Raw genomic sequence first — 72,089 nt, 5'->3', positions numbered from 1 at the left:
TGGGGGCTAGGCCAGGCCTGAGGGGACAGCACTGGGGGCCTCGGGACCCCTCCTTTGGTGCAATAACGAATCTTTCATTATTTATATCGGTAATGTGTGTTCTTGTTCTCTCTTAATCAATCCTGCTAGAAGTTCCTTAATTTTGTTGATGTTTATAGACAAACGCGTTTTCTCTGTCCAATGACTCCGCTAGTTATCTATTTTCTATTTTATTGATTTCTTCACTTATCTTCGTGATTTCCTTGGGATTCATTTTGCTGTTGCTCTTGGGACAATGTCGCACGAATACCTAAATAGGCGGTTAGTGGTGTTTGGGGCATCATTCCTACCCTCCTGCATTTTCACTTAACCGTTCCATCATTCACTCATTAAGTTTGTGGAATATTTCGTGTACGCCTGATTCTTTCTATGTAGAATAACTGAATTACATCCTGACCATTGTGAATGTGTTGTTGCTCCAAAAATTGTTGATGATTTTATTTCTAGGCTCCAGTGGACATTTACATTTGTCAGATTCAAAATGCAAACTCTGTCTCTTAGGCAGCGAGCAAACCCCAGCTTCTTTCTTCTTTTTCTAACTGGAGTCGGCCTCTCGCCGTGCTCGGAGACAGAATTTGGACTCTTCACTGCTTCTCCTGTCAGAGTCACCTTTCATTTTCCAGCAGCTGTGGTTGCCCCAGATCTAGCTTCTGTTTTTTCCAGTCTGCACAGACTGCGCTTCCTATCGCTGTTTTCACCACCACTTTTGTGCCACTGAGATCTTCCTTAAAGCTGAGAGCCCGTGAATGAGAATAAAGCTCCTCCAAGCCCTTTCCTTCTTCCAGCGTTTGACCAGCTCCTGCGTCGGGTCGTGTTTGTTCACTCACCAGCCCCTGAGGTGTGTTTCCTCGTCGTTCCCTCCTCGGCAGGCCCGGCCAGAGCTGACCCCGCCACCCAGCAGCGACCCTCCCCGTGGGCTACCTCCCAGCCAGACGTGTGCACCTCTCTGTGTGGGGACTCTGGTTGCTTCCAGAAGCTGGGTTCTGTGTAGATCAAGGGCAAGTGTAAGTGGGAGCGTATTTTCAGCGAGAGCTTCCACAGTCCACCATTCCAAGCATCAAAAGAAAAACCGACTGCATTGTTGGGCTCCTTAGGTCACGTCACTGGTGTTCTCTATCCAGGCCTCCCCTGTCCTAGCAGTAGTTGCACAGAGTCCTCCAAAAGCAGGAGTTGGCCAGCGATGGCCCTCCGCTAAGTCTGGACCTTCCTACTTTTATAAATGCAGGTTCGTTTGCCCACAGCTACGCTCAGTTATTTGTGTATTTTTTTTTTCATTCTGCCACCAACGTGGACACAGAAGTCAGAGAACCTGTGAAATCTACAATCTTTACTCTTCATAGGGAGCCAAAAATATTTACTCTTTCTACAAACTCTGTAGAAAATCTTTGCTAAACTCAGTAGAAAACACCCAGAATATAGTAGACACTTCCCAAAACTTTCTTTTCGTTGCTAACCAGATGAGTCGAGAGCATGTTCAGACTGTTGCAGCTTGTTCTGGTGCCAGAAAACTGAAGACGTTCAGAAACCCTGGAGGACTTTATTTAACCTTATTTCCTCCCCACCCCCTACCCAGACATTGGATTGTGACTCAGAAGACTTTTATTTTGCCATCATTATTAGCCTATTTTATTGTAATGATTTCCACTTTTTACACAATAGGATTAATTGCATCTTCTGCTGCGGTAATGGTATGTGTACGGTGGCGTGGTCAAAATGTAATTTTAAGGAAATGGCAATTTATATTTTATGATATGGAACTTGCTACATTTGCTTCCAGTTTCATGTTTCCTATTTGCTGGCATTTCATTATTTTATATTTAAAAGTACATTCCCTATGGATGAGGGAGTCTAGCCTTTATAGTTATAATGAATCACTACATGATGTCTAGTATTTGATTTCTCAGAGCAAAATTTTCTTTAGTCAGGTTCTAGAAGAAGTTTCTTATTTTTTGCCCAGGGGACTGTGTTGTTGAGTTGCAGATTTAGTGTATGCAGAAAAATAAAAGGGGGGCCTCCTTGGCGCCACAAGGGGTTGAGACACAGCACTATGAAGCTATCTACAGCCACTGCAGCACAAGTTCGATCCCTGGCCGGGAAGGTGACCTACATGTCGCAGCAGACCTCTCCTGACTTGCCTGCTGCTCCCCTCAGCAGTGTATTTCAGTCAATCAGCCTTTCTGCTCCCCAATCTGTCTCTGATGAATCCTCTCACCCCCACACCTCTGGCTTGTACCCCTCTTGTTTGCATAAATAAATAAATAAATAAATCTAAAAAAAAAAGAAGTGCAATTTTTAGGTAAATCAATAAAAAGAAAAATTAGAAATCATATATTTCCTAGATGAAATCCTGAGGAAAAGACTTGAATGCTGGCTTTGGAGACATAAACGCTGTGACATGAATTTCACATCTGAAATGAAAGGTAGGTAGTTTTTCTTTGGACTTTTATTGAGTCTGTCTGTCTTCATTTGGGCTGGACACAAGGGATGAAATGAAGAAAGACTGCCTGTTTCCCTAATGTTCCTATTATTCATATTTTAACCCACTTTTAACCTCTAATCTTAAGATTCATGTGACTATTAGCATTTGTAAAGTTACCCTGAAATATATCTATTTCTTCCATCCAATTTCCTTTCTGAAAAATTTTAAATTACCTTTAACAGGGTCAGCTAAAAAAAAAAAAAAATCACAGGATACAAAAAGCCCTTTTAATCTTCCTGTGTCCACATTTGGCCTCAATCCTTGTTCGCCTTTGGACACATAGATCCAGAATAAAATTTTATTTCATCACAGCAGAGAAACACATTCTGTGGCTTTCATGTTTAACAACTCAACAACCTTTTGCTCAAGATTAAATACTTCATTGTGTCTCGAGGTAGTTGCATATTTATTACTCCTGAGGCAGCGGTATTTGAAATAAATGGAATTGAATGACTCTGTGAAATAGTTTCTGAAATCCATATATTGTCAGTGGCTCTATCTCAAAGGGAAAGAAAACACTCCCGATCGCCTCTCTGGGAAGCTGTCCACTCCAGATGCACCAAGGCCATAAAGTGAAGACATTTTAATTCTGCTCCTTGGGACTTAGATCCTTTGTAGCCGTGGGTCTGAGTTTTTGGAGTCACCGAAAGAGTTCTTGGATTATTCAAGTTCCTGTATGACAATTTACAACATCTGCCAATGATTCCTCCTTGTTTTATGGCTATTGAACCAAGTGACTTTGGTCATCCAGTGCATATGTCTACGTGCATCAGATATATGCGATATACAATCGATCATATACATTATATGCTAAGCTAATGTGCACAAGCGTGATGTACAATCATGTAACACACATAGTCTTATGCATAATATATTAGTTTACGTGTTTATATATGTGCAACTTCGTGTCTGCGTGTGACTTTCCACACTTCTTCCAAGCCTCACTGCTGTGGAATAACCCCTCCGTCCACTGCTCAGAGATGTCTCAGGCCAAGTCCACCCGAGTCTTTTCTCCTACCGTCCCTCTACCTAGAATCCTTTGTCAAAATATATCCGCATAACCCCCTCATATTCCCCCACCAAAGTCTGTGCTCAGAACACCCCTATCCAAAGCTCACCCCTGTGCCCTGGTGACCGTGGGATGGGGTAGCACATCTGAAGACACAACAGCATACACTTCTGCATCTCAGACGGTGCTTACAAAGAGTGACAGCAACACACAAAGCTCCCCAAGACTCCCGTGTCTTCCCCCGTTGCCTCCTGTTACGTTTTCATGGTCCTGTCAACCCTGCAGGTGGTCTGCACCAGCTTGTTCAGTCGTGTGTCCTCACTGGAGTGTTACTCCGTGGCAGTGCGACTAAACATCCTAAAACATTTAATTAAGTCGTTTACTAAATTCAAAGTTTTCAAAAGTGCTGATAATTAGGAAAAAAGTAATATTCTTTATTGTAAAATAGATATCTGTTGAATATAGCTGTTAAAGGAACTCTTCAAAAAGGAGATATCCCCTTCTGATCGTGTAGGAAGTCCCGGATCTTACAGCCCCTTGTGACCCCAACCTAGCAAACTAATAGTAAACATATTACTGAGATCACAACAAATATAATATGAAATGATGGCTTTAGAAAAATGTCAGAAAGTGTGAGGTAGATTTAAAAGAATAGAGTAAATGAATAAAGTAAAAGTGGATGCTTCATTGCTTAAAATGATAAATTACAGTTATACATTTTCTTGCTATAGAGGCTAATTTCTTGTGAATGGGATCATTCAGTTACTATTTTGTCTTGTTATTTAAGACTTTAAGGTAAACTGTTATCTACCATAATAACTTCTTAATTCATCAGTTGTTTTGTGTATAGAGATATTTTCTCAAAGTTTTTATGCCTCCTACATCATCAGTACTGTTATAATTAAATCTTTTTAAAGCAACATTAACAACTACAACAAAACTAATGCTTTTCATAACCATTTCTTTATTAAAAATTAGCCAGTTTTATTTCAGCAAATGGCAGTGTTATGGGAACACTGAGTCACAGAGTCTTAGAATTTGGACTGAAAGATGAATTCTGAAGTATGACTTCTGATTCCATTTCCCTCTTCTTTTTCATTTCCACCTAAATAATTCCCACAGTCCAGGTAGATTGTGTTTGCAAATGATTATCTTTGTTACACGCTGAACTTCATATCTTTCAGCAGCTTTGCTTCCCTATTGTCCTGTGTGTATTTCTTAAACAAACCACATGGTTCCTTTGCTTTGTTCTCATCAGGAAATTCATCTCTGCAAACCTCATGATTGCTCCTGAATTTATTTATCTGCATTGGAATTGATTTCATATTAACATTTCTACCCTTTGTGTTTCAAGTTAGCATGTGAAGACCTTGATATTATATATGAATCTTTTGAGTTATTTTCCCCTAAAAAGTCATTGCATGTCTGTTCCTTTATGGAATTCTTGTGCATTGATATGAATATTGTTCTTCTTATGTGTGATTTTATAGATTTTTTTTCCTTTGGTCTTTTCTTGCCTTTCCCTATAATTTCCATGAAATGCTCTGGATTGTTTTCAGAAAATTAGAACATTGGCAAAATTGCCTGATTATTTTCCAAAGATTTTGAGATTATCCATTTTCAAACACTATGATCTTTGACAATACACTAGATGGGATCACTAGTTAGGTCAGTGATGATTGTAACATGATCATTAATATAATAACAAAATCTCATCATCTGTGTGTGAGCACATATGAGTTTAAGTGCTTATTTCTCTGACCATGTTGTATTATATATTCAAAACTTAGATTCTGGTCTCTGTAAATGTTGCAGGGTAGGGGCACCCTCGGATCCCCAAACCCAGGAAACACCCTATTACATAAATGAATGATTTTTTCCAGCAATTTGATCTATACCACTTATTTTAAATCCTACCGCCTATCATACATTCTACCCAGTATTGTCTGACTTCTTCAGTTCAAAATCCATCTGGCAGATATCACATAATGATATATCTTGAGTTGTTCAGAAATTAATTTTTGACATAGATAAAATCTTGCATACATGTTTGGTCAAGCACATGCATGGAGAAATCCTGGCTGGGAACCCTGACTTTTAAGTCCATTACGCTTGCATTTGAATCTAATCTGCAATTTAAACAATGTGCTTTGTTAGCTCTGAAATCCCATCTGAGATTCCACTATTCCTCAATAAAACCTTAATTTATACACTACCTCCACATTGGAGTGTAGTGAGATATATATATATATTAAATGAATAATACTGTTAAAGTTTGAGCTTTGTGAATATTAATAGGGGCTAACATAATGTCAGCCATTAGCATGATGGTGATAGCTGTGACTCTGGGCTCCTGACAAGTGCTCCTCTCTGGGAAATGCATGAGAGCTATTGACACAGTTTTATCATCTGGCATCACGATCCACGCTGTAATATACACAATTCAAATCTCTGGTACCGACCACTTCGTCAGAAGTTCCTTTCTTATAATTACTTCTTAAATCTAAGGTAAACTTTTCATGGAACTTTGTCTGGAACTTTGTCTTCAAGCTTTTGACTCAGAACTGCAAAATACTAAAGATTTCTGTTTTCACAGAAGAAGGGAAGAAAAGTGAGAGAAGGGGGTGGGGAGAGGGAAGAAGAACAGAAGAGAGGAGGGGATGGAAGAAGTAAGAACACGTGAGGATGAGGCTTAACTCCCAAGCTGTGAGATGTGGACTTATCTCATTTCACGACTTCTCTTCCTATCCAAGTCGGTGTCATTTACCAACCACTTAAATATCTGCCTCCTTTTATGTCAAAACCGAGATTATTTGTCACCTATCAACTACTAATTCTGCAAGCAATTTTTAGATTTGAATTTATTGTTCGTATGAGCTCGCCCTACACATCCAAATGAAGATTATTTCCTAAGGATTCTAGTCTGCATTTTCTGCTTGAGTCTCTGACCCTCCGACTCCGCACTGAATATACGGCCTTATCTAAATGTGTTCCTCTTAATAGCCAAGAGCAGAGAGGGTATTTCTAAACTTTTTCATCATTTCAGAGGAGTTAAATCGTCATCCAGAGAAAAACACAGCGAATGAAAATGGACATCTCAGCACAGCACGTCCTGAATCTCCATTACCGTCCTAAGAGTAAAGTGAAGTTTATTTCATGGCGGGGGTTCAGCTCTCGCCAAGACTTGCACCGTAATTGCTCGTCAAGTTTACCAGATCTCCAATGTATACTTATCTTCTTTATTCTAATCCATTAGGGCTGTGTTTTATGATTTGTTCCCATTTTACTTAAGCCTATTTTTTTTTAAACTGAGTCCCATTGGTTTACATCCTTATTAGTGTCTTGGAAATATAGGATTTCCACGACGGAAGCACCAAAGTCACCGTGCTCCCTCCCCACCCGGCCCGTGGGCCCTGGCCAGCCCCCATCTGCCTTTGGCCCTTGTTTGATTTCTCTATATTCCGCATATACGTTACACCGCTCAGGGTCGTTCTTTCTCCTGACTTTTGATTTTTACCTTATTTGTGTCTTTTTAATTTGTTACACCAGGTAATGCGGGCGTTTTATGAATCTCACAGCTTCTAAACTTCTTTCAGGGAAGTAGCATCTGTCTCTCAAGATGACAGGGATGCTGATGGAGAAACCCACGGCTGCCCCGGCACCGGGCACTAGCTCCTGTGGGGACCGTCGCCCCTTCCCAGGAGTGTGGGGTGCAGCAGACCGTACGGTGTTTGACCAAGTTACAATTGCTCATAACATGCAGCTGTCAATCAGGTATTAATTTGGGGTCACTCTGTAGGGATCAAAGATTCAGGGGATGGTCCAAGTGTGCTTCTAGGAAGCTTCCCAGGGGCTCAGTAAATAATGGTCTACACTGGTAACATAGAAAGGTCCGGATCTGCACGGCAGACAGATATAAATGAGCTAAAACTCCCAAATGTGTCCTTCTGAAAAAGTCCAGCCACTGGACCAGCCAGTCAGAGGAGCTCTTAGTGACCCTCCCTGTGCATCCCTCATCCAGGTCGCCTTCCTGTCTTCCTTTCCACAGGTGCTGATCCAAGGGAAATCCTTAATAAAATCCCTGCACAGGTACCAACCTCAGCCTGCTTGCCCAGGAACCCGCCCCCCCACCATGGGACAAGGTCTGTGTCCCATCAGCCGGCGCCTCCAACCCAATTCCGGACCGTATTCCCCATCTGCAGACCAAGGGGTACACACGGTTTCCTTCATTATCCTTTAACTGTCCAGGGATTCAGAGGAAAGCAAGAACCAAGGAAAATGCCAAAGCAGAAACTTCATTCAGTTATTTCAAGTCAAAAATCTTTCATATTTTCATGTCTTATTCATTCCAAGTCAAACACACTCAAATTCTACATTTCTTCCTTCCCTCTCTATTTTGAAGTAAATTGAGTCGAACTTCTGAGGTCACAGGAGACTGGGCTGGTTTTGCTGTTCTCCTAGGTGTCTCTTAGCAGATGTGAGTCTGGGGGTTCACCCTCCCGCAGCAGCAGCTGACTCGTCTCCAGGGTGGGGATGAGGGAGGCAGGGCTGGGACTGGGACTGGAGGCCTGCAGCCCTGGTCACTGCATCTCCTGTGGCCTCTTGCTCAAGGCCTTGCTGGTATCAGGCCACAGTGATCTCCCCCTCAGGAGACCCACCCCAGATGCTACTTTTCTCCCTCAACTAGCTTGTTGGTCCTTTTCAGGCACAGGAGATGTCCCACTGCTCCGCCAGGTCTACGCCAGCCCCGGGCCTCAGGCTGACCTCACCCCCCGCCCTGCCTGCCTGCTGTCCTCCGGCCCCGAATGCACCCTCCAGAGGCCCCCTTCCAGCGGGGAGCACCGTCCTGACGGAGAGTAGCTGGCCAGACCCCTCCACAGCGAGGCGACGCGGTGCCAGGCGCGGTGTCAGGCGCCGAGGCTTTATCACGTCTGGAAAGGGAAAATGAACTCCGGTTGCCGGGCATTCCTCTCCACTGTGGTTGACGGCATAAATATCACTTTGGCATTCAAAACCAGATTGAGTTTTCTTTCGATTTATTGTTTCTGCACAGAGCTTCAAAAAATCCAATTTGGAGCGCCCGGAGCGATGTTTCTTGGCCCTGCGCACAGCCGGCGGCCGGGGCTGTGGGGTCTGCAGCACAGAGGGTGCCAAGGCCCGCGGGTCACCCCTTCCTCCTGGGGGCCAGGGTGTCCTCCGCGACCTGCAGGGGACGCTACTACTCCCACGCCCTCAGGGTTCCTGAAGGACCCCACGGGGGCGGGCAGCGCAGGAGAAGTCTCTGTCCTGAGCCCGGGGCGCAGGTGGCCACGGCCGCTGGGGGCAGCTGCAGACCCCGCTGCTCCCGCCAGCTTCACTGCTTTGCATGGACGTGCTAGCTTCTCCCCTGCAGCTAAGCTACCCCTTGGGGATCCCTCCTCCCCGCTCCTTTTGTAAATAATTGGTTCTTAAAATAAGGCCGGCCATGCGTATTCTTCAAGACTGCCATGTTCTTCCAATTCGGGGAAAGTTCTTGTTCTGCCTGAAGGTGAAAAGCCACCAGTGACAGGAACTGGGGACGGGGGTGTCTGCGACTAGAGAGCGCCCCAACTCCCCCGATGCGCCTCAGGCTGCTCCTGATGCCCTCGTAGAAAGTGGAGCTCGGCGTGCAGGCAGCCACGTCTGCCAGGGCTGCGGCCTCTGGTGTGATCCTTCTCCAGGCAGACCCCAATCTGCGAAAATACCATCTTGACCTCAGCACCATCTTGCATTTCTTGCTCTCAGCACCGGCTACCTGGGCCCCAAGATGGTCCCCAGCCCTGGATGGATGCTCAGCTCGCCCTTCTTGTATAGATGAGCTCCTGGCAGCAGCCCGTGTCCTCTCCCGGGATGGCACGGGTGCAAGCCTTACTCCCTGCATCGCTGACACTGACTAGTCCTGGGCTCCCCCAAAGCAGTGCTTTTCTCGCTCACCCTTTCTCCCAAGAAGCCCAGCTGCCTTCCCTGGCCCGGGTCTCCCCTGCCTCTGTAGATTTCCACCCGGCCCTCACCTGTGACTGGCAGTGGTTCTCTCTGCCAACTGCTCCTTCTGGGGTTGGCATATTGTGTGACTTGTGGGTGACACTCATTGCCCACAGTCCTTTTAGAAGGAAAGTTAAGCTGTATTTGCCGACTTCAGGATGCTTCTGTCTGCGTCCAGGAGGCCAGGCAAACAGACACGATGTCATCATGGCAAAACCCTGGGGGTCCAACACCCAGCAGAGGGCGTGAGACCAAATGCTGATGTTTGAAGAACAGAGTGATCACTAGAGGTCAGAAGAGACAAAACAAAATCTGGAAGGAATCAAGACTTGTGCTGGCTCCCGCAAACGGAATGATGGGAGCTGGAAAGAAGGAAGGTGTTATTTCTGGATGATACCCACATAGCACTGCAAAACCCTGAGTTTTAAAATAATGAAATTGCATCATCTCTGTGAGCTGTAGCTGTAGATAAGCAAAATCATCCCTGCCAGTCCCAGCCCAGCGTGAGCTCCCCACCCTCCCGGTCACCCATCAACATTCCAAGCATCACTTTTCAGAGCTAAATTAGAATATATTATAAACACAAACTTCATTACGATTGATTTCATCCTCTTTGTGTCTCCTGTCGTCACAATGGAGTACATCATCTATTGATCTCTTACCCACATGCTTCTACCTTACTATTACTAAATGAATTTTGACTTATAAAGAATGACCCATGCAGTCAGATGTCAGCTCCTACTCAATAGAGCGCTAATTCCTGTTGCTAAAATGGTCTCCTCCTGAGCCCAGAAATGGAAAGCATAGGCTACTTATTCTAGGACTTCAATAAAATATTGATATACTAATACGTTCTCCACTTAAAGTGTATGGAGTCGAAGGTTCGTGAAGAACAGTCGTCTATTCAGAGTGTCATCGTGAGCTGATACTTGGGGTGCTGGGCTCTGGGTGGAAGGAAAGATGGAGGGAGGTCCCGACAATAGCAGGCACCCGCGGGTCTGCTCAAACCAGGTTTGTGCGAGATTATGGCCTGAGAATGCTCCTGGTGAAGCGGGATGTGAAGTAAATTCTGTCACAGTTGATTTGTAACAGGGGGCTCCCCAGGAAAAGGGAGGTTCCAAGTTCCCTGCCCCACCCAAAGGAGGGAGAAGAAGCTGGAGAGGGTGTTACAGGGCAGGGAGAGGGGCAGCCCAGACCCCGCAAACCTGCCTGCTCGAAATGGGTTCTGCCATCTGCCACATCAACACAAAACACATGAGACTTTAATGAATCTAGTTTCTAGATCAAGCACACAAAGTGACCTGTTCCTTCGTGGGTAAAAGTCCATCCAAATGGGACTGGCCCAGAGCAAGGCCCCAAAGCCTGCCATGAGTCTAAAGCATCCTTCAGTGGGGACCCACAGAAAAGGGTCAGAAACAACCAGACAAGTCTGGAGGGGAAATAGCAAAACCAAAAGCAAGACAAAAACTGCTATTGTCCCCTCCCCACGGGTCTCTCACCCGCATCTGTGTCACCCCATCCACGACCACAAGGCAAGCGCAGTTTCTTCACGTGTCTCTGGGCTCCATGTGCCTCCCCCAGGTCTCCTTCTGGCTCCATCCTGCTTCTTTCCTTCCTCAGTCTCCTCTGCAGCTTCTTTTCCCTGCTCTGCTCCACCCTCCTTTTGGGTGGGGCAGGAAACCTGGAATCTTCCCCTTTCCTGGGGAACCCCCTGTTACAATCCCTCCTTTTAATTTTTATTCCACCATATCTATGGTGGCACAGATCTCAGGGTGTAGTCTCAGGAGACAGACTTTTTTCAGGGTCACAATGTGTGTAAGAGAAGCAACAATTAGTCAGCAGCCTTGTCCATGAATGTCCAGTATGACAGCTTTTCATTATTGGAAAATAGTCCATTATCTAAGCCAAAAGAAAAAAAAATCTTAAAATTGGTTCAACTTATATAAAAACAAATTCTCTCAACCTCGAACCCAAATTGTTTCAACAGCATAGCAAGAGTTTGCAAACTATATCCACTTTTAAACCATATTACCTATTTTTGCATAAAATCACAGGGCAGAATAGCTAAACAGCAATTTTAGCTGGCTTTGTTGGAATACGCCATACAGGATCAGAGTGAACTCTTGACATCCGGTCCACGTAGGCTTCAAGAACAAAGTTGGTCTCAGACTCCACCTGGGCTTTCCTCTTCTTGAAGGTACCAGGACTATTTCGTTTGCCCGGTCGTCCAGTCCTGCCCATCGAGGCAGCTTCCTCACCTTCTTTGGAGGTCTCCGGAACCCTATGAACAAAGCAACAGGTTTTTCTCTTCTTGGTTCAGCTCTGTTGCAACTTCGTGGAAGAACTCCACTCAAAGCCACACCGTGAAACTCATGTCCAATTTTTTAGTTTAAGCAGACAAAATCCCTACGGAAGTTATGCAAAAACAGACTCTGAGATAAGTAGTAAAAAAAATGACTACCGCTATTTTTATGTTGTGTTGGTATCAAGGGGAGAGAAAATGTGAACACAAGTTAGCTCTGCTGGAAAAAAATGCAACCTTGCTGCAGATCCTGGTCACTCAAAACAAGAAAACTTTGTGGATTCAGAACAAAATGGAAAAAAAAATTACCAACGTATGTTAAAGAAAACTTAGTAAAAATCAGGTGTATCTCCAGGTCTATTCAGTCCTTTGTAGGAAAAAAAATTTTGATTTTTAAGACCCATCAAAAGTTCTATCAATAGGAATCTGTTGAGGCCTTCCCCCCCCCTATTTTTTTCAGAAACAATTTCTGTAGATATCAAACAATTGAAGTATACAATATTACAAGGCGACAACAGCCATTGACAATTTACATACATGTCAGGTCAAGGTGTTACCGGTTTTCCCCAGTGACAACGCTTCCCTTCTAGTGTTACTCTACTAAGTAAACCAAATAGGACAAATTCCTCTAATGCCTTTCCCAAGAGGAAAAAGAGAAACTTTGTGGAGTGTCTCAGGAGCTCTACTGAGGTTCCACAAAATTTCCTTAGATCAACCAAATGACAGGCTACCAAATTTTTTACTTGAATTTAGATTTCTGGGAAGCTTTGCCAAAACCATCAGAAAACAAGAGTAACAATATTAAATCTCTATGAAGGCACCGGCTTAGTTCAGTGGTAACATGTTGACAATCAAACCGTAACCTTTAGTTTATTCTCATAACTGGAAATTTTTTTCCCCTTATGTCCGTAGGCACCATGTGTACCAATTTTTGAACCACTAGAGGCCAAGACAAGGACACAAGGAAAGGAATACAGACATACAATATATAGACACAAAGAGCTCTTTCGTTATCATTTATCACGCGTGGGATATCTCATACAACTGCAGTTTCACTCCATAGGCTCAGACAAAAATCTCAAATTCCAAAAAAAAATGTGGAGTGTTGCTGGCAGAAATCAGTTTCCGGTTATCATCCTGTTAGGGGGAAAGGATGTCCTAAAGCTAATTCCATGCAGGCTTTGTGGACTCCACCCCCACCCCAGGCCAAAGCCATCAGGACATTGGGAAAGACAAATCCCATCACCACCAAAGGGCAGGTGGCTGGGACCTGAGGGTGGGGTTAAGCAGCCAGGTTGGTATAAAACCAGACACGTGGGCTTTGGGGGATTCCCCCTTTTTTTTGGCTCTCTGCTTGCTCGCTACTCTCCGCCAGCTCTTAGAGTGCCTTAGGGTTTCCAGGTTGGTGGATCTGGTAGTGTTGTTACAGGGCAGGGAGAGGGGCAACCCAAGCCCTGCAAACCTGCCTACTCTAAATGGGTTCTGCCATCCGCCGCATCAACACAAAACATATGAGACTTTAATGGGAAGGAACTTTAATATAATGAGGAAACAACACAGGAAAGGCAAAGAATCTAGTTTCTAAATCAAGCACCCAAAGTCACCCGTCCCCTCGTGGGTCAAAGTCCACTCAGGCAGGACTGGCACAGAGCAAGGCCCCAGAGCCTGCCACAAGTCCAAAGCATCCTCCAGTGGGACCCACAGAAAAGGGTCAGAAACAACCAGACAAGCCTGGAAGGAAAAGAGCAAAATCAAGATAAAAGCTGCCATGGTCACCTCCCCACGGGTCTCACCCACATCTGTGTCACCCCGTCCACGACCAAAAGACAAGCGCAGTTTCTTCACGTGTCTCTAGGCTCCATGCACCTCCTCCAGGTCTCCTTCTGGCTCCATCCTGCTTCCTTCCTTCCTCAGTCTCCTCCGCAGCTTCTTTTCTCCCTGCCCAGCTCCACCCTCCCTTGGGTGGGGCGGGGAACCTGGAACCTCCCCCTTTCCTGGGGACAACCCTGTAAGGGTAGGATGCATTAAAGGCTTTATTTCCCTATTTTCTCCCTGAGTTGTACATTTCCTCATTTCCCTTTCCCTTGTAAATAAACCTCTTATTAACCTTTTGTGTGCGCCTGCAGTGGAGTATTCATAAGTCCCTTTCAAACATGCAGGTGAGGACCCACAGCCAGGCAACCCGTTTTTATATCAGGGCTGCTCCGTAACAATCCTACAAATCTAAGCCTTTGGAAATAGGAAGAAAAAGTTTTATTAATCACAAGAGTTACATGACTTTGTTTATCACTTTAGGGTTTTTAGTGTTCCAGCCTTTTTATAAGAAGCCAATCCTGGGGTATCATGTACAGCAGCTGAAAGAGCAAAATCAACAGTTATCTTTTAAGCAAAAGGAGCCATCTCTTGTTAGCCACCTAGCAGGCAATCCTTGGGTTTCCTATAACAGAACCTGAAAAAGCAAAATCAAAGTATCAGCAATTAACTTTGAATTAAAAGGAGTCATCTCCTTACTTCTGTTAGTTCCTCTGGAACAGAAGCTGAAAGAGCAGATTCAACATCAAAGCACAGAGTACACCTCCCCCACACTAGGGAGGGACAGCAACAACACAGGTATGAAAACCTGGTAGGTAGTTACAGGATGCACCATAAAGAGAGCTTTCCGCTACAGACTTTCCTCAATAGGAAGCAGACAGGCAATTGCTTGTCTTACACCAGCAATTAAATCCAGAATTCAAATGGCAAACATGCCCCCCCCCAAATTGTGTAGACAGAATTCACAGCAGCAAATCCTTTCAGACTCAGACAAAATCTTTTTAATTTTTTTGATCCAGACTTTGCAGAAATTCAAGTTATCTCCAAGAATCCATCAAGGCTACCAGCAATTACCAGTTACTGCTTTAGGCTACTCTGTTGTTGACATCCTGGCATACATTTGCTAATTTAAACACCACTGCTCCACAGTTGGCTTGCAAAACCCCTCAGGCAGAGGTCAGGAAATAGTAGAAGTCAAAGCAACATATCACTGAAGAATCATTATTGCCTTTAGAAATGCTAATGAGACAGCAGAGATCACAAAAAGAAAAAAGGTCTAAAGTCCTAGCAACAAGAACCTCTGAGTTTCACAAGAGCCTGCCAAGTGGTCTCAGATGCCATCTTTGATCTGGCCACATGGTCCAACATACTACCTAATCCTTTTAGTAAAAACTGTTGTACAGAACAATTTCGACAAAATGAAATCTCTTAGCAAGTCACTATAAACAAATTACACACAGACATACCAAATAGTCACAAAGCCCAAGTCAGTTTTTTAACAGCAAATTTACATATGAAACAAACACACTAGAGAAACCAAAAATCACATTTGTGCTTATGGTAGCCAGTGCCATAGGGAAGCTCAATTTCCCCATGGGGCTGACTGACCACAGATGGCTCTGTCCTAAATCACGCTGGGCACCAAATCTGTTACAGGGCAGGGAGAGGGGCAGCCCAGACCCCGCAAACCTGCCTGCTCTATATAGGTTCTGCCATCCGCCGCATCAACACAAGACACATGAGACTTTAATGGGAAGGAACTTTAATACAATTAGGAAACAATACAGGAAAGGCAAAGAATCTAGTTTCTAGATCAAGCACCCAAAGTGATCCATCCCTCGTGGGTAAAAGTCCATCCAAATGGGATTGGCCCAGAGCAAGGCCCCAAAGCCTGCCCCAAGTCTAAAGGACCTTCCAGTGGGACCCACAGAAAAGGGTCAGAAACAACCAGACAAGTCTGGAGGGAAAAGAGCAAAATCAAAAGCAAGACAAAAACCGCCATTGGCACCTTCCCACGGGTCTCACCCACATCTGTGTCACCCCGTCCACGACCACAAGGCAAGCGCAGGTTCTTCATGTGCCTCTCAGCTCCATGCACCTCCTCCAGGGCTCCTTCTGGCTCCATCCTGCTTCCTCCCTTCCTTAGTCTCCTCTGCAGCTGCTTCTCCCTGCTCAGCTCCACCCTCCTTTTGGGTGGGGCAGGAAACCTGGAACCTCCCCCTTTCCTGGGGACCCCCCTGTTACAAGGGGACTGGAGGAGGAGGGAGCAGGATGGAGAGCAAGGAAGAGACCTGGAGGAGGCACATGGAAGAGGCTGCACTTGCTTCCTGGCCTTGGACCAGTTGAAGCAGACGTGGGCGAGAGACCCGTGGGGAGGTGACAGTGGCAGCTTTTATCTTTATTTTGATTTTGCTCTTTTCCTCCCAGACTTCCTTGGCTGTTTCTGATCCCTTTCCTATGGTCCCACTGGAAGGTGCTGTGGCAGCTTTCAGGCCTTGCTCTGGGCCAATCCTGTTTGGATGGACTTTTACCCATGAAGGGACGGGTAACTTGGGGAGCTTGATTTAGAAACTATATTCTTTGTCTTTCCTGTATCGTTCACTGATTGTATTAAAGTTCCTTTTCACTGAAGGTCTTATATGTTTTGTCTTGAATGCTGCAGATGGCAGAACCGATTTAGAGCAGGCAGGTTTGGGGGTTCTGGGGTGCCCTTCTCCCTGCCCTGTAACAGATTAACTGACCAGATGGAGATGTGGAGATGTTTTAACGTGATTCTCATTTTATGCTATCGTTTTATTATTTCTTTCATTCACTGCATGCTTTATGTTTTCAGGAATACAGCATGAGAATTATAAATCCGCTTGAGAGAGCGATTGCTAGTGAACTGACTTAGCCAACGGTAGGTGAGAATTCTATCGTGATTGCCAGCAGAGTCCCTTCACCCAAAAATCTAAGTGTCTTAACTGAACATTGTAAATTTTTATGCAAAATAATTTATTGAAATGCCCACACTATTTGAAAGGCAAAACACATATTATATTTTTTGTGTTTTTTAAAATCATTAAGACATAAAGGGGTATCTGGTACCTTGGTAAATTTGCCTCCTTAGTGTTCTGCTGCAACAATCTGAAAGATTTATTTTCCGGGTTGTTCTTGGGGCTTCTTTCTGGAGGTGGTGCAGTTCTTTCGTGAAGATGCGAGGACTCTCTAGTGCTCGGCCTCCAGACTGGATGTCTGTCTCCGGGGTCCTAGTCTCTGCGGATGCCCTGGGTCAAAACACAGTCTTTCTCCCGCAGCATCTTTATCAATCGTCTGCTGCAGACAGCTTCGCTTCCCTGCAAAATATTCTGCAGAACGTTGGCTTCCCGTTTTACTATTTAATGGTGAGTCTGTCTCTCTTAGCCTCCGACTCTAACCCCAGTATTCTGAGCCGCTGTGATTGACGGGATTCTTCCTGCCGGCTGCATTCTTCCATCTCAACTTGGCTTTTGCTTTCTTTATGGGAGTGAAAGCAGTATTTTTAAACCTTTGGGCAGCAAGCAACTATTTCTTAGTGTAAGAGCTGAAAATAATGGTCGGTTTCTTACCTGGCCCCACAGCGGGTCTTTTCTAATCACTTAAATAACCTGTCTTCAATAATGATGTCTCTCACCTGCTTCATCCCTCAGGACCAGCTCTGTGTCAGCCACCTCTCACCTGTACCATTTTCCTTGATCTTTATCTGATATGTTAGAAAAAGCAGGAAAAAAAAATACTTGCACACATGTAGGCCACACACACACACACACACACACAATGGGTTTCTTTTTACTTGGTCGCTTTGGTCCTTATAAATTACCTTCAGGCTAAGGTGCTCTGCAACTATTGCCTTAGATGTAGACAGATACAGAGAATTTAGTCAAATTATACACTTTTAAGTATCTAAGTAGCCTTGAAAAGCAGGGTTTTGATTTGCAAGGACAAATCTTTTGGAGAGAGAACAGGTTTTGGAATTCACAAAGGCCACTTTTGCATATCAAAAGTGGTGCCCCAAAGGAATCAAGGCTTAGGGCTTCTGCCACTTAATTTATTTCTTTTTTTCTTTCTTTCTTCTTCATCTTTTTTTTTTTTTTTTTCAAAAAACAATATCATCTTTCTTTACCAAGCAAGGCTAGAAAGAAAGCCTGGGAGGGCCTCCCCGGTGGCGCAGCGGTTGAGCGCTGGGTTGCGAAGCTGCCCGCGGCCTCTGCGGCGCCAGTTCAATCCCCGGCTGCTCCCCGGCCACCAGAGGAGGGTCCCACATGGCGCGCAGACCTCTCCTGCCGCCCGCTGCTCCCCTCAGCAGTGTACTTCGGTCCTTCTGCCTGCTCTGCTCCCCGCTCTGGCTCTGGTGAATTCTCTCACCCTCCCGCGCTTCTGACTGTACCCAGTGCATGTATAAACAAAACAAATAAATAAATAAATAAATAACATGCCTCTTAAAAAAAAAAAAAAAAGAAAGCCTGGGAGAGCAACGGTTTAATTGTTGATATAAAGGCATATCAGCAGAAATGGGCCGGGTCTCTGGAATACCCCTCCTTTGGCAGCAGAAAACATTAAAACAGGGCCTGGTTTGAATCAAGGATGGTGAAAGTCCCGTGTTTCACTTGCCACCGACACCTGAAACAATGATGAACCTTGTAGAGCAGTGTCAGGCCAAACCTGAAGGCAGAGGTGGCTGACAGGCCAGCGAGGAGGGGCACACGGGGTCTCTGTCCGGTGCCTCCCAGGAGAGATGGTCCTTCAAGGAGAAGGTGGCCTTCTAGCACCAACACTGGGAAACTTTGCAGAGTGAAAGGGAGCATGATTGATTATTCAACCAGCAAGGCCTATTTAGTCACCTTAACAGAGGAATCTAAAAGCCTGAAGACCCCTATGAAATCACAGATTTCACAATATCATTGACTGATATTAAGTTTATACTTAACAGTCAAAACCGTTGGGCAACAAGCAACTATTACGGGAAGCCTTGAGTCAGAACGTGGCCGAAATAGCCCCATCGAGAATTTCACTGGTCAAAAAACAGACTCTTATTTTTAGCTGTGTTTTGACTTAGGGGGACTTAGATGAGCTACATCCCATAAAGTAAACAGGACGGGTAGTACAGCTTCCCTTCTTCAATGGAGGAATTGAGGCTCAAAGACATTTACTCATCAGCCCAATTCTCAAATACTTTAAGGTAAGGTGCTGGGTGCTGGATCCTCATCGTCTGACTCTTTGTGCCTATTTACCCTCTCCATCCCCCTCTTGCCTCCTCCTGCACCTGCTCCTTTTCCTCTTCCTCCCCCCATTTTTGCTAAGGCACACTTATCCCTTAACCTCTACTTCCATAAATGTATCTTCTTTTCCTGTGGTTGAGGGAGTCAGGTTTGAAGAGCAGGATGGGATTCCAGATTGGTCTGTCAGGCTGGTGCATAATGATTTTTTGCTGTTTATTTTTCTTGAGCTTAGATGTAGCTGGTAAGGGCTCCAGTTTCTGATTTTCTGTTGTTTCCTCTTGACTCTTACTGCTACTTATTAAAACCTACTTCTATTTGTGTGACTTATTTCCTTGGTCCATTATAGCATAGCTCCCACTGGGGCTCACTTTTATATCACATGATGAAAACGTTGCTTGTATAGAGTAGACATAGTTTGTTGAGCCCATTCATGCGCCAAGAAGCAAGGGCCCTCATTGAGCATGGCCCTGGATCAAAGGGAAAGCTGACTCACTAATTTTAAGTTCGGTTTCACTGGAGTGTCCCTAAATTACCCTGCGTGCAAAGACCTGTCTTCAACAACTCAACAAGGGTTATTCTCAGACTCCATCACCACCAAAACATGCTTCCCAATCACTTGACCAGCTTGTCAAAAGTGCAGATCATCAGACTCATTATTAAAAATTCTGCTTCAGCGGATTGGGAGTAGAGCCTCTCCCCATCTACTTCATAATCATTTCATAAATGCCCTAAGGAATATGGTAAAGGCATCATTTCAATGTGAGCTTTGACTCAGCTTCCCCAATGTAAAACACACTTTGTGTCCTTGCCAGCATTTCCTCTGCTATTAAGTACTGATTTTGATAAATTACGCACCTGTAGATATAGGTCACACCTATTTTGTGCTCTAATTGTAAACTATGAGCATGATGGGTTTGGGGTGGGGGGCTGTAAGCTCGGGTGACTCTGTTGCAGACGTATTCCAGAGGCTGGCTGAGTAATCTGCTCGCACAAGCACTGGGCCTGGTGCCCCCAAGGGGCCTGTTTGCAGACTAAGTGGGATTATGCTTTGGAAGAAAACACGTTAAAGCTTGAAGTCTTGTCCTGTTGGTAGGCCGCCGACGAGAAATAATTGCCAGCATGTTCCTGAAATGTACTTGCTAGTGGGAAAAAAAAAAAAAAGGAAAGGGTAAAACAATGTGGGTTTTGTATAAGAAGGAAAGGACATTATAGCAATTTGCTCACTCTCAATGGGAAAAAAATCCTTTCAGTGGTTATTTTGATGACTGAAAAAATGTTTAGTGAAAAAATAAAAGAAAAAATGTGATTTTTATCGCACCTACAGCAACATTTACCTTGGGGCCATGGGAAATGCATGTTGACTGTATATCAAGGAAAGTAGAAATACATTAATCACAAAGTGTGTAGTTGCAAACTGTTCTGGAGGACATATACTAATGAGCTCTGAACTCTAGCTGTGGCTTGCCTTACACGTTTTAATAGCATATGGCAATGCATCCTTCTTGGATTTAATCTATTAGGTATATAGTTTCCAAGAACATGGAACCCATTCATTAAAAACACAAACTTATGGCACAGTGAGCCTTAACCTGAATGGGTTGTTATCTGTCCTGATCCATTTATATCCATTAGCAACTTTTTACATAGATAAACCTTTTTCTTATTTTTATTCTAGTGTCCTAAAAGCACACTAATTCTCCCTGCAAAAACTCACTCTTCATTTTATTCTTGGAGAATTTTAGTGAAAATCAGGAATATGCATTGTCTGGAAAAATCACACTGGTAGAAGAAGTCTCTGAGCTTTTCTGGGGGGCAAGTTCAGACGAAGACAGTCACTACCCCATTAGGTAAGCAAGTATTTAAAAAAAATGGAATGTTCTGGGTTATAACTCTCAACCCAATAGAGATGGTCATTTGCCATCCATGGAAAGAACTCTCCAGACAGTGCTGGGTGCAGCTGAACCAGGTGAGGCCGTATTAGAGGCTGATGCATCAGGGCACCAGTGCGGAGAATGACTATGCCTGACCCCACAGGGGAGTTAGGAGAAGATATTTAAAGGGCAGGTCTACCAGGCGGGCAGAGGCGGGCAGCATCATGGCTTGCTCTGCGTTGGGCCACACCTGGGCACGTGAAGAGGAGTTACATCCCCACTGGGCCTGTGGGCTCTAGGCCTCCTCCCAGAGAGCGATCCCTCCATCGGGATGTAAGGCTTGTTGCCTGTCCGGGTGCTGCATGGTCAGCGTGGTGGCTGAGTGGCTTGGACAGGGCCCACCAGTGCATACTTTAGTCCCTCTGCTCTAGCAGGACTCGGGGCCACTCACCCGATCAGCTTACGAGTCCTTTCACCCCAGCTGTCTGCATTGCACATTCACATGCAGTTCCAAGAAGCCCTGTGGAGAGCGTCCAGGTGCCCTCCCTTAACTGGGCCAACCCGTGTTTCCCCAGCCCTGCTCATAGTGCAGCTGCGTCTCCCTCCTCATCGCACCCATGGCGGGCATTTCGGAGCCCAGTGCCACCTGTGCTTTGTCTTTTTATATCACTGCCGTTCTCATCAAAACATATGTAAAGACTATTCATTGATGGACGCACACTGCTGAAGGAGTTATACCAGACAGACGCGTGCAACGCCAAGAATTACCACAAGCCAAAGTTGTGCAGTTGCCTCTGAGGACTCCTGTTTCTCTGCAAATGGTCCTACCCGATTTCCATGCTTGAATTAAATTCTTTGGGTTTTGAACTTTGCATGCAGCAGTGTGTGTGTGTGTGTGTGTGTGTGTGTGTGTCTTCTTTCACACCACGTGATTTTTGTGAAACTCATGTTGTTTCAACAGTTGTAGGGATTTAATTTTTTTTGCTGAATCATTTTTATTATTTATTGTCTCACATAGGACCATTGACTTGTTCCTTCTATCAATGGAAGGACATTTGAGCTTATCCTTATGGGGTTTGCTTGTTTTGTTTTCTCACTTCACTTTCTGTTGTTTATGTGTTTTTATTGAGGTGTCAGTGACATATATTATCACCCTAGCTTCGGGGGTACCCGTGCAGATATGCACTGAGATGGCCATCACAGTGCCTCAAGTCAACAGACAGAGTTGCAGTATTTTTTTTTTTTTTCCCATGTTGAGAACCTTCAAGACCTGCTCTCTGGACAACTTTCAATTATGTGCCACAGATTGGCTGTGGTTGGCCGGCTCCATTCCATTCTGAGGACGCTTTTTAATTGGAAGTTTACCCACTTCTTTTTTGCCCACCTTCATTATCTTCATTGTTTATAGTCTATTTTACCACCAATTTATTATGTTTTGATGAGAATGACATCTTTATCAGTTTTATTAATTGAGTAGCACCAAAAACCTAGAATAGAGCCCAGACCGTGGTAAATAATAAATACTTGTTAACTAGAAATAAGTGAAACAATAATAGGAGATGATTCCATTGATTTACCTTGAAGTCCTTTTTTGGGAAAACAATGCAAATTCTTATATTTTGGAGTTTTTCTAAGTTTTTATTCCCATGGCTCTGGTACTTATATGACATTTACAGGTGACTGTCTGATAAAATAATGATTTTGGAATTTGCATGGACTATGCTACCAGTGTGTATAAGTAATCTGGAGAAGTAGAGGTCAAATAGCTTTTGATGACAAATATATCACACAAATTGAAAGATACGAGTTTAATCACAATGATCAGAAGTATCTGACATTCAACTTATAAAAATAAGATTGAACTATCAAATGTCAATAACCCATACTATCATATAATATTTTAAATTTACAAATATCTAGGAAATACCCTAATTCAGCACTCTAGATAAAAACAGGGAAATTCTTTTTCCTTTTCATAAGAATAGAAATCACAGGTATCAAATATTTAAATTATAAATTTAGTGTTTCTCTTATTGAATTATAAGGATTTGACAACATCCAAGAGAGGTGAATTATCAAGTTATTAATGGTTTGTATGACATGCATTTAATTAACTGAATTAATAATGAAGAGTGGCATTACAAGAGCTATTCAATTCATCTACTATATAATAATATACCAGTTAACACTTAAGAAAAGTGGCCAGTCATTATCAATGTATCATTGTGCATCGTACTAACATTAATCAGATCAAATTAATGTAGTGTTACTTTTATCTTAAGCAGGTATTAACGAATGCTTCATCTTTATAAAATATTGCCATTACATATTATCAAAATATCAGATATTAACTTAATGTTTAGCATAAAAAGGTTCATTTGATGCTCATGTTAATGAGAACTTTGTTTTTATTCCCTTTTATTGCAGGTATAATTAAGGACTGGTATTACAAAGGCTTTTTCACATTATTTAAATATATAACAGGACCACCTTCAAAGGTGTACAGGTGAGGAATAATAATACATTTAAAGCGATGGAAATTCCTTTTCACACTCCACTTTTAGCCAGTAGATCAGTTCATTTCTATTAAGAGACAGAAATATGACTTCATATTAATGATGGAATCAAAACAGATGGAGCAATCTAATGGTTCAGGCAGGAAATTGGAGCAGGAATTATAGCTTCTTACCCTCATATCAACCACTGATTCACTAAATGACCTTGGGCAAATTACTTAAGCTGCCAGGTCAAATTTTCTAAGTGTGTGTCTTCTTTTTTTATGCCCAGAGCTCATATTAACAGGAAAGGAAGCTCTAGAGATATAGAAAAAGGAAATGATATAATATACAGTGGAGGAAAAAGCCTTCGGCATGAGAGAGATTAAGTGGCTTACCTAAAGTTCCAGTGAGTGTGGGGCAATCGGGGATTCAGATTCAAATATGACTCATTGGTCTTCAATTTCTAAAACTTCAGTATCAGCATAATAATAGCTACTCTGAATATTCATTATGATCCTTTGAATTTAAGGCTTGCCTGGCAAATATAGACATTTAGTGAATACAATTGTCTTCATCTTTCGTCTGATAGAGTACTATCAATTTTTATTTTTTTTAAAAGATTTATTTATTTATACGAGAACTGGGGTACAGTCAGAGGCGTGGGAGGATGAGAGAGTTCACCAGAGACAGAGTGGGGAACAGAACAGGCTGACAGACCAAAGGCCCTTCTGAGGGGAGCCCACGATTTTTATTCTTGAAACAACAACTAGATGTATGTGCTCATTTAATCTCAACCCCAACCTCATCTTCCTAGTGTTTATTATTCCTCACCCAGACACTCATTTATCCGGAAGTGTTTGCAGAGACTCCGTTGTTTCCTCACTCACTCCCAGCTTCATTGCTTGTGAGTTTTATTGAAGTAACACTGTAGTATCACATTTTATAGGTTTCAGCTGTGCATCATTACAAATCAGCATCTGTATATACCATATTAAGCACATCACTACGATTCCAATTCTACTCTTAGATATAGATGGTATTTAAGAGCACTGGGGGCCTCCCTGGTTGTCGAGGGGTTATGTCTCAGCGCTGTCACAGCTGTGGCCTGAGTTCCATTCCTGGCCAGGGAGCCACATGGCGCAGCAGACCTCTCCTCTCTCCCTGCTGCTCCCCTCCGCAGTGTGTTTCAGTCAGTCTGCCTGTTCTGCTCCCCACTCTGTCTCTGGTGAATTCTCTCCCCCCCTACACCTCTGACCTACACCCCAGTTCTTCTACACACGCACACACACACACACAAACACAGACACACATAGGAGCATTGGAATGAGTGGGGGGAGGGCAGGGCTCCTGGGACATGTGTCAGCCGCACGGTGAGAAAGCCTGGGATGGAGGGCAGCACCAGGCCTCTCTCTTCTTGCCCTGTGCTGGCCACATCCATTACATCAACACCGCACAGTGATTCCACCGCTGCCTTGTGACTCAGCTCTGTCCACACATTTCCATCCAAGCTGACGTTGCTCTAATTCAAGTTTAAATTATCTCTTGAGACTTTTGACCAGCCCTCTGGGTTCTAACACCTCCTCCTCATTGTACACCCCACAACCCTTACGTCCCTGTGAACCATTAGCATCCATTTTAATCAGGTATATTAATCTCAATTATGTCTAATACCCCGTCCATAGGTAACGTCCATAGATCTTTGCTTATGCTTTCTCCTCGGCTGGAAAAGCCCGCTGTAACTTGAATTTCACCTCCAGAAAACGCTGGTGCTTTGTTCATACCAATTACTGGGGTTTTCCTCTGTATTCACTCACACCGTAGGATATATCTGTACAATTTAATTTAGTCTATTGTTTTATAACGACCAGCTTCTCCCTCTGTTTTGTTTTTTTTATCAAATATTGTTCCTTCCTAGATGGTGTTCGCCATAGCTCTTGAGTAGTTCAAATGTCAAAGAAAAAAATCACTCCAGATAGAGTTAAACAGAGACGGAGAACTTTGTGCAAGACTACTGCAAGAAGCAAGATGGAAGTCAGCTCCGCTGCAGGAAGACAAGGGGTGAGGCTGTTTGAAGCTTGGAGGTGACTTGTTGGAAAAGCACTGGAAGCTGTTAGCTGGGGAGTTGGTTATTGGATTGGGCCATTTTTTTAATTGGCATTAATTAGTGCTTATATAATTTAGGTTCCTGCCCTCCCCAGAGACGGGGAAGTAGCAATGCTATTGTCTTTCCATTCTGTTTCAAAGGGATGACTCCAGGGTCCTTTACCAAGAAAGATATTCCTGAGTCACAAGACTGGCAAAGACTGGGAGAAGATTTGCATCTCAAAAGGAGCCGAGAAAGAAATCACAACTGCAAGCTTTCTAAAACAAATGCTGGAAGAAAAGGTGGGTTGTGGGTCAGGGTCTCTAGCTGGGAAGAATCCTGTCTAAGGTTTAGTTTAAAGTTCAGTCAAGCTGCAGGGCGTGTAAAGGCCAGCAGTACTCAGGGTTCTGAGACAGGTCGTGCGCACTGTATATTTTACTGCCTCTATGTCCTACGAAACCTGGCAGGACATAGTAGCGCAAACATTCACGGTCTCATTATCATCTGTGCCCCATTCAAGGACACCACTGAGCACAGCTGCTGGCAGAACGGCTATTTCTTTTTCTTGCTTTACTTCTCTTATTTGCATGCTGACAGATTTTTTCCTTATTTTCCCTTCCTTTTCTCAAGCTGCATTCTCCTTAGGTTCCGGATCCTAAGGCCTTTATTTCTGGCTCATGCCAGAAGGAACCCACCTCTTCCTGTATGCAGAGGCCACCCAAGTCCTGGGTCCATCCTGGACTGGACCCTGCATCGATTTAACTCCACACTAAGCAGAACTTCTTAATGAGAAAGAAGACACTCTGGTAACTACCACCCAGGGTCTAAATAGAGGCCATATCGTGGTAAGTGTGCACACACATGCACACATGTGTGCTCACACCTACACTGTGCCTGGAAGAGGTGAGGTGGGAGAGAGTTGGCAAGGAAGAGGGAAGCTCATCATTCCACATGCATGAATGTTGAGTTAATGATAAATGGATATTGGTATTTATTTCAAAATTGATTTTAACTTTAGCATGCAAATATTACATACAGTAGAAACTTCATGTATTTAGGCATATCATTTCAAAGCCAATATCCTGCTCTTTGGAGCATCAAGGGAAAAAAAGAAAACCTAATTGTTTCTTCTCAGTGACTTTCTATGTAATTAATAAAAATTCCTGCCAGTCTTGAAAGGGCTAGTCATTAAACCCCTGGTTGTATTATAAGGCAAAAGTACAGTGTGGGTTTGTGTCCTCAAAAAAGATTGTGTAAATTCACACTCAGCTTTGTGTAGTTTCCAGGAACTGTGCTGAGACAGGGCTAATAGTATGGGTGTTAAATTATGAGTGTTCATAATTTAAGATGGCAATGGGAAAATGTGAGATGTCCACAAGGTAATAAAATGTATACTTACAGGAAATCCATAAACAAAGTAAAAATTCTAAGTGTACAAATAGAGAAAATAGTGTACGAAGAATTAGAAAACAAAACTAGAAAAAGGAGAGTTATAATCATGTAGATTATTTACAGAAAATGGAGCTTCTCTTATACAGAATTTCAGGATATAAGATAAAGCAAGACTGCTGGTCAGTGATGGGGAAATGCTAATAAGAGCTACAGCAGTGACACCGCCTGGATGGCCTGGGGTCTGCTGCGATCCTTCTCACTCCATTCACACATAAACACCCCTATGTTTATGAAGAGAGTCCAAGAGAAGAACAGGTAATGTTAAGTTCTTATTTTGCATCTTCTCTTGCAGAGGTATTTTCTGGTCTCCTTGATTGTCTCAATGTTAATACTTCTGTTTAAATATAAAGAGACAAGGGCTCAGCTGTTGAACATTTTGCTGAACCACCTACCACTTGAAATAGAAAATGAAAAAGTAGATGAAAAAAACATAAATGCAAAAGTGTGTTTTTTAAAGTCAATTACTAAAATAGATATAACACTCATGAGCGTAATAACAGAAGAATGAGCAAATATAGATAAAATGGGTTCAAGTAGAGGTAAACTAAAATAAAGAGAATTTTTAAGAGAAAACTACATGCAATTTCAAACCACGCTTAATCAAAAATCTATAGAAAGGAATAATTTTTATCCACCTATAGTTTCAATTTTTCAATTACCAAAATTCCCCTCAGTAATGGAAAGTATGACATATCGATTGTCATAAAAACACAGTGAAGTTGAGTAAAGTTAAAAACGGTAACAAGCATGTTGATTTGTCCTTTCCAGAACATTATATTGCTGCTTCTCTATGTCATTGAACATAGCATGGAAAGTTTTCCAATTCATTATATGAAGCAAGCAATACATGATGATATCAGTTGAGGATAAAAGGCTTTTAATAAATTTCAGATACCATTTATATTGAGTATATATATATATATATATATATATATATATATATATGCAGGCCCTAAATTATTAAAATATATAATGGAGACTATTTGACACAATTGAACAGCCTAAACATTATTTCAAGTGAAGAACTAAATAATTTAGTTAGAACAATAATGTACATATTGTATAAGTTAAAAAAAATGGAACTAGAGGAAATATTGAAAAGAAGATATAAAACATCTTTCTGATTGTTTGATTTTGTATCTTAAAAACACTCAAATGGGCTTCCCTGGGGGCGCAAGGGGTTAAGCACAGTACTATGAAGCTATCCGCAGCCATTGCAGCACGGGTTCGATTCCCGGCTGGCCAGGGAGCTACCCACATGGTGCAGCAGACCTCTCCTGTTTCCCTGCTGCTCCCCTCAGCAGTGTATTTCAGTAGATCTGCCTGTTCTGTTCCCTGCTCTGTCTCTTGTGAATCCTCTCACCCCCAGCATCTCTGGCCTGTACCCCAACTCTTGTATGCATAAATAAATAAATCTTAAAAAAATAAAATGGAAAAGGAAATACAAAATATTTGTCTTTATGAGCACCCGTGATTTCCTCACCCGCAGCAAGACCTGTAGGTGGCCCCATGGGGGTTAGAATGTAGGCAGCGCCTTGATCACTCTCTTCCCAGGCAGTGGCCATGGACACACCCCATCATTTGTAGCCCTTGGTCTGTGTGTCTGAGGGCAGAACCTTACCTGATGGTTTGCACAAGAGCAGAGCTGTACCCACAGGCTGTAATGGGAGACACTTGTTTTTACTTTTCCTGGGCTTTGCATTTTTAGCATTTTCTGTTTGCTTGTCCCATGCTGAGGTGCTTCATTGTAACTAACTGTGGCTTTTTACTCAGACCTGCCCAATTGTTGTACTTCCTGCTGCTTTCCCTGTATTGTTGGAAATCTGGCATTAGCCTTACAAACCACCCGAGGGCCGGCCTTTGGCTCCATTTCTGTGGGGACGCAGGGGGGGTCAGGCATTAGGCATAACTGTGATATAGTCCATTAGCCTCGAGTCTTTATCGGATCCTCTGAGGTTGGCCGAGTGTTCCAGGCAGACTTTAAATAAAACTAATTTATTGACTTAGTGTAGAGCTTTATTGCCTGAATCATTTTGAACTGCCTGTGGCCATCTTTGTTTGTTAATGCATTTATTCATTTTTACTCTTTACATACTGTTGATTTTGGAATATTTTATTGTCTGTGAATATTGTGTTGGGTTATGTAGTGTTCTCGCAAAATGCCACGTTAAGTTGGACTCTCAGGCACCACACGTTGTGTTTGCCATTTTCCTTGAAGGTAGAACTATGCACATTTAAGAAGCTACAGAAAACCTGCTTGTAAGCACAAAGTGAGACGCAAATGTAAAAATGATCTGTGGTGATTGAAAGGTTTTGGCGCAGTAAAGAGAGAGAGTCAGGCCCAGTTTCTGAAAGGCAGAGATTTTATTGTGCTCTTGGGTAGGTTCACCTACCCCCATGGAGGCCAGAGAAGTCTCACCCGTTGGCGTTGGCGGAACCAGGGTAAGCTTTTATAGGGCGGGGTCTGGCCTTGCCAGGAGGTGGAGAATGTGGAGTCGAAATTGCTTTTCAAAGAAGTTTTTTTTTCTCTCAGAACTGGTTGTTCTTTCATCCCTGCTTATCAGGTCCAGGTCTAGCTGGTCTCCAGGATGCTGGTGGCGGCAGTTTCAAGTTCCCCCTTTTCTGTCCCATCCCTGCTCCGGCCTAGACCTTACAGTGATATCAAGAATCCTCTAAATATTAGGCAAAAGCCAGTGAAAAAACATGAAGCTGTAAATTGGTACATCACATTAATACATTGGCTTAGCCATATTAATTTGAGGAAGGTGGTGAAATTGGTCTTCAGTAAGGTAATTTTCCAAGCTTCTTAAAAAAATGATGAGTCTGTAAAATATCAATATTTCTATACAACACACAAAACCTACAAACATTTAAAAAAGTCTAGTGCTATCTTGAAGTCTATGAAAATCACCTCCAAAATAGCAAAGACACTGATTTACTTTTGTTTTGGCTGAATTCCTAAGAAAAGTTCTACGAAGGGAATTCATTGTTGATATTTCAGTGATTCATGGAATCAAGATCAATGAGAAGTGCTTTGGCTGAAACATTTTCAAAGTGTGTCGGTCTCTGGCGTTTTGGGATGATCTGAGTGGGTTGTCATAAATAACCCCAGGTGGCCAGTTCAATGACAAGTCCAGGTAACCTGCTAGAGGTGACATTTACTGTGGAAGGCTCCGTAATATATATCCTTACAGATTATCATGCCCCAAATATGGCTGGGATTAGGTTTCCTTTCAATCAAAAAGGAATTATAATTTTAGAAGCTAAACTAATAATATTATTAATAACATTAGATAGAAAATTATGCAAGGTCGGATTTCATCTGTAATGATTCAACACTTAATAACATAAAAGGAATTTCTTTGTCTTTTAAGTTCTGTTTCATGTGCTGTGTCCCTGACTTTTCATATAATTGTCAATAACACAAATTTCTGTAAGAAATACGAGTCAAGATACTCAAATAATATGAGGACATCTTTTTCCTACTTTGCCTTCATTATGTTTTGCATTATTGTTGGCACTCTATGCTTGTTCTCCTGTTATATGTCTTCTGTTGTTATCTTTATTTTCTGTTTGAACACCCCAACTTTCATTAACAAATGGAAATTCAAGCAAACTACTCCATATGTGTATGCTGGACAAATGGAAATAAGAAGTGATTGATCTTTACTCAAGGAAAAAGAGAGAAATTGCATTGCTCTGTGGGTGGAGAAAGGCTCCTGGAGTTTGCTGATACAAAATGCTGAGGACAATTGGTTCATAAAATGTCCCCAATTTAAATTCTTTTGCTCCTGTCCTTTTCAGAATGAGACAAATCGATCTATTTATTGTTAGGAGTCATTTGCAGGGAACATGGCAAGTTTTCAGAAGCATCCTTTCAGCCGCAGGTTTTTCAGCTAACGTACTTCCATTTTCTGATGTCTCTTCAGAGCTCAGTGTCCCCCTCCGATGGCCCAGGGTTCCTGGAGTGACTGCCAGAGAGACGGTGCAGGGCCGGGCCCCGAGTCCTGGCTCTGGAACAGATACGCTAGTATTCGGCGTTAACTTGTTCAGTTTCTCTTGCTTTGCTTCTATCTCACTGTAGGAAAACGTGGCTGAGACTCTATGTATGAAATTTTGAGATGCCGCTTGAAAGATTTCAGTGACTCCAAAGGAATTTAATTTAGAAAGAATTCATTAAGTCATCTCTTAAGATGCTGGCTGCAAGGAACGCTGTGTGGCCAGTTTTCTGTCTTCGGGTAACATGGGGACGTGCTGGCCCTTGTGCCCTCGGGCAGAGAGCTGCAAATGTGCAGAAAACAGAGAAACCATTAACATGTAGGCTGAGAGTTGGTGAGATAGTCAGGGTGACGCCATAAACAAAAAGCAGAAGCTTTGCTTCAGAGAAGTCTCCGCTGCAGGGGCCAGGCTGACTTTCCGAGATGGAAAGTCTGGTGTGAACCCCAGTTATGAGGATGGAAGGGGATCCCAAGGAACGCAGAACCCCCCGGTGTATCTGGAAAGCTCTGAGGAAAACAAAATGTGAAAACCAAGCCAAGGTTCACTGACAGGACATCAAAGAAGCCAAATGGCCCCAAAAGGAACAACAAAAAGAGTTTGGGGTGTATTACCCATTGTGGAAAGGCAGGTAGGCAGCCAGGTAAGATGGTCACTCCTGGTGCAAGGGGTCAAGCACCGCACTGTGAAGCTGTCCGCAGCCTCTGCAGCAAGAGTTCGATTCCCGGCCAGGGAGCTACCCACTTGGCGCGGCAGACCTCTCCTGTCTCCCCTGTTGCTCCCTTCAGCAGTGTTTTCCATCCATCTGCCTGTTCTGCTCCCCACTCTGTCTCTGGTGAATCTTCTCACTGCTTTCCCCATCTCTGGCCTTCACCCCAACTCTTGTATGCATAAATAAATAAATCTTTAAAACAAAGATGGTCAGTCCTTAAAATCCATTAATATTAATGAGGAAAGGGCAGAGGAACATGAGAACTAGGAGATATAAACAGAATAAAAATGTGTATTGTTGGGGCTTCCCATTCGCAGACTCCTGTCCTGAAGGATGCAGAGTCTCACTTCCTGCTGCCCTCACCCCTTGTTTCTGTTCTTGGGGTTTGGACAGGAGAGGTTGCTTCTCACACTGGCTTCATATTAAGTGTTTGAATAAAATTTGCTAAGAAAAAAATTGTCCTGTTTCTTTTTACAGGTATATTCTAGTTTATTCACAGCTCAACAAGGTGAGGATTCTTGAAAATGAACTGTAAAGAGGATGGAAATGAGAGAAATTATTTATGAGTATTTGTGTCCATGAGGGCCAAACTTGATGATAAATAATTAGTTGTCTTGATAAAATAAATGATGTGCAATATATACTTTATCTAATGCAATTATGGAGCTTTAAAATGTACAGGCCTCATGAAGTTGTAAGTCTTAATTTATTGGAGTAATAAAAACAAAAGTAAATCAATTCATTTTTGCCTTAGGAATCACTGAAATGAAACTTCCTGCCATTTAATTACGTCTTTCAAAGGGCTAGAATTTTTTCATCGCCGCAAGCTCCCCTTCCATCCTCGTAATTGGGGTTCACACCAGACTTTCCATCTCGGAAAGTCAGCCTGGCCACTGCAGCGGAGGCTTCTCTGAAGCGAGGCTTCTGCTTTTTTGTTTATGGCGTCACCCTGACTATCTCATCAACTCTCAGCCTACATGTTGATGGTTTCTGTTTTCTGTAATATCTTGGCCTTTCTGTTGATTTAATACAGTGTATCTGTGCACTTCATATTGTTTAAAAAGAAAATCTGTGAGTGAGCGAGGAGGACAACACGTTCTTTGAGGACAGTAAACTTACATTCTGTAGAACTACTGTTTAGATGTTATTAAGATATTCAAATTAGGCTAGAAGCTCCTGGGGAGGGCGTTTGTCCTAATAGAAGGGTTCTATAGATATGACAGGCAGGGGGACCCCTTGTGGCCCAGGGGTTTAAGTCTCAGTGCTTTACCTCTAGGGCCTGAGTTCGATCCCCCGGCAGGGAGCTACCCACATGGCGCAGCAGACCTTGCTGTCTCCCCGCTGCCCCCTCAACAGTGGATTTCAGTAGATCCGCCTGTTCTGCTCCCCACTCTGTCTCTGAGGAATCCTCTCATCTTCCCCACCTATGGCCTGCACACCCCTCCCCCCCAGTTCGTCTCTGCAAAAATAAATACATAAAAATCTTAAAAAAAAAAAAAAAAAGAAGCAGCAATGGCAGGCAGGGGTCGGAGAGCAGAGAAGGTGTCTGCGTGAAGCTGCCACATCCTCGCTCTCTGGTGAGCCGCACTGAACACCCGCAGAGGAAAACGGGGCACGGGGGGCTGTCTCCCTTGCACACGCTACAGCAAGCACCATTCTGTCTCCAGAATACTGAGGCTTCAGGGATTCTCCAAAATCTCCTCCCAGTTGGACAGACGCAGGCAGATACTTAAGAGCTAAGGTGGTGGAGAGCCTCATGGCTGTTCGGGGGCGTCCGCCTCTCAGAAGCTTGACGTGCAATAAAGTAAGAAAGTGACACAGAGAAATGACTGAGTCACAGACCCCGGCCCTCTCGCCTGCAACTCAACACAGCTTTCTACCGTGGAGATAGTGACGTGCGCCACCGATGCAACGCCTGAGTTTAACCTGCACTTCGTTTCCATCTGCATCTCTTAGTTGAAATAGTTTCAAACTTAATGGTTCTCAGTTTACTCATCTGCATTAAGGAAATCTGCATAATCACCTATATGTATATGGGTGTGTAGGTGTCTGTGTGTGTCATCAGTTTTTATACTATGTACAAGTTAAATGAATTAATATCAATTAAAATTGTCATTACTATGCTAACTCTACGGATAAACTCACCATTATGCTAGGAAAATGATATCAAATAGAGATAATCAGCCTCCTAAACCCCTTCCTCTTTTCTGCTCACAATTGACCCAGCTAAGACAGCATGCATATGGTTTTACTTGCCAGAATTAAATGCACCAAAAAAAAAATTAAATGCATATAACAAGAAATATTTGATTGCTTTGGTCTTAAGTAAATTTGTGGCTAATTTCTTCCATTCGAAATATAAGTCACCATAACATTTGTAAAACTGCCTGCGATGACTCTTAAGTTTTTTTGGTATAATTGAGATTTCATTTATATTTTTTTAGAAATACATTTTAAAAAATATTGTCATTAGCTACATTTTCCTTCTAATAAATTAAAACGTATTAACCAAAACTAAGTCTCATTGACCTTCCACTTTTCTCCTCTCAAAGGAGAGCCACTAGTAATCGGTGGACTTCTTCCTTCAATATTTTTGCCGTGCATTAACATTTTATCTGTATGTCGCGGAGTGTTTCTCTGCTTAAAAGGCTTCCGATTCCTTGAATCATCTGCTATTTTTCATTTTGCTTCGTAATCTATTTCAGGGATATTTGTATGTACCTATAAATCTGCCACCTTGGAAAGGTGCTGATTTTCCTTAATCCAGTATTTCTTGATGTGCAGGAGAATGTGATATGAGTTTCTTTCTGATTCTAAATTGCCCAATCCTGTTAAAAGTTATCCTTAGACAAAAAAATAAAAAAATAAAACAATAAGAATGCCGTTATGCAATGTTCAGGTTGGTTTTACGACATCACTTGCCCAAGTTTTCTCCTCCTCAGAGCAATTCTCAGGAAGCACAGGCTGGAGACTTGGTGGCTTGAGGGAAGCTGCGGCTCTTGTGAGCCCGGGCGACGGGAAGAACCAGGGTCTCTGGCCCCGCGTTTTCTGTCTCTGGTCTTTAGCTCGTTGCTTCTCCATGGGGTATGGTGAGTGTGGGAGACGCTGAGGGGGCGCAGAACATGCCCCCTCAAATGTGCCATGTGACATAACACTCCATTGGAACCACAGGCAGCTGAGAAACAGCGTTGTCCCCCAAGAGCAAGAGATGAATCTCCCATCTAAAGCACCACAGGGCAGAAAGTGTCCTTGGCCCCCAAATCAAGGACTGTAGGGCTCAGTCCAAATACCACGTGTTGCTCATGAACTAATTTACTATCCCAGGCACAAACCCCTTTGTTCTGTCAATTCTTCACAAATTCAGTGCTTTTGTGTCTAAAAGGCGGAGACCTCCTGCCTTGGTCACCCAAGTCACAATGTTCCTGACTGAGCTACCACCGCAATGTAACCACAAACGTGCAGCACTGAGAGCTGACAATTCTCTTACGCACAGCCTCCGCTAAAAGTCCAGTTCTCACTCATGTGTGGTCGACAGGAAAAACAATCAGATGAACTAAGTAAAATAAAAGTAAAATTTAAGAATAGAACTGAGTCTCATTTTTTGGAAAGATTTATTTATTTATGCATACAGGACCTGGGGTTCAGGCCAGAGGTGCAGGGGGTGAGAGGATTCACCAGAGGCAGAGTGGGAAACAGAACAGGCAGATCTACAGAAACACACTGCTGCGGGGAGCAGCGGGAGACAGGAGAGGGCTGCTGCGCCCTGAGGGTAGCTCCCTGAACGGGGATCGAACTTGTGCTGCGGAAGCTGCGGACAGCTTCTCAGTGATATGCTTAACCTCTTGCACCACCAGGGAGGCCCAGAACTGAGCCACATATTTTTATGGGACTCCTATTTCAATTAAATCAAGTTTGATTCCTGTTAATCTATCTTATGCCAAATTAATTTTATGGCCAAAGACTCTAGAAAGGCGGAAAGGCAATGTTTTCGCCCAAGGCACTCTACATGAATGCTCAGGAGGACGAGACTTTCCGTGTGTTTATTCTCAGACTGTAGCATGTGGTCGTGTCTGCCCCACGCAGTGCAGCCCCGGTGCCTGCAGCTTCATCCTCCAGCAGCTTGGCCCTGGTGCCAGGGCTGCTCTCTCTGCGGGCTCGGCTCTGCCAGCGGCAGCAGGCACCCTGACAGGTCCATTTCCTCTCGATTTAATGTCCGTGATGCAAACAGATTGAGGGGGACATAAGAGAGTGACCCTGAAGGCCCTTCCCTGACAGCCTCGGCCACACAGCTGGTGGGCGCGTCCCCTGGACACAGGATTCAAACACTGAGACCCTCAGACAAGTGAGGGGCAGAGGAGAGGCGGGGAGGCCCTCTCGCAGCCTCTTGTCCCTCACTTTCCCTTCATCTTTAGGCCAAAGCCCTGAGAAACAAGTTCTGTTGAGATTCCTCTTGCCATTTCACCTCTCCAGCGCTGCCCTGGTGTCGTTTTCTGAGCTTTTCATTATCCAGGAAGGAAGCAGCTGCGCAGCCACTGCCCTCAGTCATCCGCTGACAGAACCTCGGCCCGACACATTTGTCTTCCACCTGGGAGGCTCCTCAGACTGGCTTTTCCGAACCTTGCCTCAGCAAGGAGGGAAGCCAGGGAGCTGGAATATTTCACTCCCCCACACGCTGTTCTCGCTAGCTCTCTTGTTCTCCCATCCCAGAAACTAGTTCGTCTTTTATCTTAGCTGCTTAAATTATATTTTAAATCTTTTCAAACAGCCGAGAGCTTTGGATGGACTAGGCAAGAGGCAGGGAACGAAAAAGATGAACGTGGTTATTCAAAACAACAAGCGCTTTCATTTACCACTTGTTACTATTTTTACTTTTTTTTTTTTTTTTTGATGAGCCAATTTTTTTATTTGCTCATTTCTTGCATTTGAAGTACTCCTCGATGACATCCTTGGCCTGAGACTCTTTGCCATAGTCCTTAACTACCACAGAAGTGCAGCCAACCACTTTACGGGGCTTCCCCTCTCTGTCAATTTTACAGAGGCCTACCCATTCGCCCAGGTTTTTGTTGTCATCAACCCTAATTAAGATGATCTGGTGTTCAGCACAAAGGGTCTCCACCAACTTGACGTACTTGGGTTCATCACAGTTGGATGCAAGCACACAAAGATGGGCTTGGTGCTTGTCTAAGGCTTTTGTCAGCTTTGCGAATTCCACGTGTTAGGCCATCGTGAAGGAGGGCGGTCTTCAGCACCTCTTGCAAAGCAGTATCAACGTCCATGACACCTCCAGCAGCAATGCCTTCCTCGGCCACGGCGGTGGATTACGGGTGGAGCCGAATCTTGAATGCACCTGAGCCTCCGCCTCTGCGCTACTCGGGCGGCAGGGAAAGAGTATTTTTACTTTTTTCTTGTTAAAATATAGTTGGGGCCTCCCTGGGGGCACGAGGGGTTAAGTCTCAGCACTCAGAATCTGTCCGCAGCCTCTGCAGCACGGGTTCGATTCCCGGCCGGCCAGGGAGATACCCACATGGCACAGCAGACCTCTCTTGTCTCATCCGCTGCTCCCCTCAGCAGTGGATTTCAGTGGAGCCGCCTGTTCTGTTCCCTGCTCTATCTCTGGTGAATCCTCTCACCCCCCACACCTCTGGCCTGTACCCCAGTTCTTATATGCATGAATAAAAAAAATCTTTTAAAAATAATAAAATAAAATACAGATGGGATGAATAGACATTGACGTCTCCTGTGGATAGATGACACCTTCTTTAAAGCCGCAGTGCGGAACAGGGCGGCAGGGTCTGCGTCCATTTACATGCTCGACCTGCAGAAAACCTTCCCGCCAGGACGGCTGCTCTCTGCAGGCCAGTGCAGCCTCCCACTTCCGCCACGTTGATCTCATCACACACAAGAGAGCCATGATATTATTAACAGGTTAGCACGTGGATATGTTTTCTGCTTTATTTCCATTAGAATGTGTTTGGATGCAAGTCGCAAGCATTAATTCTACCAGCTCAGCGTTATGGAAGATTCACTTAACGAGATTTCAAAAGCATGGCGGCCCCAGGTGTGGCCCAGCCGGGCTCTCCTCCCTGCGTGTCCTTCCCACTGCCCTGGCCGCGCCTGTGCCGGGTCCTCGGGCCAGGTCTCACTCTGGCCACTTAATGGTGAGGGTGATTTCAATTTTCACGCCCAGCACAAAAGTGTCCTGAGGCATAAATGAGCCATTTCTCCCTCATGGACTTGTTAAGAGCAGAAAAGTTCCCAAAATCCCAGAAGTCACTCCTTGCCCCAACAATTTCTCAAAAAGTATTGACAAAAATAACCTGATACCTGAGCTAGTCACTGACATGGAATCAGTCCACACTATATAGATACTTTGATTGGTTTTTACTCAGCACCTAACCGGTTCTGGAGCAGGAGAAGTGGCAGGGAGCAGAGGAGAGAGTGGAGCTGGGCAGTGAACCCTGCTGTGGGAGGCCTCCAAGGACCCTGGGGTCAGTGCTGTGGAGGCCACGGGGCTTCTGCTACAATTTTGCAGGAAGAAAAGGGAAAAGCCTTCTCAAAGGAAAGATAAAATGCATTCAGACGGAAAATAAAAATATAACAAGTGTATAAAGACAATCAAACACACCTGAAGGTAGAACCCGAGGAAAGCCCTGATCCAGAAATTCTATTTAAAAATATTAGTGTGTTTCTAAAATTCACAGTTGTCAGGTCACTAATGTATTGATAATTTATGGAAATATGTAAGTTCACACAGATTAATGCTTTTAAATTTCAATGCTCTAATTTTAGTGCTTTAAAATGTCAACAGGTGGGTCTTAAAATGTACATTATCCCTACAAGCCTATTATTAAAGTATGTATTTCAGTAAAATAAAACAATGAGCACCAATGCCCGGTCATGAGCAACAGAATGGCACCTTCAATGAGCTTAGTCCTGTTCCTTTTACTGCTGAAAACACAGCTGAAGGCTAACAAGATGCCTTGCAGGACAGTAAATAAACAGGCAACTAATACCTAGCAGCTGAAAGGTGACATTAAGGAGAGGGAGAAAGGGGTGGGGCTACCCCCCAACATAAGGACAGGGAGTTATTATCTTACCTGCCGGGATCTGCTAGGGTCTCCCTGAGAGACTGACAGTTGACCAGAAGGAGGAAGCAGACACAGTCTGCAGATAGCAGGGCATGGTGCACTCAGGTCAAGAGAAGAGCAAAAAATGGGCCTTCTTGGAGGCACAAAGGGTCAAGTCTCAGCACTGTGAAGCTATCAGCAGCCACTGCAGCACCAGTTCGAGCCCTGGCCAGGGAGCTACCCACATGGCGCAGCAGACCTCTCCTGTCTCGCCCGCTGCTCCCCTCAGCAGTGGATTTCAGCGGATCTGCCTGCTCTGCTCCCCACTCTGCCACTGGTGAATGCTCTCACACCCCTCCCCTATCTTTGGCCCACACCCCAGCTCTTGCATGCTTGCATAAATAAATATTTAAAGAAAAAAGAGAAGAGCAAAAAATTATGGGAAAAATTGTGTCATTTTCTCAACAGGATTTTTTTTTAAGGCTGCCACCACAGTAAAATTGTTCATTTTGCAAATGTTATTCTTACTTTTTCTTAAATTTTTTATAGTCAAGACCTAGTTGTGGAAACAGGAAAATTTCATTATGTATTGAAACTTACAGCAACATTCCTACTAGGATATTATCACCAAAGGAAAAATAATAGTTCATCGGATGGTTGCTTCCATTAAAGAAGGTTTCTTTCTGTGTTAGAACCCAAACTGCTGGCACTTCTTAGGCACATCCTGGGCTTATTACAAACCGCACCATTTTCCATGACAGGATAGAACATTGAAATAAAGAGAAATGGATAAAAATGTGTCAGACTTGTAAAACATTCTCTGAGGGAAAGACATGGTGTGTCTGTCAAAAAGGAGTCACTGGCAACACAGATCCTACAGTGGGCAGAGATAATTATCCAAGAGCTGGTGTAACAGCTTCAGTGTCGCGCTCAAGCGACTCGGTTTCCTTTGAATTATCCAAAAGGCTGACAGGAAGATAATGCATATCATGCTTCTAAAATATGGTATATTTTTTTATCAAAGATTCCTGCTTTTATTGATATCTATTATCACATTCCATGCCCAACATGCATTTGTGAAATTAGTAGAATCTCCTTCTCCTGTAGAAGGAGGTCTTGAGAATTTGCCTGTTTCTGATAACTGTATCTGGGGGGTGTGTCCATCTGCCTGTTGACCGCCCTGTGCGTTACATTCTGCTATCGATCTTATTACAAAGAAGAGGCTGAGACCATTTTTTGATGTTTATACACAATTTTAAAGCATCAGCCTTCCCCGTTTCTCTTTGCTGAAAATGTCCAGAGGAATGCAGCGGGGTTCTTGCCTTTGGTGTAGAAAGGAGTTCAAATTAGTCAGGTCCCTTCCTGCGCCTTGTAACCCTCGCCCAACCCTGCAGCCAACCCACATAAACACCCCGACCAGCCCACTTGCCCTGCTCTCCTAAGGCATCTTTTTGGCCAGGGTGGAAATCACCTGCTTTCCCCAGAAAGCCTCACGCCATGGGTCCTCGGCTCTGACACGATGGCCACTGTTGCAGGAAATCCATCTTCTGATTGCAGAGGCCACAGCCCATCTCTCTGTTCTTGCAAGTTACTTATTTTGTTACTAATTTTGTGCTCAAAATGCTTTTCTTGAAAGAGAACACACACAGGTATAATCTACATTGAGGTCTTGCTTCTAACTGGTGCATAGTAGTCACTTTTTTACCTCTTTGTGTCCCCACTGTGCAGCCATCAGTCCTCTGCCCCTGCAGAGGATACAGGGGTGATCTACGCACACTCCTCTCGGGAACGCAAACGATGACACTGCACGTATGTAGCCAGGTCTGACCTTGTGCTTGCTTATCCTTTGTGTGTTTTCTGTTTTTGTTCCTTGATTTGCAAAAATAGTTGGCCTATGTTTAATATTATGTCCCAAATGTGCAGTTCACAAATAGCTTCCTCAGACAGTCACCTTTCTGCTAACCCGAGCTGGCTGATACGTTGTGCAAAGGTAATCTTAACTGAATACAGGCAGGCCCTCAGCTTCTTATCATTCCTGCCTCCTGGTCCTGCTTAAGAAGCGCTGCTCCCCGTGCCGGTAACCAAGACAGTCTCCATGTTAGGGGTCCATTGTTTCATGGAGTGCAAGATAAGGATCTAGTTTATTTTTCTTCTAAGCAGTGATTCGGTTTTGCCGAGATCGTATGTGAAACTTACATCCTTTGCTGATTGATTTTGGTGACCTCTTTATCTTCTATCAGTGACCATATTAACACATTCCCATTTCGTGGCTTCTTATGTGCTAGTAGCATGAGACTTATCACCATTTTTTCTTTTTTCAAACATTGTCTATTTAATCATCTCTATTTTTTAAATAAAATTTGATTGCCATTGTATTGGGTCACTAGTCTAATTTGAGGAGCAAATATCAGCCATTTCATCCATTAATATGTTAAATCATTTTTATTTATTCAGCTCATATTTAAATGAGGGTGATCACATTTATTTAAACAGTTAATAGTTGTAAAATTTCCCCAATAATGCTGAGCCTTTCTTGTTTGATTCTTTCCTAAGATGTAGCACCATTTACTTCTTTATATTTTATGTCATCCTGTAATATATTGGGCTTAAAAGTGCGATGTGAATGCCTTTAAGCAGGGCCGATGATGACAAAGTTAGCAAGGTCATATCATTGTCAGTAAAGTTTCTAGAACACAGAAGCATTAATTGCTTGGGTGGATATAAAAATAAAGTGATTTATCTGGCTTTCAATTTCCTACCTGTGTGCAACTCAGTTATTAGCAGGTGTGGCATATTGTCCTCTAATCAAATTTCTCAAGCCATCTCTATTAAGAAGTCAGTAAAACAAAGTATTGAAATGCAGATTGCATTGATTTGCTCCAAGTTATTGCAAGGTAAGAGGAAACAGTTATCTTAGGTAAATCAATATAATCTACATTAAAGCACATTGTCTCTGAGATGCCAGGAAATATTCAGTGATCTCCATTATAAAAGTGGCCGATGTGACCACCTTGCACTGTCAGTCCTTAAATTTATGTCCCTGGCACCTCAAGGGAAGCCAGATTTGTAAACTTTTCACAACCTAAATTTAGTCTCCACCGAGTTTCCTCTCAGTGCTTCTAGCTTATGAACAGAAAGGAAATCAGTGTCTGGATAATTTCATCCTAACCCAATATGATTACCTGATAATATTTTATCCTCCAAGTATCCATATGTTTGTGTCACTACTATCCCCCAAATTTAAAGGTTTTGGTTATTTTGGTTATGATGATGTCACAGTTCTGTTAAATATTAGCATTCTCAAAAATCTATGGCTTTGCTGTGATTTTCCTTTCTACAAAGTAATTTCTAGTGGTACTGGTGACCCTTGACCTACTCGCTAAAAGAATCTTTTAGTCTTTCCCCAGGTAATAAATATTTCTTTGTTTGAACAAGATGTGAGCTTATAAATGTTTGCGAAGAAAGCGTAAAACAGCAAAGTTGTTTCTATGCACAGAAAACTGATCCTTTTGCATTGTAGCTAGACAGGAAGAGAACAAAATGTCGGAATGCTAGGATGCTCTTTAATCTCTTCATTATCATATCGCATAAGACTGTCCACAAAATCTCTCTAGGTTCTGCAGAATAAAGGAGTAAACACGTTTCCAGGTCACAAAAAGATGTTGCTGAGCCTCAGAGAGGGAGATGTGACGAGCAAGGTCTCTGAAGGCACCATTGCTCTTGGTTGCCAAGTCATTTTTGTCTGCCTGTCCTGAAAATGGGGATGGAGAGGAAAAATTGTGGGTCTTCTGGAATATTTGAAACAGTCCAAAATAGGGTAATTATTTATCTTTATATATTTTATTTATTTATATTTTATGCTTTTATTTTTCATAGGGCCTTACGAATGTAGCTGTCCCTGGCTGGATCACATGGTTGGTTTAAGTTTCTCTTTTCAAAGAAAATGGCCAAGCAATTTTCCAAATTGAATGTATCGTTTTACATTCCCAACGGCAGTAGATGAGTTTTATTTCCCCCATGTCTTCAATAGCACTTTGGGATGATCAATCTTTGCAATTTTAGCCAATGGAATGGTTGTGGAGGGATGTTTTACTGTGGCTTTTATTTGCATTTCTCCAACAAATAATGATTCTAAGTAGCTTTTTGTATTTGTTGGCCATTTTTAAAGTTCTTTTGTGAATTGTTTATTAAATTTTCTGTCTGTTTTTCAACGGAAACAATTTTTTATTATTGACATATAGGAGTTCTCAGTGCAAGTTCTCTGTCAGATACGCAGGCAGTGACCACTGTGTCCTGGTCTGTGGCTTTTTTTGTTTTATTTTCTCGTTAGTGACTGGTGAAGAGCCAAATAATTTAATTCTGATGAAGTTCAATTTATCAAAATTTGCATTGACATTTTGTATTTGTGTTCTCTTTAAGAAAATTCTGCCTACTCCGAGGTCATAAAAATTTTTGCATATATCTCCATCTAGAAGTTTTAAGATTTTATGCTTTTTAATAATCACATGCTTTTCTTCTTTCATGGATACAAATATTAATGCGAAGAGTTATTGCTATCATTTAAAAAATATGACAATTTTACTTTATTAATTTTCAGGGATAACAAAGATGATGAAAATAGTTAAATGACAATGAAGCACTTACCATGATCCAGAACCTGTCTACTGGAAATGTCACATCTAGGCTAAGAAAGACACTAGAAGGCACATTCCAACAATTCCCAAAACAAACTGCACTGAAGGAAGTCACGCGTAGGCTCACTCATGAAACTAATTGTACATTTGGAATCTGCAAACAGCTCAGTTTCATCAGCAAACTCCATTTCTCTGAACATATTATCTTATTGTATCATGTGCAGTGTGCATTTTGGGTTTTGCTTTTGCTTTTGTTTGTCAGGAGAGAAGCCTTGCTATTTGTAGTCAAAGCTTGTCATTTCCTTATTGAATTAGTCTTTCTGGGGTGGAAACTATGCAAAAGTGTAAATATATGAATTCAAGTAATCTATTTTAAGATACGTTCTTTTGTAAATTCCCCAAAGATATATTTAATATTTAAAACAGTTCACTTGTCTGTCTTTCTTTGTGGAACAAATGTCACACACATAAGTGTAAATCCACACCATCAGCAGAATTATATATACTCAGTCATTACACATTCAGTTCTTCTAATCCACTTGACAGTTCACACTCGTTATGGGTTTTCCATTCATTTAAGTGAATTTACATTTAGTTTTCCATTATTAGTGGACATATGTCTATATATCGAAGACAAAGATGGATGGAAGTAAAGTAAATGGCTAAGATACATGTCAAATAGACCCAGGATTATTTTTATAGTGACATTTTATACTTAAAAATAAGTTTTAAAACTTTTCTAGAAATTTAGGGAAGATGCTATAAATATTTGGAAAGTACTGAATGAAAAATAAATAACTGAAATAACTTTCAGTACCGATCAATTTGAGAATCGGTAATAAGTTGAAATCACCATGTTTGTGTGTTATTTTGATTGCAAGGGTGGGCTCTCCTTCCAGCTGTACCACTTTTTGATTGATTAGGGCAAGTCTCACAGCTCTGCCCCTCTGCTGCCTGTTCTATAAACAGCGACTGGGTGTCAGGTCACTCCCTGGGCTCTTACCTGACTCACCATGCATCATGCTGGCCAGTACCTGACACTTATTAAAGGGTAATAAAATGTAGGATGTTGTTATTATCACAGATTTTGCATGTCTTCAATGTATAGAAAGCCCCGTGGCTCTCTAGTTAATATATTAACAGTGTGTAGACATTTGCATGATCATTTTCAATATATTTTTAAAATACATTCTCTTGCATATACTTACATTCAAAAAAAAAAAAGAGCGAAAAAACAACACATTTAAAGTCTTCCTATCTCCTAAAATTTTGTGTCCAAAATCAGTAACTTTTTCTGTCTGTCTATCTGTCTATCTATCATCTAATATCTCTCACTCTGTGCATAAATTATTATTCTTTTCCACCAATGTTTCTCTAAAAATAGTGCTCAAACCACCTGGTCTTTATTAAATTATTCCAGAGTCACTCTGAAACATGAGAGCAAATTGTCTAGGAATTTCATCTTTAACACTTGTTCATGTTCCTTATGACACAAAGGTTTGACATTTAATTTTTTGGAAAACTATTCACTATTAACTGTACGTTCCTCCTCGGTAGATGAGTGTTCTGTCTGTGGATAAATAGCTCCAGCTCATCAGCAAGCTCCATTTGTTCACTCTCCAAAGACTCCCGTGCTTGCATTAGATTATTTAAATGTGCGTCCATTCGTATTTCATTCACATTCATCCTTCAGTTTTGAACCACAATTTATCACTTTCATACCTGCCACAGCTTCTTCAAATCTCATATGAAAAACACCACTAAATCCTCTATTACATGTTATACTTCTTTCTCTTCATTCTACCTCACACTAGGTTGACAGGGAGCAGAGTGGGAAGTACAGATGTGATGGTGAGAGAAGGGATGGACAAAATAAAATAAGCATGAAAACTGAAGTGGGGTTACTGGAGGTGAAAAGGGTGGGAACAGGGGCGAAGAGGATATAATAGGTGGTGGCTGGTGTTTGTTTTGTTTTCTTTAAAATAATAAAAATAGTGCATTAATTGTTTGTTTTCATATGAGTTGCATGTAAAGCAACTAAGCACTCTGTTGCTCAGTTTAGCTATTGTGACACCCCCTGCTTCCTGCAGATACCTGGTAGCTCAGACCTGCGCCTCGTTGAGTGCAGGAGCAAGTGACTGGCGGAGGCTGCACCAGCCCAGGATCCTGCCATTAATTTTCAAAATGGCCTTTGGGATGGGCTTAGGGTGACAGCATGACTCTGAAGGGGTGTGACCCGATGCTTCTGAATCAGATGCAGTGTTGCAAACCAGTGCTACTTCAATAAGTATAAAATAAAGTAAAAAGGAAACATGCTTGCTTGTCTAATAATAAAAATGCATAATTATTGATAGTTTCTGTTCTTTCTACTCATTGAAGTCTGAATACTTTTTAAAAATGATTGAGGCGCACATAAATTTTAATACACAAAGTTTTGCATTAAATACATGAATAAATTTACATGTATTTATAAGGAAATGTGTAAATAAAATGCCCTTATCCCAAGCGTCCAGCGCTGCCAAGCTGCTGGTGGGCACATGGTTTGAAAATTACTTGCAAGCTACTAGAAGAGATCATTTCCCTGCAGAATACTGACATAATTTTTTCTCTCACATTTTTTGTTTTGGAAGGACCAGAAACTCCATAAAACTTGTGTCTTATTATGGGCAATATTTTCCTTTGTTTCTAATGATTTTCAATAAACAAAGCAGTTGTTAGAAAAAATTTAGCCAAATGTTGTTCTTTAAATCTGCGCCAAAAAGCGATATTATTATGTTTCCACACACTTGTGTAAGAAAAATCAAAGGGAAGAGCTAACAGCTACATCACAGACCTAATTCTAGGTCTATTGCTAGGAATGCTCAGAGAAATAAATAAAAACTGTGCCTCAAAGTACTTGGAAAGATTCTAAAACAATTTTCAGATTTGCCTAGTTAATCTATTTGTATTGCTTTTAACAAATTTAACAGGCAGAAAACTTATTGTCTGTAACACACTTAACCAACCAACAATTAAACCTATTAATGCATTTGATGCATACTTATTTTTTGTGCTTCTTACTTGCATCTCTGCAAAGTATTGTTACAAACAATAAAGAATGCTGAGTCTCTGAGCAATGGAGAAACCAAGTTAAGATTAGATGGTTTCAATAGCTAGTTTATAATTAGACATAATATAATACCCAATTAATAAAGATACCCAAAGCAAGCAAGAAGTAAGTTTGGTTCTTTTTTCTTTATTTTATCCTATTTTTTTTATGGCTTATAAGCAACAGTGTAGATGGAAGATTCCACTAATTTCAAAGGAAGGGAGAAGGCACTCGCAGTGGGTGGGTGTGTTCACACTCCAGGAGAGCTCTGGAGATCTGGGCACAGAGCCAGAAATTAAGGATGCTCTAGAAAAACACCCTAATTTTATAGAAAAGGAAATAAATTCAGTATTTTTTCCATGGACACAGGGAACCAATTATGCTGATTCTCCAAGGATAATGAGAGAGTTTGAATACAGTGTACTAAGTTAAAAAACATCCACGGCAATGAAAACTGTCATATTTTCACATGATGTGTCTGAAGATAAAATGTATACACTTACTTAAAATGGGTTCAATAAAAAATAAATAAATAAAAATAATCAGTTCAACTAAAGCTGAAATGTGTCCACTTCAGCTTCTCTTGGTCATTCTCTTTTTATTACAAAATATGTTTCGAACAAAAGCTAAGATTGTATCCTCTGGTGGTTTTTCTATTTTAGGGGAAATAATAAAAAATGCGGAGCACAATCAAGAACATTGCTCCAGTGTCACTGCAAGGATTCAGAAACTATGGTAAGTGATTTCCGAGTTGTATCTGAAAAAAACTACAGGATTTGAAAAAGTATTTAGTCACTGAGTTATATTAAAAGATATCAAACATAAGAAAAATAATGTATGTTTATTATGAAAAAGGTGAATATTCAGCATAAAAAGGGCCAGCTGTGTATGCGGAACCTAATTAATTCTTCTTGAGCATAACTGTGAATCAGGATGTGAGTGCCTGTGATACTCTTATTAATAGAATTTTTTTTTCACAATTGATTTTGAGTGTCACTACCACATTAATTCACACATATTATGTAAAAGAGAAAAAAGTAAAATATGCTTGATATACAGATTATCTCTTTTTGGCTTATTTTATAATTTTGTTTACAGATAAATATTTTGACTAATTCAAATATTTTATAGATATTTTTAGTGGGAATCTAAAATTCCTACTTTTTATAAACTTTTGGGCTTTTAATAACAATAACAACCTGTTGTAAAAATCAGGAACCTTGTTTTCTACAGAAAGCATGTTTTCTCATCTTAGTGTGTTAAGAATTTGAAACAACTTATTTTTTAAGGAACTGTATAACCCAACTGTGTGACATGCTTGACTCATTTTCATTTTTTATGCTAAATTCAAGGAAGTATTCCTTGTATGAGGTTTCCACTGTCAAAATTTCAAGTTAGATTATATATCTTTGGCGCAAACCATTTGCTATTCTGAATTTTAAAAATGAGTTTAGCTCTATAACTTTTCAGGATAGATTGTTGGGGCAAAACAATTTTTATTTGCTATTAAAAATATAGTCAACATTTTAACTTCATACAAAAATGGTTCTCAACATCACGGAAGATTTTCTTGGAATTCTAGAGTCAAATAAGATTGTTAATTCCTAACCTTTCAGCCTGACCCAGCTATACCCAGGTTTATTCTAGATGATGGGTTGTGAAATGATTGGCTTTCAAAAACTCATTTTTAAATTTTGTTTTAATTGACATGAATCTTTTATGTCTGCCTTGTCAGCAGTAAAAGACTTTTCATTTTAATTGGAAACTTTTGATTTGCTGTGGGCTTGGAAACCAGATTATAGTGATAAAAACTTTCGTTAAATGTGTGAAATAAAAGTTGAGGGGGACCCCAAAGATATCCTTTGATAGCAACGATTCCCCAGTCTCTCGAAGCCATCGGTATTTCATAGCAGGCATTTAGAAAACCTAAATAAGAGACCAGGAAAAGGACTAATTATAATATAGCAAAAATCAAAATCAACAGCAACTATAAACTAGAGACACATGGGGTGGGGAGGCAAGAAGGGAATAGGGTCAAAACAAGGGGGGTGGGAATTGCACGGGGAATATAATCACGATGGAAACGCGTACATTGTGCAAAAATGAAAAATGATGTAAAAATAAATAAAATTAAATTAAATAAAAAATGTTTTCAGGTCGTTCTAGTTTAGGGATTTCCAAAGCTGACCCTGAACCACAAACTTGAGAGGCAATTACTTTACCTGTCAGCGCTCCCCAGAACAGCCAGTCCGGGGAGGACAGTCAAGGACAGAGGCCGCCCTGGGGGCCGCTGATTCGTGGGGCGCGGCCGTGGGCAGCTGGGGCGCTGCCGTGGGGTGCGGCACCGGCATGCAGGCTTCAGACGCTTCCACCTGCAGGGCCAGGTGCCTTCAGCAATTCACGTCCTGACACCTGCCCGCACCAGCCCTAGGTGGGTGACCTGGCCGGGGAGGCGGCGCTGGGGGGCGGGCTGGCCCCAATGTCCCCTCCTCAGACACCCGGGCCTGGGGCGCTACCTGCAGGGGGTCAGACTCCCTCCCGTGGGCGAGAAAAGGCAAACTCCACTAACAGGTGCCTCGCAGAGGATGAAGACAACAGGGAGGCTCCGGGGTGAGCTGCAGACAGACCCTGCTCTTCAGGGAGCTGCGCAGCCCGAGCTGCCGTCGAGGGGCGCAGATGCTCCCCGAAGTGTCGCTGCTCCCGAGCATGTGGCCGCGGGTGCGCTCCGAGGGGGCGGCCGGGGTGCCGGCCCGAGGTGCTGGTGACGCCGGGGGAGCTGCGAGCCCGCGGGGCTGCTGGACCCCAGCCTGGCCGGCCCCGGGACCGCGACCAGGTGAGTGTGCCAAGCCCGCCCACCTGCGCCCGCGTCGCCCCCGCCCGGGCAGGCTCAGGACCCCGCGGAGCGCGCGCTCGGGGGGGCGCGTGGAGCAGCGGGAGCGGCTTGGAGAGCCTGCGAGGCGCCGCTGGGCCGGCGTGTTTGCACAATGAACATTCCAAGTGGCACAAGGGTAATGACTGGGCGGTGCCGGGGGAATGTTTGCATTATTTAAAGTGACGAATGTTCATTTAGGGGACGCGCAATCTGTCACCTGCGTGGGCAGCTGCGGGAGCAGAGCGAGCCCGGCGGGCTGCAGCCCCCGCGGAAGCACCTGGCCCGGACAAAAGGATAAATTGCTTTTATTCTGCGCTTATGTGTATATTATTTGAAATGTGTGGATCATTTGCCACAGATTTAGCGAGAGCGAGAAGACGCGCGGAGCCCACAGCTGCTGTGACCCCCGAGGACCCGCGGAGGCTGGCAGGGGGGCCCGCGCGGCAGGCATCGGAGGAAAAGCCCCTTCTTGGAGGCCTGCTGGGGCCGGGCCAGCAGACAGCCTGGGTTTCACCTCAGGGTGGGAAATGCACCACGAGAGGAGAGGTCCTCTGCCTCTGGGCGCTGTGGGTTTTAGTGAAAATTTACTTTTTTAATAAGAACCACACAAAGACATTGGATACACGAATGGAGGTCTGCTGCGCTCATTTTTCCCAGACTGTGGGGAAATCCACTGCTGGGACGCAGGGCAGCTCTCCAGTGTTCCACCTGAATCAGCAGAGTGTCATTCTTAGCCAACATCCAAAGTTTAATATGTCAAAATTTATTTTCCTTTTTTTTTACATAATCTAAGAGGTCTGTGGTTTCTCACAGGGCTTCTTAGAAAGGCACAGGTTTTTAATTGCTCCATATTATGATAATGATAATAAACACAACTTAATAATCCCCTGGAGAGAAAGTTATGAAGCTTCCAAACATATCCTTTGATGGAATTCGGAGCCGCAGGGATCCAGCTCAGAACGTAGGTGTTTCCCAACTGTGGCTTAAAAGTAAGAATCATATTTCACAGTTGTTATTCAAGTAACCCTTTTCTGAAGATAGGATCAAATAGGAAGTTATTATCTGACGTGCAGACTAGCTGCAACGAACACACACAAGCGAACAACACGCGTACATGGATAATCTCGACCCAGCTTCTAATCTACAACTTGTATGACTCTTCTTTGACCTTCACAATGAATGGAATATCTTGGGAAATTACCTCATAAAATGTATTATAATTCAACTATTTCATGCATATCAATACAAACAAGCATATTAATCCTGCTTCTAGAAAATGTTACCTTTTGCATGAGAACCAACTTGAAGGTCAGAGTAAAGAGAGAAAAAAATATGTTTAAAGAAACCTAAGATAACCCAACATGACAATAAAGGGTCAATGGCAATAGAATAGCAAATATTGCAGATGGGAAGTTTTTATTGCTATATTTTAGATTGTTTAGTTTACGAGGCTGAATCTTCCATGCAACTGAGCAGACTAGTCTTTTCTCTCTCTAATTAAAATGTTTAAAAACTGTGCAAAGTAAACAAAACTAAACCATCATTTGAATGTTAAAGCCACTGATGATTTCTAAAATGATGTCTCCACCTGCAATTTGCCTTCTGAGTCCTGGCCTGTCACAACCAGGCAATGACACTAGTCCTGAAACTAACTAGCAGCTTCCAGTTTTGTCTTTTACCTGTGATCAAGTCTGGTCAATTTTACCCCCTACTTACATTTTCAGTCCTTAAGCTGGGGTTCTCCATCATGTCTTAGGTAGGCTGGCATGACTGGGTCAGCAGTGGGCTCCCCAAATCTGACTATATTCTAGCATCCATGTAAAGGTCGGATGTCTGAAGATGCTCCTCCGTGTGGATGACACATCATCCGATATCTCTTCAGATCTATGATCCTCTTTCTTACCATGGCTCGCTCCTATGGTATATACCCAGAAGATACTGAGCTACTGTGCCCTGATCACCGATTCTTCCAGACGCTCTGCACCTGTGTTATTGATCTTGTCATGTCAGTCTGGTTATTGTTGAGTTTCGTTGCAGTGTAAAACCCCAAGAGCTGGATTGTGTCCCACTGGCTTATGTTTCACCCTTACATTCTGTCATACAAAATAAATTTTGGAAAATTAAAGAAATGTGTATTTTCAGTATTATATTTTCATTCCAATTTTGGCTACTTCAAAAGTTCCCAATGAAAAACTGCTTAATGATAAAATTTTTATCAGGAATCTTTATCAGGTAGTAATCTTTAATCCTTATTAAAACTGCTCTGTACATAATAACATAATCTATGAAGTTTTGTCTGTCTAGCACAATGAAAGTATTTGTTTCAACTTTAGGAAAGGTGCAACCTTATGACTATCGGAAAGAAGAAAGAATGGGTGAATTTCAATGAAGAGAACAGTCTAATTCTGTGTTGCAATGCAGGTTCCATGTCAGCCTTCTAATCTGTGAATTTTATTCGCGTTGAGTTATGCCCGTGGAGCATAAACCATGTGTCGTCTACATCACTCCAAAATTCATAAAAACTTTCAAGGCAGAAATCATTCCATCAGCCTTTTTGTGGAGGGAATTGGCTTTCATGGGAGGCTGGTTAATTTAACCAATGTCATAAAGTAAGGCTCGAAGACAGATTGCAAACTCAATTCCTTTGAACTCCAAACCACTGCGCCATTTTGTCCCTGTGATCAATGTAGGCTCTTCTCAAAAAACAAACATAACACTATTAAACCAAGTTAATTTATTTGTGTCTCTCAAACACAAACAGAACCTTCCATCTCTAAGAAAACTTTGTTTTATTGCCCTTCTCATCCATAGTATACATCAAAATGAAAAAGTAGCTAGGGAGATTTCTTTTTTCCCCCTTTATGATTCCAAAGAACTGCACAGGAACATAATCTTATAATTTTCCAACAAATAAAACAACCACATCAAATGACAGCTTCAGAAATAATATCCATAAGGGATTAAAAAAGGAAATGTTTCTTTATTTACACGTTCTAATCTTCATGAACGTAAAGAGTAATTGTTGCAAGACACAGACTATACTTGATGACAACAGCATCGTTGGAAGTAGATGGGCAGCAAAACCTTTGTAAACTAGGAAAGACGACAACTGATTGAGATGAAAATGATGGTCAGAAAAGCTGTCGTAGCAACTGTCATTGAATCAAACACTTACAACTAAACTAACAATTGTACTCCTAGCTCACATACATTTTTATTTCTATGATAAAACTATTGCCATAGACCATTCCCCCGACCCTCTGGCAGACTAGCAGGAGGAAAAGACCAAACTGAATAACAAACTTTATGGAGAATGTACGTGGCTGTAAATTCTAAAGTAAATTGGACAAACCCGGGATATGTCCTTCATTAAGGTGTCAGGGGCATCCAGGCCAGAGGAGGCATCTCATTGACAAAGAGGATGACTTCATATGATAAAACCTTGCCTCTAGCTATTTGTGCCTCTGCTGTCTGTCATTCTAGGAGGAACCCAACTTTCTTGTGGCTTTCTCCCCTTCTTGTTTCATTCATTTGTGTTTTGTTTATAATAAAAAAAAATCTTATTTTCTTTAATTTAGCATATAGTCATCATTGCATTATTTACTAAATTTGGCCATCATGTATTTATTCCCCATATATTCATGGCATAGGCTGTCCCTGTATTCAGAGATCAATTTTTTCTCATTATGTTAGAACAATGATGTATTTCCATCTGGCAAGTTTAGATTATTTTTTTTCTTTTTTGATTGGTATCCATTCTTCTCCAGCATACTATATTACTTTCTTAAAATCAATTATTCAAATAAATTAAAGCACAGCATGGATAAACAAATAACAATGCACTTACACAAAGGGAAAATTAGTATTTTTGAAAAAGTAAGATCATTTACACAATTTAGCTCTTTTATTTTCTATATTCTGAAGGATTACAGGCATTAACTTTGCATTAGTAGAGAGAAGAAAGAACAGTGGTATATCTGAAAAGCTGGTGTGGAAAGGTAGCAAATATATTCCTTTGATCTAAATAAATGGCAGAACTAAATTTGCCGATGGCATGCTAATATGAGGCATGTCTGCACTGACCTATATTACTTGGAATGCAGGTTCCATATTTTTCAGTTTGATGAGGCAATTCAGTGTAAAGCATAAATGAAATTAAGTTATGGACATAATATCTATAATAGAATTTGCTCCATTCACTCTTGCAGGTGTGGGTTAATATTTTATTTGCATACATCCTCAAGTCTGTCCTGCTCCTTGCTGGATTTATCACTAGTCTGCAGACATGGCTTGCTGCTGAAAATGGATGTGAACAATTAAATTTTCAGTCTGAATTACAGTGAAAGATTCCACTCCAGCTGCATTTGCTAAGCCCTTTGGTAGCTGTACTGATAAGGCAAAAAGAAGTTTGAGAAGGAGAAATCTCAAGTGGAGATAAAGATCGCTTGTGCCCTCGCTATACTGTTATCTGAGAATGTGCTCATCCCGGCTGGCCAGAACTTTACTAGGAGAACCAAACAAAACAGAGAAAGAGTTATGGTTCTTCTTTTTAAACTACAACATCTCCATGTTTTATTACATGTTCACAATGGACAAATAATTTCATTGATGTGTATTTAAAGTGGTTTTGTTTCATAAATTGCTAAACACATAGACTTTAAAAATACTCTCCAAAAAAGTTCTTGTTGCTCTACACACACACACACACACACACACACACACAAAGTACGCGTGCGCGCATGAGCCATTGATTCTTAAATGATGTCAGATCACATCTAATCAATCTTGTCTAATAAGTTGGTTGAATCAGGGCCTCCCCTGTTGGCACAGCGTTTGAGGGCTGGGCTGCAAAGCTGCCCACAGCCTCTGCAGTGCCAGGTTCGATCCCCGGCCACCGGGCGAGGGTCCCACATGGTGCGCAGACCTCTCCTGCCGCTCCCACTGCTCCCAGCAGCAGTGTACTTCGTCAGTCTGCCTGTTCTGTTCCCCGCTCTGGCTCTGGTGAATCCCTCCCTCGCTTCTGACTGTACCCAGTGCTTATATAAATAAATAAATAAATCTTTAAAAAAAATAGTAAGTTGGTTGAATCAATTTTGGTTTCTATTTTGAAAAAAAAGCAAAGCTGTTTTTTAATATTTCTGTGATATTTAGAACTGATTGTTTTTAATTTCCATGTCTAAGGATGCATGTCCTGGAACTGGTGTCATCAAAAGTTCATTAATACACATGGAAAATCTTGGAGAGTGTTTTCTGCCAATCTACCACCTGCATCCCAATGGAAAGTTTTCCAGATAAGCTGTACACAGTTGCTTTAATATGACTAGACAGTTTTCTCCTTGGTGAATTTGAATCCAACAATAATTTCACTTGGTAACATGCTGGTATTTCTAGGGTTAACACAGGCAGCTGGAAACATTAAAATATCAGGACTATTATTTTTATCTTCGAACTTTCTGACTTGAAAAGGGACAGCAAGAAAGCTGAGTGATTTCATTTTGGGGTTCAGGTTTTTTATTTGGGTTCAGCTCCGCTTCTCAGTGGTGCAAACATGTAATACAGGTAAAGAGAACTACAGATGAAATACTCAAATCCCACAACTTGCCTCTGGAATTTTCAGGAAGAACCCAAATAACACATCCTAACTCTGAACCGGCTTTGGTGAATAGAGCACTCACAGATTCATTGCTATTTACAAATTAGCCTGAAACTGAGTTGCGAAATTATGGACACAATATACTAAATAAATAGGTGCTTCCTTCATAATTTGAGTAATTTTTCAAGTCAGTACTCAGTTTTTCAAAACTAAATTGGAGTTAATACTTTCTTAGATCTTTGGCTGTTGTTTGTTTGAAAAGCAGTAATTTAAATGCAAAATGACTAATTAGAAATGCAATTAGTTTAATGTTACACAACATGCAACATGATGCATATTATTTAACCTACAGGAAAAAATAAAATAGCAAATTCACTACCTGAAAGATTTGTTTTTACCTTTGTAACCACGCTCTGAACGCCTACTCTTGTTTTCTGGAGACTAGAACGCCCAGAGGATCTTCTGAGGTTACCAGGTTTGTTTTCCCTTATTACATTTCCAGGAGTTGCCATCATCTTCACACACTCTTGCCTATTTGAAAGCTTGAAAATAAAGTGTTCTTTTCATGGAAATTGTGCTCTTTTAGCATTCTTAACTTCAATTAAATCTGCCTGCTTAGTAGAGAATTACAACTAGTTTCAGCTTTCAAAACAGTTGACAATTGCTCCAAATACTTGTTTCTATGGGTAACCACAATTTCTAAGAAAATTTCCATCCTCTTTATCACATCACTCTGAAGGTGGGGAAAAAACAAGACAAAGGAGCATCACTAAATATTGAGACAACGTGAGTCAGAAGATGCAGCAGAACACGAGGGAAGGAGGTGTGTGAGAAGAGCATAGATCGTGGACAGCACTGCCTAGAACTCTGCGTGTATTTTAATGTGAAACCCAGAATGTCTCTGGTTCATTTTGCAGGCAGGAGGAAGGGAGGGGGATCAGCACAGGGGTGGGAAGGACACAAGGGACTATGGTGATGGTCACGGGTGAATGGGGGGTGGGAATTTCACAGGGACTATAACTGAGATGAGAACGCACACATTGTACAAAAATGAAAGTGTAAAAATTATATAAAAATAAAATTAAAAAAAATGTGAAACATAGAACTCAACCCTCCCCCACAATTGGACAAATAGCCAGAGTATTATAGTTCTGTTCTCTCAACCCTTTACAGCACAAGCACGGTGACATGTTTAATGCAATTTTCCTCTAGATACAATTACTAAGCAGTAAATGCATAGATTGTTATAACTTTAGTCTGCGAAACATATGTTGAAACTATTTCTAATAAAATTGTGCATGTTTTTATGTGCCTTCTTTTTTGAATCCACAGATCCCAAGTAATGTGGAGGACCTGGCAGAGACAAGGCAACTATTTTATAAATACCCTTTAGGATCATCTAAGTGACTGCAAGGTTATGGCATACCCTACAAAGGGGAAGATGACTAGGTGGAGAATATGTTTTGTGGCTTGAATTTTAGAATTGCATTATCTTCAGGTAACGGATAGAACAGGGGCCTCCCCGGTGGTGCTGGCGGTTGAGCGCTGGGCTGCCCGCGGCCTCTGCAGCACCGGTTCAATCCCCAGCCACCGGTGAGGGTCCCACATGGTACACAGACCTCTCCTGCCGTGCCCGCTGCTCCCCTCAGCAGTGTACTTCGTCAGTCTGCCTGTTCTGCTCCTCACTCTGGCTCTGGTGAGTCCTCTCACCCTCCTGCGCTTCTGACATGTGCATGTATAAATAAATAAATAAATCTTAAAAAAAAATAAAGGATAGAACAATTTGCGGTGACCACAGGCAATGGGGGAGGACAGAGGGGTATGTTGGGCAAGGGATAGCAGTTTGATGAAGGGCAAGACTGGACTCAGCAGGGACTGAATGTGCTGGGTCCCTGTGATGCTCTACCAAGCTCTGCAGGCACTAATAATGTCATTCAGGTGTTACCACTGTTGTGGTAACTAAGGTGGGAAGTGAAGCAAGTGCTTTCAACTACCCCATCAGCCACTGCGGTGCACACCCAGATCCTGTGTCTCCCTACCTTACACCATCCCTTCTCTACTGGGTGCTCAGTTTGCTTATCACCCTGCAAAGCTTCCTTTGAGAGCTGAACCTTTCTTTGTCATCTGAGCACTGGTGATGCAGAACTTAAAATTTGCTGGAGTGGTATATGTTTCTGAGAAATATTTTAGCCAAAAATTAAAGCTATAGCTATATATCTACATTTGTATATAGATGTATGCAATGAATTTAGAGGAACTGCAATTTGGATCTCTGGAATTATTTAGATTTAACTTTCCATAAAAGCGTAGTCACATTTTATCAGAAAAATAGCAATCAAGTCTTTAGAAGGCAAAGACTATACTACTTAGCTAAGGTAATTTCATGACTAAATACTCAAGAGAAATCAACTTTGATATTCAAACAGAATAAATTCGAACAAATGTTGCTGAATTTTCATGTGCTAGCTAGACTGTTGGAATAATAACATTTTTATTTGAGACCCTTAGAATGCACATAAAAACTCTCTGGACTCAAAAGACCATGCTTTGAATGACAGAATATTCTCAGCAATAGCTCTCAGTGACTCCCAGCCAATATGTTGTTGCATTTTCATGCTCCACATTTCTGGTGATTATTTAACTCCGTCTTCTAAGGTTTTAGTTATGTGAGGATGGGAAAAGAGGAAGAATTCTTCAATTTTAGTTTAATATTGAAGCAGTGATTAGTACTGACATGCTATGTGAACAAGGTCTATTATCTACTTGATTTTTAATTACCTTTTTAAAAAACATATATGTCCTGGGATTTCACTTTCTTTCATTATACCTGCTAGATTTCTGAACTTCTAATTTCAGACTATTAATTACTACAATATCCCCAGGTCATTTCCTACCCTCTGTTTCTGCAAGATTAATATCATCCTAAACATTTACTTTAGGCCTCTTTTCCTGTCTCCCTGGATGACGCACTCCCTTCCCTCACACCGAATTCCACACCTTTTTGTTGCTGCCATAACAAATTTCAATTTCTCCCCTTCATAATATCCTTCTTACTGCTAACAATGTTTCCTACTTTATCACTAAATTTTATTGGCAGGAAGACTCTGCTGTAGAAATTCAATTGTCTGTAAATCTGAGGACCAGCAAAGCCGTTAAAATCTTTGTGAGTCTTATTTAACTGTCTGGCACATAAATCAGGTAGATTTCATTTGATTTCAGTGGGATGTTTTCTGAGACCTTAGCGCCCTCACACACACTGATATTAAGTAACCACACATGCAAGTGTATATTCTTGCTTCAAATGGGGAGGATTTGCCCAGAAGCACCACCTCCATCGCCACAGGGCAGTCATCAGGCAGGGGTGACCTCAGCAGAGCAGGGGTGACCTCCGCAGAGCAGGGGAGACCCAGAGGGGGCGGGTGGCCATGCCCCTCAGTGTCGTCACTACTCCCTGTGACGGGGAACTCCTTCCGTGCTCAGCAGATCAGACCCCGTTGTATAGCGCCCCAATAATTACTCTTTGAGCATGAAAATATTTTAGGGTGTTCAGATGTTTGTAATTTTATACTTTATGGGAACTTAGTGCTGTTGGCATGCTTTTACAAGCGTTCATCTCATTGTGCTCCTTAAGTCTGCTAACAGTCATGGCTAGTAAATATTCCTACCGTTATTTTCATTTAGACTCAAGAACCCTGAGATTTATAATGCAAATATTTTTTCCATAGTAGAAAAATTTTTATAGACAAGAACATATACAGTAGACCTACGTTCAAATTTTGGTTTTGGCCTACAGTTACCAAGCCTGATTCTTTAAAAAAAGTGAATACATGCATGCATACATGTAAATTTTAGTATACATAGATACATAGGTAGCGATATATAAGCATATGTAGTGTGTGTATCTGCCTGCATGTCTGTATATACACACATAAGTATATGTTTGCATGCAAATATACATATTCAAGAACATTGTATAAAATTATTAATGGAAAATGCAAATATAGGTACATATAAGAGAATTTTACATAACAACGTCATCAGTTAAAGACAGAGATGGCAAAGCAAATTGACCAATCCAAGTTGATTTCATTAGAAAAAGATGATGCATTTAATGCTACAACTCAGATGACCAGCAAGTCAACATTCCCTCTTGCTGTTGTTGATTACCTTAGAATCTTTTTTGACAGATAATTTCAAGGACCGTGAAGGTCATTGTCCTTAATTTTATGAAGCATTTTTTAAGGAAGCTAAATTTCACCCACACCAATCACAATTAGTCTCCGGAGGCATGTAGGGGTGTCTAATTCTGGTTTAAATTGCAGTCATACTGAAGAAGCTGAATAATAGAACTGAATTAGTTCTTTATGTTTGCTTTTTAAAGAATTGCTTATAATGGCAATTTGTTTCTATTTACATGTCCATGCACATGCTAATTTTGAAAAGGCAAGGTTCTCCTGAAGAGGATGACAGGAAGGAAGTAGGGTGACACCACCTGGACCCCACCAGGTTAGACTGACAGTGCTACAACAAGTTCATAGCGAGAAACATACTCAAGGAAACATATTAAAAAGTTGCATTTTTCTATGAAGTGTAATTCCAGGCAGAGCTGAAGTCAGTGGGAAAGCAAATTTCTACACAACTGTAAGAAATACATTTTAAAAGACAGACACTCAGGAATTTGCATATCACAGTTCATAATGTCAAGATGAACAATTCAGAAAATCATGATGAGACATCACCACAAAATTTAAAATATTGATCCTTTAAAATGCTGCATATAAAGTGAGGATATTTCAAATCTCTAAAGATAAAAAAGGGAGCTGCAAGCAGAACAAGAACCAAGAGATTTTCCAAATTTAATAGAAACATGAAAAAGGATTAAGCAATATTTTAAACACATAAAGAACAGTCTTTGGGATTAAAAATTCAAGGATTGAATGAGGCTCATTGAGCAGCTGGGTGACATTGCACCAGCTTGTCCCTAACACAGCATGGAGCCGAAGAGAGAGTACAGAAGGAATTCATGAAAGAAGGAACTAGAAAATAGTGTTTTTAATACTTCTAATCAATAGTGACTGAAGGACCTAGAAAACACACAAAAAAGGAAAACAATGATTTAAGAAATAAGTAGAATAAATGGAAAAAATATGTGGCGTCACTGAAGACGTGGTGCCGACATAAGGATTCCAGTGCAATTGTTAGGGGGAAAAGGATGTCCTGAGCTAATCCCATGTAGGCTTTGTGGACCCCACTCCACCCCCCACTCAGACCAAAGCCGTCAGGACACTGGGAGAGATACATCCCATCCCCACCAAAGGGAAGGTGGCTGGGACCTGAGGGTGGGGTTAAGCAGCCAGGTGTGGTATAAAACCAGACACGTGGGCTTTGGGGGGCCCTTTTCTGGCTCCCCGCCATCTCACAGCGCGTGGCCAGCTCTGGGAGTGCCTTTGGGTTTCCAGTTCGTCGGATCGGGTAGGACGCATTAAAGACTTTATTTCCCTATTTTCTCCCTGAGTTGTCCATTTTCCTTATTTCCTTCTCCCTTGTAAATAAACCTTTTGTTAACCTTTCGTGTGCGCCTGCAGTGGAGTATTCATAAGTCCCTTTAAAGCGCGCAGGTGAGGACCCACAGCCAGGCAACCTGTTTTATATCGGGGGCTGCTCGATAACACGATCAGGAGAAAATATACACGATATACCAACTAGCCTTAGGGGACATCAACTGCATTTCTATAACAAGGGCTTATTTTAAATTTTTTAAATTATTGTTATTTTTTAAATTTCCTACATCCTTCTTCATTTTTGCACAATATTTAATTGCTTCCTCATGGGTCATCCCTATAATTCCCCCATCTCCATACCCTCCCCACCCCGTGACCATCGCCAAATTTCTATAACAAGGGGTTTAAACAGATGTACAATAGACTCCTTACACACACACACACACTCATCCACACACTGCACAGACATGAATGTGACAGAATAAAACCCATTTGAAATAGCAACAGAAAATACAAAACACTCGGAAATAAGTGGAACATACATGCAAATATATTTCTTTGCTATTATGAACTTTAAAAACTCTATTGCAAAATAATATATCTATGAAAAAAGATTGTTCTCAGGTAGGAAGCATTAGCGTAAAGATGTTGATCATCCTCAGACTGATTTTTAAATTCAGTGATTTTTAAATCACATAAATCTGACGTGCTGTGGACTGTGAGGTGGGAAATCTGTGCTCTAAGCTCCCCCAGGTTTGGGCTGGCGGCTCCAGGAGCTGAGCTCTGAGAAACGGTGCCTCCCGTCTCAGGAAGGAAGGTGCCTCTGTCACCAGTCTCCCAGACAGCACCAAGAGGTCCCTTACCTTTGGCTGCCGATGAATTCATATGCTTGGATGGATCATTGCAATGTAGATCTCCCCAATACAGTCTCATTGTGGTGCTGTGCAATTGTCTTGAGTCTGCAGTGAAACTTTTCGATTCCCTTTTAGAAGTCAGCCCTCCAGCTTTCCTGGCTAAAGCAAGGGTGTCAATTCTCGAAGTTACAGGTGGAGAGGCCCTACCCCTATCCCATCTCCTGAAGGTGAGCCTGTAAGTATTGAGGTCAGAGGAGGAAACTAGGCTGTGAATGAGTTGCAAATAATTGAGCAAAGCAGGCTGAATTCCTTTAGAGATCAAGATAAAGGAAGAGGTCTTCAGCTGGGCCAAAGGAATGCCAATAACACAATGAGGGGGCCACCCTGGCGCCAGGGTGGTGTCTCAGTGCTATGAAGCTATCTGCAGCACAAGTTCGATCCCTGGCTAGGGAGAAGACCCACAAGGCCCAGAAGACCCCTTTTGGCTCCCTGCTGCTCCCTGAGCAGTGTATTTCAGTGGATCTGCCTGCTCTGCTCCCCGCTCTGTCTCTGGTGAATCCTCTCACTCCCTGCACCCCAGTTCTTGTGTTCATAAATAAAAATGAATCTTAAAAAAAGCTCAATGGAAGAACAGCCTTTGGGGGGCTCTGTGTAAAAAGGGAGTGACTAGAAGACAGGGTTTGACCTTTTTTCCAGGAAACACACAAAAACTTTCCACAAGAAAACGGCAACTCAGTATCACCTTTACTTCATTACTAGAGGTTAAACCGAGTCACTTACAACACAGTTAGATACCTTAAATGTACCTTTTATCATTCAGAGCCTGGTTTCTACCTTAGGAGTTCAGTTAATGTTGTTATAAAACTGAATTGTGATCTCATCTCTGTCTTCATCCATGTCTGTGTTTTAAATCCATATTAATATTGTCTAGTTTTTCATTGCTTCTCTAGAAAAGAGGTTTTATATTGATGTGTGGAAAACATAAATTAAGTCTAAGGAGTGTTTAAAAAGGCATCCAATTTTTGATCAAATGATGTGAGTGCTGTTTTTCATTAAAAAGTAAAATAGTGTTTGATATATATATATATATTATTTTGTGGCTCAACTTTCATGTATATATTTTCCTTGTTTAACTTTTATTCATATTTTATGTTAATATTGTAATTGCAGCAAGATGGATTTATCATGCTGCGCCCTTGTGTGTGCGTGTGTGTGTGAGACAGAGAGAGAGAGAGAGAGATTTAGGGTTACGGGTTACAGGTTATGGGGTCACCCCACACACCACGCCCACCACCGAGCACCCACAGTCTTCAGTACAGTCTACTCAGCCCCTTCCAAACACTGGTCTCACTGCCAAGGGCTGCTCTATTTCCACCCCAAGTTGGTCCTCTGAATTATTTTCAGATTATCCTCCTGGCAATAAAGCGAGGAACATCTTTTTCTGTTCCTGGTATTTTTCTATTAAGTCTCTTCCAAGTAGTATGTATACATATGAATGTGTATATAGCTTAGCTCTTATCAAATAATCAAGGAGATAATAAGAGACATTTATATTCATGTTCCTCCCTAAGTTGACAGAGTATACACAGGCTATTCATTTTCAAGGAAAAATAACTAGAAAAATTCAGGCAAAATATGTGTCTAATAATCAATCAGGAAATAATCTGGCATAAAATGAATATGTGAGAAGCATTATGTGAGAGTGATAGCGTTCAATAATATATTTTCACTTTGCTGAAATGTATGAGTAAACTAAAAGTGATCATTATTTTTCAAATTAACCTGCTTGAATGCCCATCAAACACATAGGTGGTCAACGAAATGTTTGGAGAGAGAAGGGAAAGGAGAGAAATCTACAGAATACAAACTCTTAGTGTTTAGAAATGTACCCTGAACAGCCAATAATTTTGTTACAAATTTAGACACCCCACTTTATCCTCACAGCGATTTATGCTTTCACAAACAAAAGAAATAATGGAAATATGACTAGCAAATTGGATGTTTAAATATATGGTTCGATAGACTCTTCCGATATCATTTTATAAGTGATGTTCTTAATTTCAGAAAGTCTGAGGTTCAGCTTTGCACATTATCGATTTATTTGGTATTCATTGCATTTCAATAGAATTTACTCTGCAAAATTATGAGTTGTACAAAAACACCCAGCACCATCAACAAAACATTTCCTCCATGCTTAGCTCATCTTTCTTTCATCCTACGTGAGTGTCTACACTAACCATGACCACAAACCCCGCTTCACTGTTCTTTCCCCGGGTGAGACGAACGGTGTCCATGTAGACAACAAAACTGAGCAGGGACAGAAGCCGAGCGCCCCTTGGACCCCAGCAGAGCGAGGTGACCGCCAACTGTGTAAAATCAATGATGCTAAATTTCAATCTTGTCAAAAAATGTCCATGGCACAAAAGGTATACATACTACTTCCCTTCTCTTGACAACTGCAGCAATGGGATGATAGAACAGACCGGCTGCCAGTCCCGATGAGTTATGGATTCTTCATATTTTTTTCCTAAAATAGTCATAACCAAACAACCTTCCAGACCTGCCCCCCTGCAACATTTTATAGTTTTGATTCTCTTGCCTCGTATGCTTGCAGTTCAAGGGAGACTTCTGCACCGCACCACGCTCGGCTCTGGGATAGTGAGAAGCAGCTCCTGCTGCGTTGCAGTAGGTGTAACTGGACCGGGGTGTGGGGTAGGGTCTGAAATTAACTGTGATAAGAGACATTTAAGAATGGGATGTTTTTAGAATTCTTCATAATCACCATAGGGCTTGCTCAATGATTCTTCTGTTTTGTTTGAAGATATTCTTACCAAACTTGACCCCTTTATATAATTCACCCCTATATATAATTCACCTCTCTAGATATAAATGTACATAAATGATATATGCATTTCCTTTCCTGAAGACCAACAGCACATGCATGCTTTCAAGTTATGAACATTAACGTGTGTATTTATAAATGAAAAGACCACCTACAGTTTAAAAATTGCTCGTACGTTGTCTGTAGCTTAATTTTTTGACAATGGAGATAATACCGGTTAAAAATAAAACCAAATCCATTTATGGGTGTCATTTCAAGCTCTATGAGTAACACACAGACTTCCAAACTTTAGAGAACGTGCTCCTCCTTGACAGCGTCCGAGGTGTGGAAACGGACCACACCTCATGAAAGAAAGGGAATGCAGTGAGTGAGGTGGGGCTGGGACCTGCAGCATTTGAATAATCGAGCAAATTATTATGATTTTGAAAGGCTGGTTGAGACACGTGCACCGATTTGAAATGTACCCATCAATTAATGTTTAAATAGACATATACATGTATGCCGAGTATAGTAAACTGAACAGGAAGGGTCAGATGGTGTCAGGGTCCATCGTATAAAATCACCACTTTGGCAATAAGGCCGAGCCCTTCTCCATTTCAGACCTTGTCTTTGCCGCCACCATCCCCCAGAGTGGTCTCCTGAAAAACTGGCCTCCCGAGAAACAGATCCCCCAGAGCTCAACCCCACAGCCCCCAGCTGATTGGTCCTGAGGCGCCGCTGGTGTCCCAGCAAACTCACAGGGGCACTGACACAGAAATTAATTTCTTGAGTTTAATTTATAGTAACATCTGCCAGACACCACAGACTAGCAAGGTTAATATTTTGGCCCTAATTAATAAACAAAATTACTAGTTATTACTTTTGGCCTTGGGGTGCCTGAACCAGGAGTGTTTGGAAACCTCTATCATGAGCTCACTGAAGGAGCTCACTGCTCAATTCCCAAGCATGTTTAAATAAGTTTATGATTTAATCTATGAATTATAAATGTATATAAATATTTATGTACATTAAAATATTTATATAATTTAATATAAAATTTTATCTCCCCCACTATGTCCGTTTCAATCCTTATTATAACCTCGTGGCTAAGAGACCGTCTTGCCCAGAAAAGGCCTTGCACACATTTATTTACTTACTTAATCTACTGAAGGGGTGAGTGGGTGAACGAATACATGAATACTTAGTGAAGGAGCCTGAAGCAATAAAACAATAATTTTTATGACATCACAGGTTCTTACTACGGAAGAAGTCAGCTCTAACATGCATGAAAACGGACAGCACAGGAGTTAGGAAAGGCAGGGACGAGGGCGAAAACAGGGGCGGGTCATAGATGCCAACGATGGATCATGACAGCAGCAAGAGCGGGTGTGGGGAGTGAGGGAGAGCAAACGTCCTCCAGCATTTATCGACTGTCGCCATAGCTGAGCCATTTCTGTGTCCCCTCCCTCCTCCATCAGCTCCTAAAGGGGGGCTGCTGCCCTTCTCTGCAAATGGGTGTGATCAAGCCACAGAGGGTAGGAGAGGGGCGTGGAGGGCAGCTGTGGTCTCTTAGTTTTTTATTTTTAAGCTATTTTCAAGAAACTTTTTATTTATTTATTTATTTCTGTGAAATCTTTTTTAAATTATTTTTTAAAAGATTTATTTATTTATGCATACAAGAGCTGGGCACAGGCCAGAGGTGTGGGGCTGGGGGGAGGGTGAGAGGATTCACCAGAGACAGACTGGGGAGCAGAACAGGCAGACTGACTGGAATACACTACTGAGGGAGCAGCGGGAGAGACAGGAGGGGTCTGTCGCGCCATGTGGGATTCTCGCCCGGCTGGTGGGGATCAAACTCGTGCTGCAGAGGTTGTGGATGCTTCATAGTGCGGTGCTTAACCTCTTGCGCTACCAGGGAGGCCTTATTAATTTTTTTTTAAAAAAATTACATCATTGTTCATTTTTGAACAATACTTGCCTCCCCCCACGCCCTCAGGTGTAGCCCCCATAGAGTTTCCTTCCCCAAGGCACCCGTGCACCATCACCTCAGTCCCCTGTGCTCCTCCCTCCCTCCCTCTGATCCCTCTCCCGCCTCCTCCCCTGCAGGATGTCTATGATTTATAATGGTCCGTTTTTGCTTTGTTGTGTTTTGTACTGTTATTATTTTTTTACACTGATGTCTTATTGGGTTCCCCTATATTCCTGCTATAAGTGAAACCATCCGATATTTTTCTTTTTCCTTCTGGCTTATTTTACAGAGCATCATTCCTTCTAGTTCATCCATGTTGCTGCATGGCTTGAGTTTATCTTTTTTTAACTGTTGAATAATATTCCATTGTGTATATATGCCACATCTTCTTGATCCAGTCATCTATTTTTGGGCATTTGGATTGTTTTCAGGTTTTACCTATTGTAAACAGTGCTGCAGTAAACATAGGTGTACAGGTGCTCTTTTGAATCAATGTTTTTGTGTCCTTTAGGTAGATCCCTAGGAGTGGAATTACTGGGTCATACAGGTCTCTTAGTTCTAAGCCATGAATCAGAATTGCAACGTGGATAGTTTTGCGGCCCCAAATTTAGAAGACACTCAACCAATACTCCATACAGAAAAGTCTTAAGATACTGCTAGATGATTGGATGAGATGATTGATTGACCAGTGAAAACTAATTCTGGTCTTTCTTGTACCCATTTTGGTAATTAGTTCTGTTTTTCCCCTCCTGCTCCGAGGGGCTCAGGGCTAGGAAGACATGGATACTAGAAGTAAAATTTATTATTTCCAGCTAGTTCTAGGGATGTAGAATAGCAAAACGTAGTTTTAAATGAAACAGAGCCTTCTTGATTCTCCTTTATCTCCTCAGTATTGACAGGCTTTTTCTGTTCTTCATCTTCACTATCCTTATGAAGCTCATGGTGATAAAATGTCTGCAAGAACACCAGCCATCGAGTAAGTGCTTTAAGCAGGATCAAAGATGAGGAGGAAAGAGTGGGAATTGAATGACTTCTCATATCTTACTACCCATTGATTCTCTGAGATGAAGACTTTTTATCTGAAAAAGATTTTCAGTTGTGGGAGGAAGGGTGTGTATAATTTTGCTTTTAATCTTACAGGCAATCTAACAAATGATGAAAATTGGTTTTGAGCAGAAAATAGTCTCTGCCACAGGAAAAAAAAAAAACACTTGAATCAAGAGGCAAGAGGCACAGAATTATCCTAACTCTTTACATTCATATCATATATATATATATATATATATATATATATATATATTTGCAAATCAACGAAGACAATTTTGGGAAGTTCTGTGAGTTGTGTGCTTATTGGCGAGTTGAATGAATCAAAATTTCATGTTAAATGGCATTAACAAATGTCCTTGTCAAAATATATGCACTGATTCAAGGTAGTTCTAGATTTCTACTTTCAGTAAATCTGAAATCTTCAGAAACCTATCCTCTGTCTATCATCACCATTTCTAGATGGCCATGTCGACAAATGATATACTCCTCAGATGCATGTTTATAAGGACAGAATGTAAGAATAAACTGTCTTCGTGTGTGTTACTAAATTCTTTGCCAGGAAGCAAGGTTATCAACAGACTCCTTTCTGTCAAGTTGTACTTCAGGAACTTCATTTTTTATGGGGAACAAAAAGGATATTTCCCAATAAAATTTCTTTCAAATGCTTCAAGACTTAATTCTCTGCAAATCCAGTAAATTTTCTGAGTGGTAGGAAAGAACTTCATGTCTCATTTTCATCACACGAATTCATTTAGAAAGAGAAAAAGCCGTAGCTCTGATGATGACAAAGATTTCCAGCCTGCTAGACAGGACTGCAGGGTTTGAGCAAAATAACCACAGCAGCACTTGGCAATGCAGAAATCAGTCACAAAAGTTAGCGCACTGCTTCTCGTCCAAAGCCACAAATCTGGATGTGTTGCCAAATAGTGTAGGTTTTGCTTACGGAGTCATTCTTAAGATTCTTTTCTGAGACAGATCTATGGTTGGTAAAGAGACCTTCTAAATCTCCAAGCTTCAGCAAACTAGTTACAAATTATTTCTCCTTTTTAATGGCATTACACGCATCTCACAGAAGAAAGGCAAAATCTGGTGTTTGGGAGGGAGGCAGCAGAGCGAGCCAACTGCCAAGGACTAGGCTGGCGTCTCTACGTTTCCTTTACAATCTTCTTTTCAAAAGATTAAAAGTTATTTCAGTATTTCTGGACGAGATAACATAATAAGGTAGCTAGATGGCTTTGATTTTCTTCTCTTGCTTTAAGGCTCAAACCAATTCAACCATCTCCACTGCGAGTGTTCAGTTCATCTGTTTCCTGGAACAGATGCCCTGGTGGTATTATCTGCGGCAAGTTATTGACAAACTATTTATCAAATCAGTGTTATCAAATCTTCAAATGTCATTCCAGTTATTTTAAGTCAATAAAATGATAAAGCTTTAGGGGAGAAAGCATCTCAACCTGCGTGGACATTTTGACCTATTTTTTTTTTCATTTCCTTAGGTCTGGGTGAGAATTTGGTCATCCATGTTAATCAGAATGTCCCTACTTAAAAAGCCTGTCAAAAATACTTTTCAAAAGTTGACCTGCTAACTTGAAGCTCTTTTGAGGGGTGAATGTTAAGTTGCTTTAAATTAGTTTGCTTTACTCTTTATATTGCTTCAAATTATTGACAGAAATCTCAGCAGATTATCATATTTTTACTTATTTTTGTCATTCTTTGAAAGCATTAATTCATAGCAAGGAGATAATACAAAACTCACAGTAGTCTAAATATAAATAATTACATGTAAATATGAATATAATATGAAATCGCATTTTAGTTTTGTTTAACTTTATATTTAAATTTATGTATTTTGATTTTTAATTATGGCTCAAATAGTAGTAACTTATAACACTATTTGTAACCAACCATATAATGCTAGTAACCATGCATATTCGTATGAATTCAAGAAAAGAAACTTTTTTCAACTTATGAATTTCTAAGTCCTCTATATAGTTCAGTCAATCTGAACTTTGCAGGTCTAAACCCAAAACTTCTTTCTCATCATCAGTGCCTTCTTATCAGGAAGATATAGAAATATCAAAAATGCCAAAGGAATGTTTTAAGAAAAGAAATACGAACTGGGTTTTTAAATAGTAATTAGCAGCTTCATCTAAATCCATATTAATAACAAAGGATGAACTATTAAGAAAAAGTAAAACCTTAATATATCAATTCTACTAGCAAATAGTAATTATTGATGACTACTTATTATCAATATACTGAAATATATATGAGACTTTTTTTTCTAGTAAAGCGAGGACAATCATTTTACTGACAACATAGAAACCAGTAGTCTTTGATTCCTATTACCACAACTGTATACCATATTATATATTATTTTAATTAATTAAAAAGCTCTAGATAAATCTTGGAAAATTATTGAAAGGTTTTACCATCAAAACATATTCAGGAATTATCAGTATATTTAATAGATTATTTACTCATTGAAAAAAATGCTGGACAACTTTTTTGACTTCTAGTGCTTTCAACATAAAGCATTTCCTATTTTTAAAAGCATTTGATATTCTTTGAAGTGGAAAAAGCATTTTAAAATCTATTTGGATTTAAAATGTTTGCCCAAATGGTTATTCTTAAAATCAATACACATCTATTATTATTACAGCTGGGCTGGGGAGTTCCTAAAAGTCCGTCAAAGGAGGTACAGCTTATAAAAGAGGAAAAATCAAAAACATCTAAAATAAAAACAAAATTGTATCAGAAATATATGCAATAAGGACCAAAAGTGAATATGGTTTTTTTTTTTGAAAAGTATCTATGCACCAGGTAGAACAAGACAACCTCAAGGGGTGAATGAAATTAAACATCCTATTATGATGGCGAGGCTTTGTTTACCAACTACATACGCTCAATTACCACATTGGGGTGATTTTATTAGTTGTGTCAGTGTGTAATAGTCATTATGATAATATTTAAATTCTTAATCTGTGACTATGTGCCAAAGTGTTTTAGGTTTACATATTTGAAATGATCTAGAGAAAACATTTTATGGAAATGACAGCCTCCTTTTCATTAATTATCTAGCTAAATATGAATAAAAGTAAATGATGCAACCCCAATATAAAGTTGTACTATTACTGTACTTGATAATCTATATGGTCCCCTAAATCTAGCAACTCTGTCTCACTCAACTTCTTCTACGTTCGTGCAAAACCAATCAGAAAAGAAAATGTATTTGCTAGGTGCACTGGGGATAAGAAGCAATATATTTTAAATATGAAATAGCACAAACCGGTTTTATTTGGCATGTAAAGTCTTTCGAGTCTGGCCATAATCATACCAACTCTATCAAGATCAGCATGGGCAGAATTTTCAATTAAACACTAACTCCACACACTGCTGGGGGTTATGTAAATTGGTCCATCTTTTGAAAAATAATATCCAGTCCAGATGAGAACCTTAGAGATAATTATACTCTGGATGCTATGATTCGAAAGTACATTCTCAAGAAATAACAAATGACAGTAAGGATGAGGAGGAGGAGATTTCGGACTAAAATTTTCAACAACTTGCTGACACGTGGATGCACCGCTTCACCTTAGAGCCTGGAAGGCACAGAAGTCACCCCTGCGGCGCAGCCCGCGTGTGCAGCCTGAGGCCCGGCTCTGCCCCGCTGTGCTCAGGGGAAGAGCTGCCCCACCGCATCCTTTCTGTGCCTTTGCAGCAGGGAGTTTGCTGCCTTTTTTTTTTTTTTAATGATTTTATTTATTTATACAAGAACCGGGGTACAGGCCAGATGTGCGGGAGGTTGAGAGAATTCACCAGAGCCAGAGCGGGAAGCAGAACAGGCAGAAGGACCGAAGGACACTGCTGAGGGGAGCAGCGGGCAAGACAGGAGGTCTGCCGCGCCATGGGGGTAGCCCTGGCTAGCTGGGACTCGAGCCTGCGCTGCAGAGGCTGCTGCGGGAAGCTTCACAGCGCTGCGCTCAACTGCCTGAGCCACCAGGAAGGCCCGAGTTTGCTGCATTTATCCCCCAGCACCACCCCGACAGCCACGGTGGCCCCAATCCACTCACGCGCGCGCAGAGCGCACCGAGAGTAGCGATGCGCCCCCCGCGCCCCCCACCCCAGCCGGCTACGAGGACCCTCGTGGACTTCACCTCCCGGACCTGCTGTCCCAGGAGGCCACCGCCGCTGGTCCGGTCCACTCCGGGCACCACTGAGGCCAGTGTGCGCCCCGCGCGCGTCTCCAGCCGCCGGGTAGGTCTCAGCCCAGGGGCCGTCCCCGAGGGAGCCCGGCCCATGGCGACCTGCGCGGCAGGTGGTTCCACGGCACACCTGCGTCCCCCAGCGGCGGGCCACGCGCCCACTGCGGGCCACACCTGATGCCACTATACTAATGAGGACCCTTTTTTTTTTTGGGGGGGGGGTAGCAATTGTGATGGTGAGTCCATATTTCAAAGAATATAGAAGAGCCAAAATGATTTGTAAAGAAAAACACAGCTGGAAGACTAACGATGACTGATTTCACTTTAAGACTTGACGATAAAGTGTCTTAGTGAAACCAGTGTGGAGTTTGGGCATAAATAGAATAAATAAAACAGAATGGGTTTCATAAATTGACCCCCACACACGTGGGAAATTATTTTTGACAGAGTTGCGAAGACAATTCAAAAGCAAAAGATATATTTTCATCAAATAGGGCTGGGGCAATGAACTTTGAAGACTACCTCAAGCTATACATAAAAATTAACCCAAATGGATCTTAGAATTACATACTATGAAAAGCTAAAGCTATGAAAGTTACTGCAAATAGGGAAACTAAACGTTGTGACCTTAGATGAGCAAAAATTTTTTAGATACAACCCCAGCAATGCAATCCATAAAAAATCGAGTTGAAAAATGGAATTTTATCAATGTATCATTTTGGGGATCAAGATAGGGCCCTCCTTTGTGGTGAAGATTTCAAGAATACATGCATATTTCAACTCACCAAATAACAGACTTTTAGGTGAGTTATTTGCTGTATGTCAATGATGCCTCAGTACATTTGCTGAAAAATTTAAGGGTTGCATGGGATGTTATGACTTGCTGGTGAAGTGAAGATAGAAATGTAAAATATGTCTAGGTCATTTTCAAATTTCTAATTGTGTATC

General features: G+C 41.7%; 1 pseudogene across 1 annotated transcript; it reads right to left on the bottom strand.

The window, feature by feature from the left end:
* Positions 1-36,233: 36,233 nt before the first annotated feature.
* Positions 36,234-36,790, bottom strand: LOC311179011 (small ribosomal subunit protein eS12-like; annotated as a pseudogene). Its single transcript has one exon. The product of its transcript is annotated as a small ribosomal subunit protein eS12-like (transcript).
* Between the last annotated feature and the right edge of the window lie 35,299 nt (positions 36,791-72,089).

Source organism: Talpa europaea, assembly GCF_964194135.1.
Source record: "Talpa europaea genome assembly, chromosome: 10".
In the NCBI taxonomy this organism is placed as follows: Eukaryota; Metazoa; Chordata; class Mammalia; order Eulipotyphla; family Talpidae; genus Talpa; species Talpa europaea.
Note: the sequence above shows the minus strand (reverse complement) of the source record. Positions and strands in the feature narration are given on the sequence as shown.